Source organism: Vulpes lagopus, chromosome 9 (assembly GCF_018345385.1).
Source record: "Vulpes lagopus strain Blue_001 chromosome 9, ASM1834538v1, whole genome shotgun sequence".
In the NCBI taxonomy this organism is placed as follows: Eukaryota; Metazoa; Chordata; class Mammalia; order Carnivora; family Canidae; genus Vulpes; species Vulpes lagopus.
In genome coordinates, this window is record NC_054832.1 from 72064532 (window position 1) to 72136620 (window position 72089).

The 72089-nt window shown below is 39.3% G+C and overlaps 1 protein-coding gene across 1 annotated transcript; it reads left to right on the forward strand.

Annotated features, from left to right (window-relative positions):
- Nucleotides 1-3733: 3733 nt before the first annotated feature.
- On the forward strand, nucleotides 3734-41946 carry BPNT2 (3'(2'), 5'-bisphosphate nucleotidase 2). Its single transcript, XM_041768988.1, has 5 exons — nucleotides 3734-4361; nucleotides 22505-22667; nucleotides 23755-23850; nucleotides 33980-34141; nucleotides 35881-41946. Exons 1-5 carry the CDS (start codon nucleotides 3972-3974, stop codon nucleotides 36150-36152), a joined length of 1083 nt encoding a protein of 360 aa, XP_041624922.1. The 5' UTR covers nucleotides 3734-3971; the 3' UTR covers nucleotides 36153-41946.
- The last annotated feature ends 30143 nt before the right edge of the window (nucleotides 41947-72089 follow it).

A 72089-nucleotide genomic window follows, 5' to 3' on the forward strand; every position in this document is an offset into this window, starting at 1 on the left:
TACAAGAAAACTAGTGGTAGAAATTTCACACACACACACACACACACACACACACACACACGTGTGCATGCGCACAGAATCTACAAGATAAACTTTGGGGTCAGGACTCATTCAGACAAATAAAAATATCCTCATCATTTAAGATATTAATAATGTTCTATAAATAGGTATTATTCACACCTAATGGGAAACATAAAGAAAGGTGGTATGGTATTGTACCAGCATATGGACTTTAAGGAGAGCTCATTTGTCTGATATAACCAATATAGGAGTGGATTATAGATGTAAATATAATCATTTGTCTATCTTTTAATGTAAGGCAAAGGGTTGTCTTTGAGTATATTCATTAGCTACACTTTAGCCACATGAGTAATGCATTATGTAAAATGACCAGATGGTTTCCTTAAAGTCAAGCAATCTGATTTAAACATTTGAGCTTCTATGATTCTTTTTCCTCACAATGGGGTACAGTTTTTGCTCCAACATTTAAGTTGTTGGTAATTTTTAAAAAATATTTTATTTATTTGAGAGAGAGAGAGAGAGAGAGAGAATGAGTGGGGGAAGGGGCAGAGGGAGAGGTGGGGAACACAGTACCTAGAGATCATGACCTGAGCCAAAGGCAGACACTTAACCGAGCACCCAGTTGCCCCGTAATTTTTGTTTTTAACAGCTAACCCATATCAAATCATTCAAAGCTTTCAGCTTTATATTTATATTCATATTTGAATGTTTTACATAATATTTAACTTATTTTTTAAAATAATAACCACAATGGCAAAAGGAGGTTGCAATAAAAAAACCTGACTCTTAAGAAGTATTTAAAGTTCTAGTAGTGGGAGTGAGAGGGGGCAGTTCTTCAAAAGGTGGCATTTACTAGGTGTAAACAAGCAGATAGTAGCAAGTAGAGTCTGCCAAGCCAGGTAAGCAGAAAGTAATTAAAAACTTTCTACCATGTGTCAATTCTTTTTTTTTTTTTTTAAGATTTTAAAAAATTTATTCATGAGCGACAGAGAGGCAGAGACAGAGGCAGAGGGAGAAGCAGGCTCCATGCGTGGAGCCCAATGTGGGACTTGATCCCGGGACTTAGGGATCATGCCCTGAGCCGAAGGCAGATGCTCAACCACTGAGCCACCCAAGTGTCCCTACCATGTGTCAATTCTTGTTACTATTAGTGTTTATACAGAATATGAGCAGTTCTCATCTTCTTCAATACCAAAAAAAAAAAAAAAAGAAAAAAAAGTTATATTTGAAAGTCCAGTTTGCCTCATTTCACAAACCTGTAATTTTACATTTACTTTCATATAATTTTTCATTGGCATGTATGTATTCTTTTCCTTTTTTTCTTTTTGAGAGAGAGTGAGAGCCAGCAGGAGAGGCAGAGGGAGAGAGAACCTCTAGCAGACTCTGCACTGAGCAGGGAGCCTGACATATGGCTTGATTTCCTGACCCTGAGATCCTGATCCAAGTCAAAACCAAGAGTCAGATGTTTAACCGACTGCACCACCCAGGCCCCTCAGTATGTACGCATTCTGTAGAACCTGTAAACAATTTGTTACTGGAAAAGCAAGTTTCTTGCAATCAAATTTCTGTGAAGGTTCTAAATCAACATCTGTGCCCCACATGTAATTAATTACATTTTCTCTTCAACACACCGTTTATTTTAATAATTACGTGTTATATTTTATCAGTATTTATTACCTATTCTCTAAGGTCACCTGTACTAGGGCCCCTTTTGGAACTATGATCTTTAAACTCACCCATTTGTTTCAGGGTATCTTTTCCTTCAATACTTTAATCCCTTCCCTGTAGTATAAATGGCCAGAGCTTTCAGTATCTCTCTGGGTGTCTCGCTAGTGCTTTGTATAATGCCACAGTGAATGGGGCTGGAATCCTTTCTAATATCCTTGGAAAATATTATTCAGTTTATTTTATAAACCTCATCCATACTTTCTAATGATGCTTTTAATATTTTCACAACTACTCCCAACCCATAACTTTTACTGATCTCATAGTACAGTTTGAAGTGGCTCTGCTGAACTTGAGCCTTTCTACTTCTGCTGTGATCTTTATATTTATTTCTGGATTTGGTTGCCATAATTACCCTGTGACCTTCATTTTCAGATTTCTTTTGAAAGCGGCTTTGCTTAATTGTGAATTTGTTCCCAAAAGCTGTGAGAACAAAGCCACTTCTTTAAGATCTGGTGCTGTCAACACTCCAGAGACTGTTCTTTCATTGATTTGTATTTGTACTTGATTTTGTTCTGTGATTATTTTTAAGCCAGTTACAGATGGCTGCCAGGGAAACCAAGCAATCAATAGTCTTTGTTTATTGTATCTATATAACCATATGCAAATTCTACAGATGTTCTGAACTCTAAGGGGGTAGTGAAGGTCAGCCTGTCTCTAAGGACTTGCTTAGCCAAGGATGTTCAGAATCTATTCTGTATACTTGCAGTTTTTAAGGTCATCAATGTTTACTAAAGCCCATTTAAAACCAATGACTTCTGGCTATGAACTGTAGAATAGGCTGCATTTTAAGTTGAGTTTTATATAAATATTCTGACAGTTGAGAATGACACTGCACATCTTAATATTCATTAAGCATAATAAATTTACTGCTGCTTATTAAAATACTTCTTAAAATTTAGTAAGTATTAACTATGACTGCTAAGGTAAGCGGCATGGGTGAAGGCAGTTATATCTGGTCTGGTAGGGGCTTCTGCAAGTTCATTTGAAGGACCTATATTGGCTCAAAGATTACGAATTCTAGGTTCACTGGCCATTCTGTGATCATCTTTAGATCAAGTGGGATTCCTCAGACCTTTCCTCTTCCATCTCAACCTCTGGGAGGAATGTACGTGTAAAGAAAGTATCCTTGGAAGTGAGAGAAGCCCTGAGCGTTTCCCTTCCTTAGGAAAGCTCAGAATCAAGCCACGTTTCTCACCTGCATGAAGGATAATTTACTCTGGCTGCAGATATAGGGGAAAATCTCTACAAACGTGCAGATATAAAGGCACACACGTTTATTTAACCATAGAGAGATCAACGTAACAGAGAGCCAAGTAAAATCCTCCAGTACCGGCCACTGCCCACCTCTCCCCAGGGCTGAGAAGCGATGTAAAGCTACAGGCTCTGTCTACACGAACGCCGGAGGAAAACACAGGCACCTTTCTTTGAAAACGGCTTGCAATTTCCTCCGTCCTCAATAATCTGGGAGTGATGGAAAAGTCTAGACTGCAAAATAAAGGCTAAACTTTATGTCAGCCGCACATCTTTGTTCAAAGGGAGATTTGATTTAAATCGGCACAGGGCAAGTCGGCACCTCCCCGGCGCAGAGAGCAGCTCCCTCGCCCTCGGAGGCCACCCCGAGGCCCGGCACCGAGAGCAGGCGGGGCAGTCCCGGGGCTCCGCAGCCCGGAGCCCCCGCCTCCAGGTGGCCCCGCCCCCATGGTGGCCCCGCCCCCAGAGCGGCCTCGCCTCCAGGGTTGCCCCGCCTCCAGGGTGGCCCCGCCCCCAGAGTGGCCTCGCCTCCAGAGTGGCCCCGCCCCCAGGGTGGCTTCGTCTCCAGTATGGCCCCGCCCCCAGAGCGGCCTCGCCTCCAGGGTGGCCCCGCCCCCAGAGTGGCCTCGCCTCCAGGGTGGCCCCGCCCCCAGAGCGGCCACGCCTCCAGAGTGGCCCCGCCCCCTAGGGCGGCCACGCCCCCTCGCGTAACCCGGATACACACCCACGCTCCCCTTTCACCTCGCCGCCGTGGGCTAACGTGGAAGCGGGAGCCGCTGACCGGCCGAGGAGCGCCGAGCGCGCTGCGCGGGGCAGGTGGGCTCGGCGGCGCGGCTCGGCCTTGCCCGGGGGGGAGCGATGGGGCGCGCGGGCGCCGGCGAGCGGACGCCGGTGTAGGACGCGCGGCGCGCGGCCCGGGAGCGCGGGGAGGCCTGTGAGGGCCGCCGCCCGGAGCGCCGGCCTCCCGCGCCATGGCCCCGATGGGCATCCGCCTGTCCCCACTAGGGGTGGCCGTGTTCTGCCTGCTGGGGCTCGGCGTGCTCTACCACCTGTACTCGGGCTTCCTGGCCGGCCGCTTCAGCCTCTTCGGCCTGGGCGGCGAGCCGGGCGGCGGCGGGGCGGCGGGGCCGGCGGCCGCGGCCGACGGGGGCACCGTGGACCTCCGCGAGATGCTGGCCGTGTCGGTGCTGGCGGCCGTCCGCGGCGGCGACGAGGTGCGGCGCGTCCGCGAGAGCAACGTCCTCCACGAGAAGTCCAAGGGGAAGACGCGCGAGGGAGCCGAGGACAAGATGACGAGCGGGGACGTGCTGTCCAACCGCAAGATGTTCTACCTGCTCAAGACCGCCTTCCCCAGCGTGCAGGTGGGTGCCGCGGGCGCCGCGGGCCGGGCCGCCTGGCTCCCCGCCGGCCCCGGCGTGGCAGAGGCGGGGATTGCGACGCGGCCGCGTGGGCGCGCGGGGTTGGCGGGGCCGGGGCTGCGGGCGGCGGGCGCTGTGACCCGAGCCCTGGCCCTTCGGCCCCTCCCGGCCCCACCCGGCCCCTCCCGGCCCGTCCCGGCCGTGTGTCCGCGCTGCGCACCCGGGAGCTGGGCTCTGCGTTCTCGGTGGGCCTCCGTGCCCTTCGGCAGGCCCTTGTCTGAAACGGAGGCGCCCCTAGTCCTCCGGGGTAACTGCCGGAAGGGCTGGGACTGTACCAGCCACGTTGTCTGCCGGACCCTCCAGGAGCCCATGGAGGCCCAGAGCTGCGGAAGGCTTGTCGCGCTGCCCCCCTTATGCCGGGCCTGTGGGGGGCAGGGGGCAGGCTCATGCTTTGCTCCAGCTGTGGGGTGACCTCTTGATGGCTTGCATTTGGGGGGCCCTTCAAAAAAGTGTGTGGAAGTGTATTTCCCAGCCACTTCATTTGAGCCATCTATCCCGTATTTTCTGCAGAGAATAAGACCGGAACATTTGCCTTTTATTTGGGTAGGATTCTGGGAGAAGGAATTGACATTTTCTTAGAAAAGTCCAGAATTTTTGAACTTGTGGTTGATACTCTTTGAATCTATGTTAGTGGAGTCAGTGTCAGATAAAATGTTTGAATCTATGTTAGTGGAGTTACTGTCAGAGGAATAAAACTTTAAAAACGTATTGTGATTCCAGAGGAAGAGCTTAACACGGCCCGGCAGTGCTTTTTGCAAGTGTACGTGTTAACTCACCTCACAGTCGATCTTAGCTACTGGGGGAAAAAAAGGATTGTTTCCAGTGGAATTCTATTACTTAGGTAAACAGTGAAATCTGAACCCCAGCTGCTTTGAAAGGTATCTGACCTTTTACTGTTGTTCTTGGAAGACTTGGGAGAATATTATTGTAGAATTTACTTATCTTGTGTAACCCTCCCCCCGGTCTATCATATTACTGCTTTGATTCTCTTTTTTTCCCTCTTTCTGCCATTTTTGCTCACTTCTTTTTTTCTTTCCTTTAAAAAAAAATTTTTTTTGCAGGAGGAAGGAACATCGGATTCATATCATGAGCTGCTGGCAACCAGATGTAGTTGACACGAGAATTCTCAAAACACTGAACACTTTTCTTTTGCCCTACTCTGCTTTATCATCACAAATAATACTTCTTTCCTGTTTACGTAAACGTGAGATGTGCTTCTAAAGCATTTTCTTTCTCCAAAACACCCGTTCTTAAGAGTTGTGGAAGAAACAGTTTCAGAAAAGTTGATGTAGTATAGTCACAACAGTAGAAATGGTAACCGTTTATTTATTTATTTATTTATTTATGATAGTCACAGAGAGAGAGAGAGGCAGAGACATAGGCAGAGGGAGAAGCAGGCTCCACGCACCGGGAGCCCAATGTGGGATTCGATCCCGGGTCTCCAGGATCGCGCCCCGGGCCAAAGGCAAGCGCCAAACCGCTGCGCCACCCAGGGATCCCACACAGGACTTCATTTGATCGCCATGGCAACTTGAAGAAGTAAATTTTATTTATGCCAGTTTACAGATGGGAAACTTAAGGCTTGTGACACACTCCAGAGTTTATATGAATGATCTAATTCTTCATTTTAACCAGCTCTTTAGGAGGCTACTTAAAGTTTATAATTTCCTGGGGAAAACATAAAATTGTGGAAGGTTAAAAGCAGTTATAGTAAAATATATCAAACAGAGTCGAATTTCTTGTTTTAAAGATAAAGATAAAAATACTCTTAAGTACCAAAAACATGGAAGTGTGTGAATGTGTGCTCACATGTGAACTCCACCCCACCCCTACCAAACCTTTTGTTCTGGGTAACTTCCACAGGATTCTGCATTTGTTTTCTCACTTACTAGCGAACGCTAATAGCTGAATAGCTGCCGAGGGTGGTGAGCTGTATTTTATTAAACGTAAAAGCTAGGCTTTTAGAATTGCAGATGTTGAAGGCTCTGCCTTTATGTAAAATAAATAAAATAACTTTTTTTTTTTCTTGTGACTGTTTAAATGTTCACATGTAGATCTTTATTGTTGGACTTTGGCTGGAATAGAGGAGGTTATGTTCATTTATACAGTGTCAGAGTAGGGTGGTGTCATGTTGAGCCACCTCCTTTTATCAATTTGTTGTTGTACTAGAGGCCAGATATTGTCATTTAAGTAGAAACTCAGCCCTGGATTCTTCCTGTCTTGTCCCCCAGCACCCAGAATACAGTTTTAACTGTCTGGTTGTTTTTGAAGTGTCATCTGGATTTTTTTGGTAAGGAGTTTAAGTCAAATCCCACTCCGTTTACTTCTTTATGGAAAGTTAGCATTGAGAAGCCACAGATACTTCTTTTATTCTGGTGCCCAGTGCAAGTAAAGGAAAAGGTCTTCTATTTTGTCCCACAATTTTCGTGTCTAGAATCAGAGTCTTGAGCTCTCCTGATGTTTACTTCTCAGTACAGGGATATACCAGGTGTATATCTCTATACATTCTGGAGTACTCAAGTGGGAGTGGTTTTGCCCTCAAGGGACATTAGGCAAAGTCTGGAGATTTTTGCTTGTCACAACTGGGGGTGGAATGCTATTGGCATCTAGTAGGTAGATTGCAAATGGCCCACAATGCACAGGACAGCTTCCCATAACAGAGAATGATCCTGTTTTCATTTGGTGCCCTGGTTGAGAAGCCCTACTCTGCAAAAGTGAGTGTTATCCTAAGAAAACTCAGATTTGGCTAAAATCCCTGGATTTCCTTTTGTCTTCAGCCTTTCTTACGTTAGGGATCTGTGGAGAGTGCTCAGGGCAGTCTTCCTCCTCTTCCTAAACACTCTGCCTATGCTTGATTTTGTTATAGGAGAGTGATAGTAACTGTAATCATTTGTGTAATACTGTCTTTAATTATATCCTCTGAATAGTGATGAAGGCTGAAATAGGTTTTTTGGAGTGGATTTCGAGCCGCAGACCAGACAAACTCGAATTTATACTTTTAGTGTAACATACAGGGAACTCTAAATCGTGAGAGGCTCTTGTCCTCGACTTCACTTGTTCAAAATTTTTTACTTTGAAAATGATTCATTATATTTGAAGTTAAATCATGGTACTCCAGGCTGGTAGGAGTCTTGAGTCTATGCCTCCCTTGACCCCTGGGATGGGAGTTAAAGCTCTTCTCTCAACAGGAGTGTTCATTGGAGAAGTTTGAGAAGTCCTAATATAGTGCTAGGAACACTTATCTGGATATCTTGTCCAGCAACCCACCTATGTGATCCTGACTGGTCATTTTACTTCTTTGAGCTATAGTTTCCTTTTCGGTAAAATCTAGATAACTAGTAATTTGATTATTAGTGCAGACATAAGCATCGGAGACAGAAAACGAGGTTGAAAGGAGTTGGCCCATTAGAAGTGGTAGTATAGTAAATTCAAGTGTCCTGGTGAATCTGAATCTGATGCACAGTGGGGGAAATTACTGTGGAAGAAATGAGGAACGTAAGCAGGGGCTGCTGGATCATATGACAAGCTCAAAGAGTTTTGGACCTGATCTTTAGCTTAATCCTAAAGTACTAAAGAAGACCAGATTTATCTGACTTTTCTTGAAGCCTGCAATATGCCATACTTTGGGCTCTGGGCATTTGGAGGTGGATGACACCAGTTAGGAGTATGCTAAAATAGGCTGTGCAGGAGATGAGGACCAGAACTCAGGCAGTGGGAAAGTTATACTCAGCTTGGTTTATTAGCTAACATTTATTTAGCTCTGAGTAAGTAGCAAGCCCTGAATTAAGCTTTTAAGCTTTTTATTAATATTATCATTGTACACTTGACAACAGCATAAGTGCTATTGCCTCCATTCTGTAGATAAAGAAATTGAAGCCTGGAGAGGCTAAATAATTTACCAAACTTTAGACAGCTAGAAAAATAATTTTAGGGTGATGCCTGGGTGGCTCAGTGGTTAAGCATCTGCCTTCGGCCCAGGGCATGATCCTGGAGTCCTAGGATCGAGTCCCGTATCGGGCTCCCTGCATGGAGCCTGCTTCTGTCTCTGCCTATGTATCTGCCTCTCACTCTCTCCGTGTCTCTCATGAATAAATAAATAAAATCTTAAAAAAAAAAAATTTTAGGCTTGCAGAGAGATAATTACTTAATGGTCTGAGAATCCTCATAGGTCTGTTTAATTCTGCGTATAAAGCAGTATAGGAGGTGTAACCACGGTGTACTTTTAACTAGCGTACAGTATTTTGAATGATTGGAAGGCCTTAGGATTGATGCTTGGAGAATAGTTTGGAGGAAGTTAACCAGTTAGGAGGTTTTTTTTTTTAATAATAAATTTATTTTTTATTGGTATTCAATTTGCCAACTTACAGAATAACACCCAGTGCTCATCCCGTCAAGTGCCCCCCTCAGTGCCCGTCACCCATTCACCCCCACCCCCGCCCTCCTCCCCTTCCACCACCCCTAGTTCATTTCCCAGAGTTAGGAGTCTTTCATGTTCTGTCTCCCTTTCTGATATTTCCCACACACTTCTTCTCCCTTCCCTTATATTCCCTTTCACTATTATTTATATTCCCCAAATGAATGAGAACATACAATGTTTGTCCTTCTAGGAGGTTTTTTCAAGAGAGAGGATACATTTTAAATTGGGGGTGTGTTTTTTAGAGAAAGTAGAATTGGAAAGAGATGAGAGAATTTCTAAGGCTGTTACAGAGATTACCCCTCTATATCTGACATTCAGAATTGGTGTTTTGCTGGAGGTGAAGAAGAGTGAGGGATACATGTCCAGGGGTGCAGATTATGAATGCTATCTTAGACTTAAGGAAGTTAGAGTTGCCTTTGATATGGCCAAGGGGACATGTTATAGGGGTATTTGAATATATGGGTCTGAAGCTCTGAAGAGACCTCTGAATTGGAAATAGGAATTTATGACTCATCGTTGCAATATTATTTGAAACCTATTGTGGACAGTATTTCTTATAGAAAGAGTATAGTGTGAAAGGGGAAGATAAAGTGTCTAAAGCCAAGGATAACAGATTGAAAATAATCATTTAATAATAATAGCAGCTGCCCTTTATTAAGTGCTGACTCTGTGTTAGCACTATGCTAGGCTTGTTTGTTTTAACTATTTTATTTCATTAATTCATCCAGAAAACTCAGTAAGAAGATATATTTATCATCTACTTTTAGCATCTCAGAGAGATTAGCTTAGATAAGTCACATTCCCAATAAATTGAGAAGCTAGCAATGATAGAACGTACTCTTAATAATGGTTCTGTATGGTAAATGGTGATTGGTGAACTTTGAGAGCTTGCCTGGTGGCTTAATGGAAAGGGAGCAACGTTGAAAAAGATAGGAGGGGGAAATGGAGATAGTAAAGACAAGGCTTTCAAGAAATCGGGACTTCTAGGGAGCATGGCTGTGGTCTAACATGGGAGTAAGAGAAGTTTCTGTGGAATTTTGATTTTTTTGGTCTTGTTTTTAAGATGGAAGACACTACAGCATGTTTAATTATAGGTACATATGTGAAAGATATTTATAGGTACATAGTAAAACACTTCTGTAAAGGTGAAGAAGGCACGTAGAGCCATGTTTATCCATTTAGAAAATTGTTATTGAATGCCTACTGTGTGATAGGTGCAGTGCAAGGCAGTATATCTGAAAACTTTTTATGATAGTATGATCTATGGAGAAATGCAGTACTTGGTACCTTCTTAAGGAATTAACCAAAAGTTTCTTCAACCCGAAAGTAACAGAACTTCATATGGATAGTATTAATTGTGTTTGGAGTCTTGATTTCCTGTTCCTCAATTCCTGTTGAGGACTGAGACAGGCAGTAGCAATGAGGGTGGGAGAGTGGATTGAACTGAAATGGTTGGGGAAAGAGATGAAAGTACATTGGCAAAGAATAATGTTGTCAATGTAGAAGTATTTATTCAACACCTACCGTGCCAGGCACTGGTATAGGCAGTGGGATGTGGCTATAGTCTGAAGGAAATTGTGTCTTTAAATTTCTAAAACTTACATTTTGTTGTGTTAGGATAGATGGTACAACATGTGAACAAATAAACTGATTTTAGCTACTGATAGGGTTTTTGAAGAAGAAAAATGAGACCATGTCAGAAGAGTGAGTGGAGGCTTCTGCTTTGGCTATGATAGTCAGGGCAGACCTTTGTGTAGCACTGTCATTTGAACTGAGATCTGAATGATAAGAAGCCAACCATCATGCAGAGATCTGGGAAAAGTGTATTTGAGCAGAAGAGTATAGTAAAAAGGCCCTGAGGTCAATGGGCCAGAAAAGACAAGTCTGGAGTGTAGTAAATAAGGGTGCAGATAGAGAAAGGTTCCTGGGACCAGATCATCCAGGCCTTACTTAGTAGGTGATGACAAAGAAGCTGGATTTTATCTCTGTGTAATGAGAAGCCATTGGCAGGTTTTAAGCAGGCAGTGACAATAGTATGATTTAAAAAGATGGCAGGTTGCTGGGTTGCAAAGGGAAGCTTCATAAAGGCAATAATTATGTCCATTTTGTTCATTATTTTATCCCAGTGCCCCGAACAGTTTAGAATGTGGTCATTAATAGTTGTTGAATGAGTGAAAGGATCAGTGAATGAATTATAGGAGGCAAAATTAAAGGCTATTTTAGAAATTCAAGTGAGAGATAGATGTTTATTTAAATCAAGATTTGCTTGGTATACCTAGTTTTATGCATTTAGAATTGGGAGATAGAATTTCTAGGACTTAGGACTGGTGAAATGTGGAGAAGAATTGAGATAGACTTACTGATTTGATCTTGCCAGCTGTTTATAAGGCTGTTTCCAATGGTGTGGATAGTGGATTCATTCAGTTTGTAGATGTGTAATGGTAGTGGCAAATTACAAATAGCACTTATTGCAAAAGTAGATGAGGACATTGTGCTGATGTTCTTATTCTCTTGCTCCATTTGTTTCTTCCTCACCTGACTCTCAGTGAAGATGTTTTCGGATACAGTACTGTAATTTGTTAGGTCGTACTACGTTGAAAGGATATGGAGAAGCTGAGTTGTTAAATTTTAGGGAAAAATCTTAATTATTAAAGCACAGTAGTAGTTGCTACCCAGATTTGGCACTGCCATTTTTGTAAACTATATGGGTTTGTAATTTGTAAACTACTTTGTAGCTTCTGGGAATCACATCTGTTGTTTTTTAAATTTATTCTCTGGTATTTCCATGGTGTTTACTCTTTCATTCATTCATCTGACATAACCTAGCATTGTATTACTATTAAGTGCATGGGCTCTAAAGCCAAAATACTTTAAAGTGATGTCTGCAAGATGATAGAATAGGAGTTCTCTATTGTCATTCCCTCACAGGACATTGATTTTGCTAGTCATTCACAGACAAAAGCTCCTTTATAGGAGTCTGGGAGTCTCGCAGAGAAGTTAGAGAAAAAAAAAAATTTTGGGGAAGAGATGCATTGAAGAGAGTTGAGGAACATTTTCACTTTGCTTGCATCATCCCTCCATCAAGATCAGTGCCTGAAGAGACCCCTGGATCCTGCAGTTTCACCCACAGGAGTGTGCAAGTGAGTATGTGGCTTTCCCAGCCAAGCAGGACATTGCTCAAGAAACCCACTTCTGTCTCTTGTCACCTACATTACTGAAGTGATCCGTAAGGCTGAGGGGTTGGGAGCACAGAGGCTGTGGGAGCACATAAACCAGGGCTCAAAACTCCAAAAGGATGCTACTTACCTCATAGACACTCATCAGGAAGGCTGCCCAAGAGCCACTGGATGCCTCACCCTCAGATCGTCTCAACTGGCTCAGTCACCCCCAACATTCTATGTGTCTTGCCCAAACACACCCTACTGACCCATGTTAGTGCATGCTTCTGTAGATGGTGAGACTGAGCCTTTGCAAATGGCTAGCAAATAAGTGCAGAAAACCACCATAACTGAGGAATTGGGAAAAGGCTCATAAACTTATGCATTTCAGGGTTCCACCCTAGAGAAAACAAATGGGAGGCATCTGGCATGGCATTAATGGGATTGAGATAAACCACAACAAAATTAAGGAAATAAGCATTGCCAAAGGAACCTAATTTCCTAATAACTGATCTTCCCCCCTGCAAAATGGAGATCTTCAAATTGCCTATCGAAGAATTCAAAATAATTGTTTTAAGGAAGCTCAGTGAGCTTAAGAGAACACAAACAACTCAGAGAAATCAAGAAAACAATACATGAACAAAGGGAGAGATACAACAAAGAAGTTTAAAAAAAGAAATTTTAGAAATTTTAGAGCTGAAGAATACAAAATGAAAATGCAATAGAACAAATCTACTTGATCAAGCAGAAGAAAGAGTCTGTGAACTCAGAAACAGATGATTTGAAATCATCCAGTCAACGGAGAAAAAATAAATAAAATGAGTGTATGCATTATGGGGCACCATCAAATGTAACTATTTACATTTTGGGAGTTCCAGCTAAAGAGAAAAGGGCAGAAAGTTCATTTAAAGGAATAGTGGTTGAAAACTTACCAAATCAGGGGGAGATATAGGGACATCCAGGAAGGTGAAGCCCATAGGCCCATAAATTCAACTCCAAGAGGATTTAATTGAGATATATTTTTTAAAAACTGTTGAAAATCAAAGACAGAATTTTGAAAGCAGCAAGAGAAAAGAAACTCCTCTGATATAAGGGAACCCCTGTAAAGCTATCAGCAAATATTTCATCAGAAACCCTACAGGCCAGGAGAGAATAGGATGACATGTTCAGAGTTCTGAGGAAAAACAACAACAACAAACCCAACCCTTCCAACCAAGAATACGTTAACTTGCAGCATTATCCTTCAGAAATGTAGAATAAAGACTTTGCCAGACAAATAAATGCATCACTACTAAACCTGCCTTACAAGATATGTTAAAGGAAATCCTTTAAGCTGAAATGAAAGGATGCTAAATAATAATATGAAAACAGAGTATAAAATTCACTGGTAAGGGTATAGGGAAATTCAGAATATTCCAATAGTGTGTAAATCATTTAATGAATATAAAAATTAAAGGACAAAACACTTTTTAAAAAAGTATTTTTAACACTATAGCTACAAAAATTTGTTTATGGATACAGAATATAAAAAGATGTAACATCAAAATCATGAAATGTTGTGGAGGGAGTAAAGAAGAAAGAGTTTATATGCTATCAAAGTTAAGTTGTTACCAACTTAAAATAGGCCATTATAACTATAAGATATTTTATGTAAGTCTCATGATAATTACAAAGCAAAAACCTCTGATAGACATAGACAAAGGATACCACCATGGAAAATCATCGAATCACAGAGGAAGGAAAGCAAGAGAGTAAGAAAGGAACAAAGAAGCTACAAAAAGCCAGGAAACAGTAACAAGGTGGAATTAATAAGTCCATACTTAACTAATAATTGAAATGTAGGTGAACTAAATTTTCCAATCAAAAAACAGAGTAGGTGGGATGCCTAGGTGGCTCAGTGGTTGAGTATCTGCCTATGGATCAAGGCGTGATCTCAGGGTCCTGGGATCAAGTTCCACGTTGGGCTCCCTTTTGAGGAGCCTGCTTTATCTTGTCTCTCTCATGAATAAATACATAAATTCTTTAAAAAAACCCAAAAAACAGAATAGGTGAACGGATTAAAAAAAAAAAAAAAAAGACTATGCTACCTGTAAGAAAAATACGTAATTTTTGCAGACACACATAGGATCAGAGTGAAGGGATGGAAAAACTATTCCATGCAAAGGGAAACCCGAAAGAGAACAGGATGGCTATACTACTATCAGACAAAGTAGACTTCAAGTAAAAAAGAAGGGACAAAGAAGGTACTATGTAATGATAAAAGGGTCAATTCATCTAAATGATATAACAGTTGTAAACACATATGCACCCAAAGTCAGAGCACTAAATTTATTAATTAATCTGAGGACAGAAACAGATAGCAATGCAATAATAGTAAAGACTTCAATACCTCACTTTCACCAATGGATAGATCAATTTAACAGATCACCAATAAGGAAATACTTCAAACTGATACAAGTGTCAGATGTATACAAATCATTTCATCCAACAATAAGAGAATACACATTCTTCTCAAGCTCCTATGGAATACTCTTAGAGTAGATCCCATGTAAGGCCAGAAAACAAGTCTTAACAAATTGAAGATTAAAAATCATATCACAGGTCTTTTTTTGACCAGAGTGGTATAAAACTAGAAGCAGCAATAGGACAAAAGCTGGAAGATGCACAAATATGTGGAAATTAAACAATATACCCTTGAACAACCAATGCATCTTAGAAGAAACTGAAAGGGAAATGAAAAAAAAATGTTGAAATTAACAAAAATAGGGGTGCCTGGGTGGCTTAGTTGGTTAAGCATCCAATTCTTTATTTTGGCTCAGGTCATGATCTGAGGGTCCAGGGATTTGAGTCCTGTGTTCAGTGTGGAGCATGCTTAAGATTCTCCCCTCTCCCTTGGCCACCTCCCCCTCTCTCTGTCTTTAAAAATAATTAACTAATTTACAAAAAAGTACAGCATGCCAAAACTTACGGGATGTAGCAAAGGTTCTATGAAATTTATAATGATTGGGATCCCTGGGTGGCGCAGGGGTTTGGCGCCTGTCTTTGGCCCAGGGCGCGATCCTGGAGACCCGGGATCGAATCCCACATCGGGCTCCCGGTGCATGGAGCCTGCTTCTCCCTCTGCCTGTGTCTCTGCCTCTCTCTCTCTCTCTCTCTCTCTCTCTCTCTCTCTCTCTGTGACTATCATAAATAAAATAAAAAAATTAAAAAAAAAAAAAAAGAAATTTATAATGATAAATGCTTACATTGAGAAAAAAGAAAGATCTCAGATAACCTAATTTATACCTTAAGGAACTAGAAAAAGAGCAAACTAAGCCCAAAGTTAGCAGAAGGAATGTAATAACAAAGGTCAGAGCAGAAATAGTCACTAGAAAAGCAATTGAAAATACCAACTAAGAGCTGTTCTTTTTTGAAAAGATAAGATTGACAAACCTTTAGCTAGTCAAAGATGAAAGGATTCGAATATATAAATTCAGGAATGAAATCATAAATATTACACCTGATACTGCAAAATACAAATGATCACTAGAGACTACTTATGAACAACTATAGGCCAATAAATTGGATAACCTAGAAGGGATTAATTCTTAGAAACATATAACCTACCAAGACTGAATCATGAAGAAATCAAATACCTGAACAGATCTGTAAAAAGATTGAATCATTAATCAGACTTCCCAGTAAAGAAAATCCCAGAGCTAGATATCTTCACTTGTCAATTCTATCAAACATTTAAGGAAAATTAATACCAATCCTTTTCCGGATGCCTGGGTGGCTCAGTGGTTGAGCATCTGCCTTCAGCCCCAGGGCATGATCCTGGAGTCCCTGGATTGAGTCCCACATCAGGCTCCCTGCATGGAGTCTGCTTCTCTCTCTGCCTGTGTCTCTGCCTCTCTCTCTCTCTCTCTCTCTGTCTCTCATGAATAAATAAATAAAATCTTTAAGAAAAAAATACCAATTGTTTTCAAATTCTTCCCCCAAACGGAAGAAGATGGAAGACTTCCAAACTCACTTTATAAAGCCAGCATTACCCTGATACAAAAGCAATGCAGGGACACTATAAGAAAAGAAAATTCTGGGCCATTCCTCATGAACATACATGCAAAAATCCTCACAAAATATTACCAAACTGAATTCATTAGACATTTAAAGGATCAAACACCATGATCAAGTGGGATTTATCCCTGGGATGAAGGATGGTTTCCATATATGCAATTTGATCAATGTGATATACCAACAGAATGATAAATATCATTTGATTACCTCAGTATAAAAATATAAACACAAAAAGCATATGACAAAATTCAATAATTTTTCATGATAAAAACTCTGAACATAATAGGTATAGAAGGAATATACCTCAACATAATAAAGGCCATATATGACAAGCCCACAGCTACCCATTCATGAAAATCTAAAAGCTTTCCTTCTAACATCAGGAAAACAAGGATACCCACTCTTAGCATTTCCACTCAACCCAGTCTGGAAGTCCTAGACAGAGCAGTTAGGTAAGTAAAAGAAATAAAATGCATCCAAATCAGAAAGGAAGAAGTAAAATTGTGTGCAGATGATTTTATACATAGAAGACTCTAAAATTTTTTTTTTTTAAATTTTTATTTATTTATGATAGTCACACAGAGAGAGAGAGGCAGAGACACAGGCAGAGGGAGAAGCAGGCTCCATGCACCGGGAGCCCGACGTGGGATTCGATCCCGGGTCTCCAGGATCGCGCCCTGGGCCAAAGGCAGGCGCCAAACCGCTGCGCCACCCAGGGATCCCTTTTAACAAAATACTATTAGAATAATAATAACTAAAGTTGTAGGATACAAAGTCAACAAAAATCATTGTTATTTCTACGTATTAATAAATATGAACTATTTGAAAGGGGAATTAAGAAAACAATTCCATTTAAAATAAGTCCAAAAACAATAAAATATTTAGGAATAAATTTAACCAAGGAGGTGTAAAATCTGTGTACTGAAAACTTAAGTTAGTGATGTAAATAATTGAAGAAGACACAAATAAATGGAAGGGTGCTACATGTCTTAGATTAGAAGAAATAGTATTGTTAAATTGCCTATGTTGCCCAAAGTAATCTACACATTTAGTGTAATCTCTGTCAAAATTCCAATGGCATTTTTCAAAGAAACAATAAATAATCCAAAATTAACATGGAACTACAAAAGACTCAAATAGCTTGGGTGCCTGGGTGGCCCAGTCAGTTAAGTGTCTGTCTTTGGCTCAGGTCATGATCTTGGTCAGGTCCTGGGATAGAGTGCTGCATCTGGCTCCCTGCTCAGTGGGGAGTCGTCGTCTTCTTCTCCCTCTACCCCTCCCCCTCGTGCTCTCTCAAATAAATAGATACGTAAATAAATAAAATCTTAAAAGATAAAAGGACCCAAGTAGCTGAAGGAATTTTAAGCAAGGGGGACAAACTAGAGGCATCATATTTCCTGATTAAGAATATTAAAAAGCTATAGTAATCAAAACCAGGATGGTGGCATAAAACATACACGTAGACCAAAGGAATAGAATATAGAAGTAAATCCACATGTACATATTTAATCTTTAACAAGACATCAAGAACATACCACAAGGAAAAGAGTTCTTCAGTAAAGGTGCTGGGAAAACTGGTTATCTATATGCATAAGGATAAAACTTGATCCCTATCTTATACCACTCAGCAGAAACTAATTCAAAATGCACAAAAGATTTAAATGTAACCCATGAAACCATAAAGCTCAATACTGGTCTTAGCAATGATTTTTTGGAAAAGACCCTAAAAGTACAGAAATGAAAAGTAAAAATAAGTGCACCTGGGTGGTTTAGTTGGTCAAAGCATCTGACTCTTGATTTTGGCTCATGTCATGATCTCAGGGTTGTGAGATTGAGCCCCGCCTAATGTGGAACCTGCTTAAAATTTTCTCTGCCTGTTGCCCCACCCTCTAAAAAGAAGCAAAAATAAGTAAAAAAAAAAAAAATCAAATTAAAAAGCTTCTGCATAGCAAAGGAAACCGCTAAAGGAAAAGGCAACCTATGGAATGACAAAATATTTGTAAGCTATGTATCATGTATCTGATGAGGGGCTAATATCTAAATTGTATAGGGAATTCATTCAATTCAATAACAAAATAATAAGTAATCCAATTAAAAATGGGCAAAGAACCTGAATATACATTTTTCCAAAGAAGACCTACAGATGACTATCAGTTATATGAAGGGGTGTTCAACATCGCTAGTCAGGGAAATACCAATCAAAACTACAATTGAGGTATTATCTCATCTGTTACGGTTATTATTAAACAGACAAGAGGTAAATATTATTAGCACATGGAGAGAAGAGAACTTTTGGTGGGAATGTAAATTGGTATAGCCATTATGAAAAGCAGTATGGAGGTTCCTCAAAAAATTCAAAATAGAACTACCATATGATCCCGCAGTCCCACTTCTGGATATATATTTAAATGAAATTAGTATCTAGAGATAATTGCAACTCACATCATGTTCATTATGGGAATAGTCACAATATCCGAATATGGAAATGATGGTTAAGTATCTGTTAGTAAATGAATGAATAAAGAAAAAGGGTGTGTGTATGTGTGTGTATATGTATGTATATACACACACAGGAACGTTATTCTGCCATTAAGAAGAAGGAAATCCTGCCACGTGGGATAGCATGGATGAACCTGGAGGACATTATTACGAATGTCACACAGAGAAAGTATTGCATGGTATCACTAATATGTGGAATCTAAAAAGTCGAGCTCATAGAAACCGTGACCTAGAAACCGTGACTAGGTCCAATCACTAGAATGGCGATTGCCACACTAGGGAATGAGTGAATAGGGGAGATGTCAGTCTAACAGTTTAAACTTTTAGTTACAACTAAGATGAACAAATTCTGAGCATCAAATTTATAGGAAGATGATTATAGTTAATAATATTGTACCATATGCTTGAAATTTGCTTCAAGAATAGATCTTAAACATCTCACCACAAAAAGAAAAAAGTAAATAGGTGATAGATGCATCATTAATTAACTTGATTTTGGTAATCATTTTACAGTATATACACGTAGCAAATTATTATCCTGTACACTTATGTGTGTGTATGTATGTATGTATGGCTTTCTTAGTGAATCTTGGGGGAAAAGCCAGATATGTTACCAATGTCATAGTCTTTATTCGAGCATTAAACAGTAAATCTTGATATCTGGTAAGGAAGGTCATCCCACCATAATAATTCTTTTTTTTCCCTCTCTTTCACCAGAATGGCTTGTTCTTTGCTGTTCTTTCTCCAAAAAGGGTTTTTGAAGAAAACAACCTATAGGGATTTTGATTGGACCAGTTTCTTAAATCTATGGTTTACTGGTGTGAGAATTGACATCTTTAACATTTTTAAATCATTAATTTGTTCTCATACAGTTTTATTTTCTCCCTAGTGTTTTTGCTCATCTTGGGTAGATTTATGTCCAGATAATTTACTTCTTTTGTTAATTTAAATGGGTACCATTTTTATGTTAAATACTTTTAATATTTGTTGCTGGTATATAAAAAATGCAATTGATTGTTAAATATTGATTTTATATCTAGAAACTGCTATATTCTTTTAATTCTCTAATTTATCTACACGTTCTGGATTTTCTCAGTAGTAAGTAAGTCATCAGTTGCATGTTATGATTACACTCTTCCTTTCTATCTCTGTACCTCCCCCCACACGCCACCCTCCTTTAGCTTTCTGCAATGGTTAGACGTTCTGTGCATTGTTAACAGAGGTTACAGTGGAAGGCAGCTTGACTGTGTCGTGCCTGCAGAGTCCTTCACCATGGAGTTTGTTATTGTGAGACCTCATCTCCATCCAGCTTCCTTTCTTCTTTGCTTACTCTCCAGCCATACTTGCCTTCTTGTTTGCTCTGAATAATCAAGGCACACTCCCACCTCAGGGCTTTTACATTTGTTACTCCATCGGCTACAAGTTGCTTCCTTTACATACTTGCCCGGCTTAACTTCCTTTAGATTACCGTCCTTGGGCAGCCCCGGGGGCGCAGCGGTTTAGCGCCGCCAGCAGTCCAGGGTGTGATCCTGGAGACCTGGGATCGAGTCCCACGTCGGGCTCCCTGCATGGAGCCTGCTTCTCCCTCTGCCTGTCGTCTCTGCCATTCTCTCTCTCAGTGTATCTGTCATGAATAAATAAATAAAATCTTTAAAAATAAATAAATAAATAAAATAAGTTACCGTTCTCATTTTGCCTTTTCCTTAGCTATCGTATCTTTGAAAACAAACAGCAGCTTTATTGCAGTATATTTTACATATCATACACTTTGCCCATTACAGATGTCCACTTCAGTAGTTTTTAGATTTGCCAAGTTGTGTAACGTTTGTCATTAATCAGTTTTAGAACATTTTCATCACCTTAATAATATCTCTGTGCCCATTTACTGCTAATCTCTAGTCCTACCCCAACCCCAGGCATCTACTGATCGACTGACTCCATAGATTTGCCTCTTATGGACATTTTATGTGATCTCTTGTTTCATGCTTATTTCACTTAGCATCATGTTTTGGGGGTTCATGAGTGCTATGGTATGAATAGTACTTCATTTCCTTTTTTGGCTGAAAAACATTTCATGGTATGGATGTACCACATTTTGTTTATCCATTTGTTAGTTGATCAACATTTGGTAGTTTCTAATTTTTGGCTAGTATGAATAATCCTAGCCACCCTTTCTTAAAGAGCAATGCTTCTTTCCTATAGCACAGTTTTTCCCTTCTACATTTTGTATTTCCTTGTTGTCACTCTTTAGCATTTCACATTTTACTTATCTTGTTCATCTCTTTTCCCTAGAATATAAGCTCCACAAGGGCAGAGATTTTTGTCTGAAATTGATCACTATTGTACATTAAGCCCTGGAACTGTCTGGTACATTGCAGGCAGTAAATGTTTATGGAATCAATAAAGGAATAAGTGAATGGATGGATTGGTTGTTACTGTACACTGTATTAAATACTGTATATTGTATTAAAATATTTTTTATTGAAGTGGCTTGATGTTTCTGGAATATTACTATATTTAACTTTGTGGCGATTTAGAATATATCAAGGCGCTTTCCAGAGATTGCTTGTATTTATAGGGTTTTCACCACGTGTGACTTTTTACTTATATAGTTATCACTGTTAAAATCACTCTGACACTGTAGTATGGGGTCTGGGCATGGAATCACGTGTAGTTATAAACACAGTGGTCTGGTGTGGAAAGGGTATTTGTCAGAAAACACAGTACCCTAAAGCCTGTCCCGCTTAAGTCTTAGTCCCTACTGGAAATTCACATTTTGGGGACATTTTTCTTGCATATGTATGTTATGATTTGATAGAGGACGTCTCTTGGTAAGGTAGTATTTGAGTATGGTTGATAGTCTGTTATTAACCTCTAAGAACTGACGCAGTCACCTTATTGGTACATCCTTATTTTTAGAAGTAAATACAATTCTAACACATTAACTTAAATCATTGTTTTATAAAACAAAATATATTTTAAGTATTCATTGAGAAGCTCACTGTTGAAAGAAGTGATTCTCTACTCACCCCATCTATATATTTGTTGAGAATCAGAATTATTTTATATTTTAATTTTGTTTCCTAGTAAATGAAAAGAGAAAATCTGATTTTAGCATTTTATCCTGTGACATACCTTTGGTTTATAATGAAGAGAAGACTGTTTTTTGTTTTGTTTTGTTTTGTCCCTTTGGATTACCCATTTCAGCTTTGTTTACATTTTGTAATTTACTAGCTTGTTATCTATTTCATTATTTTCAGGGTTTTTTATTAATTAAAAGTTTATTTCATTTTATTTTTATTTATTTATTTATTTTTTAAGATTTATTTATTCATTCAGAGAGAGCGAGAGAGAGGCAGAGGGAGAAGCAGGCTCCATGCAGAAAGCCCGATGTGGGACTTGATCCCGGGTCTCCAGGATCACACCCCGGGCTGCAGGCAGCGCCAAACCGCTGCGCCATCGGGGCTGCCCTAAAGGTTTATTTTAGATGATTACTTTTCTAGGACATTGTGTCTCTCAGAGTTCATGAATTTTCTCTTTTAAGGCATATGTTTTAAGTCCATTGTCACTTTTCTCCTCCTCTTAATAGTTGATTATGTTCCGTTGTTTCGTGATATTTTCTATTTTAACACTTTAAATCTATTATTTTTTTTATAAATATCACTAAGCTTCAAATAGTTTCTTAGTTTCTATTTCTCTATATTTGGATTCTCTGTCTTAGGCAACAAGCTAAGCTTGAATATTAGATTGTTAAGTACTTGATGACAAGATGTTGCTGGAATCTCTTTTATATAATAGGTTTCCTTTTTGCAATGAAATACTTCAAAATAAAAATACTGATTTATCTACATTTAGTTTATGTGATTTGGTCTAAAATGTTTTTCCTCTTTTGTGTTTTCTCAGGTGGTGTTTTTTTCTTTGTAAATTTTTTTAACTGTCATCTATTTTTGGTGCAGATAAATACTGAGGAACATGTGGATGCAGCTGATCAGGAGGTTATCTTATGGGATCATAAGATTCCTGAGGATATCCTAAAGGAAATAGCCACCCCTAAAGAAGTGCCAGCAGAAAGTGTTACTGTCTGGATTGATCCACTTGATGCTACCCAGGAATATACAGGTGACTTACATTAAAATTGATCAAGCTTTTGATTGCCATTATATATTGGCAAATGAGAACAAAGGCAAGTAGTGTACTTGGTGGTAAATACTTTACCAGTCTTACACAGCTTTTCCAATTAGAATTTAATTTAATCCAATTGGCTGGATTAATGCAGTGTGGTATGAAACTGTTGGACTGGGTCATTTATTCTCAACCTTTCCCCTGACCTCAAAACCACCATATTGTGGCATACTTCTCTTCCTGATAGCGATTCATTCTATCACTGACCCTTTAGTTGAAGGGATATTTTAGCAGTCACAACAATAAAATGGTTCCTATTGAACACCTATGTATTGAGGTATTTGTTTGTATATTGAGTTATATTTTGAGATGTGAGTTTCAGTATTTATTTATATAGGCAGGATACAATATTTACTTGTGATTTGGGGAACTTAGGTTTTATTACATATACATCTATCTTTGGGATTCAAATAGTAAGTCCTAGGCACTAGGGGTAATTAAGTAGCAAAACAGAATTACTGCCTTCACCCCCATTTTCTTTGTTATTTTTTACCTGAAATCCTAGCTCAGATTTCATTTCTTAGCTCCTCTCTTATGCTTAGTTTCTTACCGAGAGATATCCAATTCCTCCCTTTTCTCTGTTCCTTTGGTGTATATGGTAAAGTTACTTGCTTATCTATGTGTGCTCCTTCTAGATGGTAAGTCCTCTTAATTTGGGGCCTTCTGCTTTTTCATCTTTGTATTCTCGTCCTTAAGCACTGAACTTGACCCATAATAGACACTCAGTAGGTAACTATTTGGAGAACAGGAGGAAGACCTAGGTGTTTAATAGTAAAAATTAGAAGATATTTTGCTGAAGTAAGTAATAGAAATATGGAATATTGAGGGCTTTTTTCAATAAAAAATTTTCCTAGACCAAAATTGGCTACATCCTATAATAGTGGTAATATTTAGTGAGTGCATCCCTTGTGCAGGGACAGGGACTGTTCTAATTATTTGACTTGATTCTTAAATTCAAAACTAATTTTAAATTATGTATTTTAATAATTTTGTTACTGTTTTTTGTCGTCTTTTTTCCTCATAGAGGATCTTCGAAAGTATGTCACTACTATGGTGTGCGTGGCTGTGAATGGTAAACCTGTGCTAGGAGTAATACATAAACCATTTTCTGAATATACAGGTAAGAAATGCACTAGAGCTTTTAAGACTTAATGCTATTAAGTCATTTGCTATAGTACTTACTATCCTGTCAGAATCTTAGCTGTAGCTCAGTAATTATTAAAGTCAATCCCCTACCTTACCTTATCCTCTCATTGGATACAGTGAGGATTTTCTTGTTGGTAATGATAATATATGATGAAGCAAAGCTTTCTAAACTTTCTTTAGAGGATAGAAACTGTGATTGACAATAAGAATAGTTAGTGTTGAGGAATTGAGGAATACAGTCGGGCACAGACTTCCCAGCAGCTGAGTTCTCTCTGTTTCTCTTGTGCTGTTGCTGGGGATAAGGCCCAGGGCTCTTACACATTGGATTCCATGTGGATTCTGAGATCCACTATCAAGTGGCCTTAGCCAAATCTGTTGTCATGTTAGGAAACAAGCTTGATACTGTGGTGGTTAAGGGAAATGGCAAGTTGGCAGCCTCAGTGTCAAAATTCGATGGTATTAATGGTGAAAGTCTTATTTATCAGGCTAATCCTAGTGTATCTCTGGGCATTCTTTAGAGTTCCATTTGACCCTTGCCTATCCCATTTCTTGATGTAGTCATGTTTGTTAGCTTTGTGCAGATGGCAGGTCAGATCTTTGATCGTCAATGTTGGGAGTTGGCAGTGTGGAACATCATGCCAAAGAGTTTCCCATGCAGCTCAGGATGACCTTGCTCAGAGCCTTCCGGTGCTAGTGGATACTGGCATGACATTTTGGTATCACCACAGCCATTATACTGTAGTTTGCCAGAGAGGCTAGCCATAGTCTTAATAGAAGTGATAGTGCGGTCTGTGGTACAAGTCCAGAATGATGCTGACTTATTATGGTGAAGTTGAGAGAAAGAGTGAGTGGTGTAAGCTGTACCACTGACAGTCTAGAAGGACTCCTCATACTTTTAATTGGCAATTCCCATCGAGAACATGGGGCAAGGATTATGGCCTTTTGGCTCCACTATTCTCTAAAATCATGAGTTTTTTTTTTTTTTTTAAGATTTTATTTATTCATGAGACAGAGAGGCAGAGACACAGGCAGAGGGAAAAGCAGGCTCCATGCAGAGAGCCTGACGCAGGACTCTATCCTGAGTCTCCAGGATCATGCCCTGGGCTGAAGGCAGTGCTAAACCACTGAGTCCCCCGGGCTGCCCAGATCATGAGGTTCTTGATGGTGACAGTATGTATCCTTTTTGCCAGTGCTGGCATTGAAACAGCCTTAATGACAAGGCGTCTCACGGGTTGAATAATCCCCTCCCCCTCAAATTCATGTTCATCCCTTTATTATTTTCCTAGGGCTATCATAAAAACAAAAAGAAAACCCACAAACTGTGTCTTTAAACAACAGATATGTAGTCTAACACAGTTTTTGCAGCTAGAAGTCCAAAATCAAGGTGTTGGCAGAGACATGCTCTCTGAAACCTCATATAAGGGAGAATTCTTCCATATTTTTCTCTTCGTTTTTAATAGTTTAACATGAGTCTGTTGTGTTCCTTGACTGGTGAACACATCACTCCAGTCTCTGCCTTCATCACCTCATGACATTCTGCCTATGGACACCAGTCATACTGGAGTAAGATTCCACCCTAGCCCCCATGGCCTCATCTTAGCCAGTTACATTTACAATAACTGCATTTCCAAATAAGGACAAATTCTTCTGTTCTGGGGATTAGGACTTCAACATTTATTTTGGTGGACCATAATCTAATAACAATCAGAACTTCAGAATGTGACTTTATTTGGAAGTTAGGTCTTTACCAGTGTAATTAAGGTAGGTATCCAGATGAGATCATGGAGAGTGTCCTTATAAAAATCCAGGTTCCATCTACAGCCATACCACCCTGAATGTGCCTGATCTCGTCTGATCTCAGAAGCTAAGCAGTGTTGGGCCTGGTTAATACTTGGATGGGAGAAACCCAGATTCCAGAGACATGCAGGGGATAAGAGGATGGGATGGTGGAGGAGGTACAGATTAGGGTGATACGTAAAAGCCAAGGAGCACCAAAGATTGCTGGAAGCTAAAAGGCATGCAGTGAATTCTTCCTTAGAATTTCCAGAAGGGATAAACCCTCCCAATACCAATATCTGGATTTTGGACATCTAGCCTCCAGACTGTGAGAAAATAAATTTTTCTCCTTCTAAGCCACTGTGTTTATGGTAATTTTTCATGACAGCCCTAGGAAACAAATCCACCCAGCATCCATCCAGTTCTGTCATTCACTCCACCCTTCTCCACTGTGTCTCAGTGGTGTGGCTGACACTGCACAAAAAAGGCTGGCTGTCCAGTGGACAGAAATGGAGACAAGGTTAATTTTTGATTGCATCCCAAATTCCAGCTCCTCTGAAATAGGCTGAACCATGTACTTGACTATTGGCTCTGCATTTCAGGACCAACTCTGCTTTGTGTTATCTGACCTTTTATCATCTTTTCATAATTCAGATAGTTTTTACAGTTGGTAATTTGACGAGCCATGATAGATTTATGTCTTTACTGTGACAGTGTGCCTTAAAGTTAATTATAATTGCTTTGTGGTTTGTGGATTGCTTTCACATGTTTCCTTTAATCTTTACTGAATAAGTGGGGGTATAGATAGGTTAGGCTGCTAATTTAGGCTGCTGTAATAAATTGTACCGAATACCAGAGATTGGACAAAATAATTGATTTCTCTCTTCTCTGACAGCCTATGTGGAAGCAGTCCAGGCACTCAGGCTATTCTCTCTTGCTGCTTCATTGTACTAAATTTTGTTACCCTCTTCTGCATGACTGAAGATGGCTCTACGCATTTCACCAATGGAGATGACCAAAAGGGAGACAAGGAGGACATTCTAGGGGTTTGACCTATAAGTTACACACATCACTTCAGCTCACATCCCACTGACCAAAACTTAATTGAACCCAGCTGCAGGGGAGGCTAAGAAATGTGGTCTTTATTTTCAGTAGCCATCCAAGCATCCAGTTCAGGGGTTCTGTCACTTAGAGAAAATAAAGCAGGTGGATATTGGAGTATCACTTAACTTAGAAGTATTGGTACACTTAGTGTATAACGCATGAGGAAGGGGTATACTTACTACTAATACAACCACTTACAGATGAGAAAATGAGACTCAGAAGTTTGATACATTCCTCAGGGTCATCCAGCTAAATTAGAGGAGGCAACCTCAGGAATTTTATGCAAATCAGTATATCACACTACTTCCATAATAACTCCATAATTCCTAACATTCGGTCGGATAGTGGTTAATCGTTTGCAGTAAATGAAATTATCTCATTTAAATCTTGTGATAACTGTGTGATGAAGAAAAGTATTGTTATTGTCCTTTTTTATAAATGAGAAAAGGGGCTTAGCAGTTCTTATGAAAGCCACAGTTTATGATGTTAGAGCAAGCACTAACCACTGCTTATTAGTATCTCACATTTGTTTAGTATTTCCACAGTTTATGAAATGTATTGGCATAAATTCATTTCAGCCTCAAGATAACTCTGGAAAGAATATATAAAAGAGTAATTATGGTGGCTTTCAATTAAAGAAAGAGAAAATGGGCAGATAAAAGTTAAGTACAGGTCTTGAGTTTAAGTCTTTGAAGTCTCTCACTTTTTTTCTTTTCTTTTTTTAATTGTAGTATAGTTGACTCATTCTTTGGCAGTGTTCCTCATTCCCTGTCTATATCAATTAGGGTTGCATTTAGCTGCATACAAAATAAGTCTGATTATAATAGTTAAACAAGTATAGGTTTTATTTTTCTCACCTGGTAAGATGGACAAAGGGCAGGGGGATTCAGTGGCTTTTATGATACTGTTACATACCTGACTCCTTTCTTTTTTTCTTAGCTTTTTGTTTGCATGCTTAGAAAGATGGGTGCTTCCAGTTTCCATGGCTCTCTTCCTGGCTGGAAGAAAGGGGAAAGAAGAGGGACAAAAGATCTCTCCCAGATATTCTTTGCATTAGGAAAGAGTAACTTGAAGTCCTCTGCTTGATCTCTTTGGCCAAGTGTCACATGGTGCACTTAGCTACAAACAGCCTGCTACTCCAGAGAATTAGAATCGTAATAAAGGAAATGCAAAGGAAGTTGTTACTGGATAGGCAAAGAGATTCACATTCTTTGGGCCCTGATTTCCACATCTGTTCATTTTAAGGATGGGAATAATAAGGATTATAAAATGCCCATTTAAAAAAAAATTATTCCATAAGACTGTGTATCCTCTCCCTCTAGAGTCTTACTCCTCTAAAGTAAAAAAGCCAAAAGTTTCTAACTTAGGAACAAGTTGTGTTCCAGATGGTTTCTGTAGGCTATAATAAAATGCCCTATTCTGTGATGGAGCTGAGTTGCACAGGATGCTAGAATTGGGAAGGTGCTTGCTAGTCAGCAAACATTCTAGAATAATCAATAAGTCCTTAATTAGGTGTGGGTGGACCTTCTATTCCTGGATCAAAGGTTTGTTTGGCTTGTGTCCTCTTTTTGGACTGTTAGTTACAGATCCAGACTGTATATTGATGTTGGCAGAGTACCAACTATCAAGTATTATATGCTTACCAGAATTGAGCTACACTTTACTATAATGGGAGCTAGATGGTATTGCTGGTGGTAATAGGTAGAGCAAAACTGATCAAAATCCTTATCAGACTTAATTAGAAGTAATTGAGTTTGAAATTCTAAGAAGCAGCAGGTATTTTACCAAAGTAATGTATAAATATGTGAGTGTGAGATATCCAGGCAGTGGAAATTTGTAGCTATTAGAAATAAGTTATAATGTCTGAAGTTGGTAGCAAAGTACCAACCACTTTTTATTTCCCATGTACTTTTTTTTTTTTTTTAGCATATCTTACAGATAGAATAAACACATTCTGCTAACTGTTTTATGTTTTCATGATTACCTCATCATCAATTATTTATTTCATAAGTACCTACTGATTTTTTTTAAAGTGCTTGAAATAATTTTTCCATATACATGTTAGGACAGAATTTATCGAGATTCTATTAACATGAAATATGTTTTAAAAATACTAAATTAGCAATTCTTACTTAAAATTTTTCTGGTACTATCTACTGAGATATGCTGTCTTTATTTTCTTACACAATACTGACCTCTAGAGATGGAGCACTGTAAATTCACTGCTTAGTAAAACCGTGTTTTTTCTGATCATTTCTAAAAAGAATTTAGATAATTTTTTTCTTCTCTTTCTCATTTTTTAACTTTTATTTTGAATAATTTCAAACAAAATTGTATAGAATTTTCGTGTGCTCTTTCATTTAGATTTAATAGTTGAACATTTCTGTATGTTTGCTTCCTTCTTTATTTTCATGTACTTTAAAGAAAATTACAAGGATTGTGGCATTTTACCCCTATATACTTCACTATGCATCTTTTTATATAGTGTTAATGTAATACTATTATTTTATAATGTTATTATGAATATAATAAAAGTAACATTCCCCTTTTTTTTTTTTTTTAAGGTTTTACTATTTATTTATTCATGAGAGATACAGAGAGAGAGAGGCAGAGACACAGGCAGAGGGAGAAGCAGGCTCCATGCAGGGAGCCTGACGGGGGACTCGATCCCAGGTCTCCAGGATCACACCTGGGGCTAAAGGTGGCACGAAGCCGCTGAGCCACCTGGGCTGCCCACCCTTAGTTGTTTCTGGAGTGGGTTTTACAACTGGTCACTTCAACCCAAGATCCAGTCAAATGACATGCATTTTTTTGGTTGCTGTGTTAAATTTTCTTATTTTAGAATAACCTCTAGTCCTGTTCTCCCTCATGACATTGACTTGTTGAGATCAAGTTACTTATTACATAATGTTCTGCTTTTTGGATTCTTCTGATTATTTCCTCAGAGTGTCATTTAACTCGTTTACTTTTCATCATCTATTTCTTATAAAGTGAAAATTAGATCTGAAACCTTGATTGGATTAAAGTTAAGGATCTTTGTCAGGAATATGTTGTAGATATCCTTTGTGCACTTCCTTCTGCATCATTTTATATGACATGTAATTATCTTTTCTCATTATTATTGATGCTATAAGATAGTTAAAGTGGTCACGACCAGATCTCTGTTATAAATTATTTTGCTTCTCTTGCTGCTAGCAGGTATCTGGAGAAATATTTTGGAACCATTTGAAATCAGGATTCCATTAAACGTTTTGCATAATGGTTTTAAGATCTATTAAAGATGTGAAATGGGATTTTATTTTTTTTCCTTTTTTAAAATTTAAATTCAATTTGTTAACATATAGTGTAACACCCAGTGCTCATCCCATCAAGTGCCCTCCTTAGTGCCTGTCACCCAGTCACCCCTTCCCCCAACTTGTTCCCCTTCCACAGCCCTTTGTTTTCCAGAATTAGGAGTCTCTCATAGTTTGTCTTCCTCTCTAATTTTTCTCCACTCAGTTTCCCTCCTCTCCCTTATAGTCTGAAATGGGATTTTCTAATCCTGTTGTTTTTCCTACATATATTAGCTAGAATTCTTCTTTTGAGAAATGTCTTCATCAACTGGGGTTACGTGTTTATCCTGAAAGGTAGTTCCTAATAGAAAGACAAAATACATGTTTAACTTCTTCACCAATTTCTAAGTAAGGCCTTTGAGTAAAAACTACCTCCAGGGGGTACAGATGTTATTTTTTCAGGGAAGAGGAGACTTTTTTCCCTTTTTAAAAACAATATATTTAAGATCTCACAGAGTTTTGTATATCCAGTGCAATGCAAACTACAGGCATTATTTTTTAAGTTCAGTCTATTCTCATTGCTTGCTGTCACTAACACCTTTTTATATATCTTTTTGTTAAAATGCCATTATATAGTCCTTTAGGTTAGGTCTCGTCTGTTGGTTCTCCCCTGTGAGCAACAGTGAAATCTGCTCATTTTAGCCTACCTGACTACCATCCCATTTTAATGAGTTATACATTTTTGATGTGTTTCTCCTCCTCAACTCTTCAGATTTAAATGATATCCTTTGACTCTCACCAATCAAGTGTAAGATAACACGTACACACTTTTATTCTTCCACCTTTATTCCTATTGTTGGTTTCCTTTTAAATCCACAATTAAATTTATTCAGTGCGACCAACAGTGCTTTTGCTAAGAGTTCTTCAGTCTCATCCTTCAGTTGGATAAAAGCTTGTCCTCTAATAGATGAGCTGGCTCATCGAGGTCATACTACCTGTTCTTACACGTTAAAAGCTTTTTCTGTAGCCTTGATTCTTGAAAGACTCTCAATTGCTTACAAACTCTTTGGTGTAGCCCTTTATCCTTGGGCTGCTCTAATAAATTACCACAAACTAGAAGGTTTAAAACAATAGAAATGTATTTTTTCACAGTTCTAAGGGCCAGAAGTCTGATATTATGTTGTTGGCAGTGTCGTGCTCCCTTTGAGAGCTCAAGGGAAGAATCTTTTCTTGCTTCTTCTAGCTTCTGGAAGCTCCCGGCGTTTGTTGACATGCCTAGGTTTATAGACCTATCACTCCAGTTTGTGCCTTTACTTTACATTCTCCTGGTATTTGTTTCTTGTTTTTACAGGAACACCAATTATTGAATTTAGGGCCCACTTGAATCCAGTATGACCTCAGCTTGAATTACATCTGCAAAGACCCTATATCCAAATGAGGTCATATTCTGAAAGTTGCCAGTACACAGGAATTTTAGTAGGGCTCTATTTTACCCACTGTACACTCTTGTTTCTTGGTTAACTTTTAGAAACTGTTGAACTGATGTAATATCTGTGTGTGTGCATGTTGAATCTTGCTGGCAGAAAAGCTGATAATCTGATTTTCTTTCCTTTGTAAGTAGCTTCGTATTTTTGCCTGGAATGCCAAAGAGCTTTATCTTGAAAGTCTAATAATAGAACTATGATATATCTCAGATTCAGAGTTGGGATTCTGGGCAGATATCTACAAAGTATGTCTCTCAGTGTGGACATTCAAGTCCTTTTATTTCAGGAACATTCTTTTGAATCAAAGTTTTAAAGATTAGTTCTATTTCATTCTTTTTTGGGGACTCCTAATGTATGTATATTGACTCTTTCACAGACTTCTGTCTCTATTACTTTTTCTCTGGTCCCTTTTATCTGTGTTTCACTTACTTTTTTTTGCTTTTCTCATTGCTTGCTATGCTTTGGACCGATCTGTTGCTTTTCTGTGTGTCCTGTGATCTAGTGCTAAGTCTTAAGTGATTATTTTTGTCGTTATTGTTTGTGGTTTCTTTCCTATATTATGTGAGTTCTGATTTCATATCTTCCTATTTATTTATCTTTCCTGGATTGTTGTTTTTTTTTTTTTGTTCTACAATGTTCTTTTGTTGTTGCTTATTATTTTTAATCATCTTTGAATGTTGTATTACAGTTTTATTCTGCTTTATAGAATTTTCAAGTAGCCTGAAATATTTTAACCGTCATTCAATGTGTTTTCTTCTTCTACTTTTCAGTGGACATTGCAGTTGTTCAGATTTCTTATTCCCATTTGGGCTGGCTACCGTGCAGTTGGTGGGAAGGTGGCTGGAGAAAAGGAATTTGGGTAGTTCTCGTTCAAGAACTTTCTATTCTGTTAGAGCAAGGAAAGCATTATCTTTATTTTTAGGCATCTTTTTTTTTTTTTTCATCATTCTTCTGTCTTATTGGATCCTGTCTTGTTTCAGGAAGGCCCTTATCTTTAACCTCTTCTTTTTCTTAGTTCTGTTTGCTGTCTTCCAGTTGTCTCTCATAGACTTTCTGAAAGATGTTGGATGTCATGTGGTCTGTTGTCAGGACTTCACTTTGGCTCTGTGTCTTCTCCATGTCTCCTCTTGTCGCTGCTCTTTTGCCATTTAGACCTACTCAGACCTACTTTCAGCATTTCTCATTTTAGTTGCGACCCTTTCCTTCTGGGAGGAAATATTGACTGTTGTTCCCAGAGTTCTACCATCGCTGAGAGTCCTCCAGCCTCTTGGCACTTCTGTGCAGCTCCTGCCGTATTCCCCACACTTGGGTCAGCTTTGGCACTTACTCTACCAATCGATCTTCAGTATTTACTTCCCTTCCTCCTTATTTGTGTTTATGACTGTTTTTTATCTCCTGCTCATTCTTTAGCTCTTGATTAAGGGTGTTGCTCTCCTTATGGCTATGTGTGGTCTTTAGACAGAAGTGTGAGAGGGATCCAGGGGACTGCCATCATCCTTGGGCCACCCAGAAACCCAGACACTCTGTTCATTTTTTTTATTGTTTTCCTGCAACCAAGAGTAGGCGGTAATGCAGCGGCTTTCGTTGCTAGCCATGGTGGACTGTTTTACCCTCTAATGAGTGACTGCTAGAACAACAGTCTAGTTGGGATAATACTGAGTAAGTATATCTTCTTGTGTAGCTTGGTAGTCAATGAAGATAACTTCCAAGCCTAGAAAAACATTGCAAGCCATTTCTAAGGTCTCCTCACCTTACAAATTTCTGTTGTATTTTGAAGTCTAGAGCATTTTCTTTTTATATTCTCTGATATAGCAGATATGTAAACTTCACTCACCTCTTTAGCTGTTTTATATTTATAAAGCTCTTTAGGAGATTGATCCAATATGCAAGTAAGTGAAAAACCATGGATGTATAAAAAATAGAGGTAGTTAGGAGAAAAACCTATTTTTAAATTTTGAATTATCCAGGGTAGCAGAGTTGTGCTTCTGTCCTAGGTTGTCACAAGTTGAATTCCCCAGGAGCCAGACTTTGAGATGGAGATTAGCACACAGGATGTTCAGGAAAGAATGCCCTTGGGATCAAATTTGTGTAAGAGAGGAGGGAAGCCAGATTAGATTAGGTACGAGTGCTGTTGAGTTGCAGTGAATCCCAGTGAGAGCTCAGCACCTCACAGGGAGCTCTGGGGCCTAGGAGTTCTTAAGCCAAGTTTTTAGTAGTCATGATCTCTGGTTGGGCAGTATCACCTGGCCTTTTTTTTTTTTTTAGCTTTGTCTTAATATTTGCCTATTTTGATGTAAAAAAAATGTTAAATATTACTCGTTCTCAGGAAAAAAATAAGCATTTCTGTTTTTGGGGGGTGATACAAGTAATTCTGTGGAAAGGGATCTTCTGTCAGTTAACTCTTGATACTTTGTTCCCATTTCAGAAAGCTTCAGTGCTTTTCATGCATACTATGTTTGTTTTTCAGCTTGGGCGATGGTAGATGGTGGGTCCAATGTGAAAGCCCGCACTTCGTACAATGAGAAGACCCCAAGGATCATTGTGTCACGTTCGCATTCAGGAATGGTCAAACAAGTTGCTCTTCAGACTTTTGGAAACCAGACTACAATTATCCCGGCTGGTGGTGCTGGTACGTGCCTACTCCCCTGTGTGTCCAGTGTCCCCAGCATGGTCAAGTCTTACGTTGGAAGAAGGAGTTGGTTGTCCTGTGCTTGGGCAAAAAGTAAGGCTAGACATGTGCTTTGCAGACAGACATAGTCTTCTACTTCATTTTCTAGGGTGGGATTTCAAGTCCCACATGCCTTCTTATTAGAAACTACCTCACAGGAGGGACAATAGTCTCACAACAGTGACTCTTGTTCCTCAAATACTACAAAAGCATCCTCATGTCAGTGATGTGCCATTGATAGTGGTTTTATATATGACCTAATTTCAAAATAATTGTGCTGTTAGCTTAACTGTAGGAATGTCAGGGAAAGAAGGGAGATCAAGCATATTACGATGTTTCATGTGGTAGAAAGATGCCAGGAGTCACCAGAAGTGTTATTAGCATGGCTAATCCCTGGGCACTTTTAACACCTTTGAACTCCAGCTTGCATGTATGGGATGAGCCAGAGTCTGGTGGCCACCCAGCTTACAGTATTCTGCAGTATTTTATTACCTGTGTTGTTGATCAGGGGTCTGCTTATTTTTTCTGAAAGGCCAGATAGTAAATATTTTAGGCTTTATGAGCCACGTGTGGACTCCCTTGCATACTATTCTTGGATTTTTTGTTTTATTTACCACCCTTTAAAAATACAAAGAAAACATTCATAGCTTGAGGGTTGTACAAAAACAGTGTGTGGCCTGGATTTGGCTCACAGGCCATTTGCCCTCCCTTGTTTTGAGTGCTGTTTAATATGACAGAAGTGTTTTAATTCAAATACATAACAAAGTATGGCCAGAAATGTGTGTTTGAAAATCTTTTCACCACAGTAATAAGGGGAAAAGTAATACTTATTAAAACTTTTAAGCCTTATAGTTTGAATTTAGTGATTACATAAATGTACCTTACTTAGTAGGACTTCATTATTTTCTTATAAGCTCTCTGTTAATGTTAGTTAGGAAAGGTAATGTTCAGAATACCCAATAGGAAGGATAAACCAGACTCTAGACCTGTTTTCTTCTGTGTTTATTTTTAAATTAAAAAAAAATTCTGCCTCATTACAAAAAGGGCTTAAGATTGTGTTATTTTGTCTTCTTTCAAATCCAGTGTTCTAGCTATCCAAATGAAACCTGTGGGTATTGAGCTTCAGTGTAGTATTCCACAGGAAGTGGTACATAGTGATACGTCGATAGGTCTGTAGAAAACAACCACAAGGTAGATTTAAATTTAAAAGATTAATGGATGTATATTATGTTTTACTTGAAAATAGCTTCATAAGTTACTTTACAATGTATCTTTTACTCATTTGAGTTTAATATAATGTCTATGCTGTTAACTTTTTTAAAAAAAAGAACAAAATGGGTTTTTTTTTAGAATCCTATTTATTAGAGAGAGTGAGAGAGCACAGGCAGAGAGCGAGAGAGCATGCTCATGAGCAGGGAAGGGGGAGAGGCAGAGGTAGAAGGAGGCTTCCTACTGAGCAGGGAGCCCTGATGCAGGGCTGGATCCCAGGATCCGGGATCAGACCTGAGCAGAAGGCAGATGCTTAACCAACTGACCAGGAGAACAAAACTATTTTTATGTAATTTTAGATTTCGCAGTTGCAGAGATAGTATCGAGAACTCTGGCATGTCCTGTGCTGTTATTTTTCACAATGTACTCTTAAATAAGCTACTTTTTGAAATCTTTTGAATAGTAACCTAAATTCTTTGTTTATCTTTTAGGTTATAAAGTTTTAGCACTCTTGGATGTACCTGATAAGAGTCAAGAAAAAGCTGATCTATATATCCATGTGACATACATCAAAAAATGGGATATATGTGCTGGGAATGCCATCTTAAAAGCCCTTGGGGGACATATGACTACCCTGAGTGGTGAAGAAATCAGTTACACTGGTTCTGATGGCATTGAAGGAGGGCTCCTTGCTAGCATCAGAATGAACCACCAAGCTCTGGTCAGAAAACTCCCAGATCTAGACAAGACAGGACATAAATAAGCAAAGTCCATCACAGGTCACAGCTCTTCCTGAGTTGAACAATCAGCCTGAAACGCTGGGGGCTTCAAATTCAAAGCATCGGTGGAGACTATGCATGGTTAAGGCCATCCTGAACTTTTTAAAGTATTTATGAAGCATCAGAGACTTATTTTCCCTGTAATAGGATGCAAGATCAGGGAAAGTGGGTTGCTTCGTGTCTCAAGTATTGTCTTTATTTTTGAGACTATTTTCGTACGGTTGTCATACACAAGGTAAATATATATATGTGTGTGTATATGTATATATATACACACACATACATATATGTGAATTAAAATCTATAGCTGAGTCTACATTGTTATGAGTCACCATTTTCACACAACATCATGAATCTTCACTATTTGTTAGTACTTTCCTACATAATTGGGCTGAAGAAAGGATTGATTTTGTGTAGATTTAATACTGCTTTACAATTGTATCTCATTGAAACTAAAGTAATTGGGGGTTTTTACCCCTAATTCAGATGGAAAGCACAAGAAGCCACATGTTTATTAATATGCAACAAGTGCTCTATTTATCTGTTGTTACTGAATATTTCTTATGGATTAAAACAGAAAACGCCTAACTTGTTTTTTTTTTTCTTTGAAATTTTAATAACAGGTTCACCAGCTAGTCGAGAGTATAGCTATATGATGATTGCGTTGTAATCGTAATTTCCGTGTGCGTGTGTATTGTTTTGGTACAGAAAAGTGTATTTGTACCCATGGGGTCAACATTTCTGCCATCTTACTGTTGCTTTTGTTTGCTCTGTGGACAATGCATGGTTCCATCCTTTCCCTCCTGACCAACATTTAGTCTTTAACTTGTAAGGTTTGGATTAAGGTTTCAGGGTTAACACTAGGATTTTGGTACGCTTTCTCCTTAGGGATAAATTATGCACTATAAAAGTATAAATTATTCTGTTAATTGAGTCATTTAATATTATATAAATTGAGCTAGCTTTCATTATTTTCAAAAGCTCTGTTTTAGTACTTTTTAAAAAATTTGCCAGGTTTATATGTAGAGATTCTCTCATTAAGAATGATACATGGTTGCTTTTACCATTAATAAATGGATCTAACAGTGTCAAAGTAGTAAATTTTAAGATGCTTTAAAGTTTCTGTTCAGGTTAAAATAATGAAGGTTAATGTTACTTTTTGATTAATTTTTGTTTTATTTCAGTAGGCAGAATCTAGTTGGAAGAAAAGTGGTGGCATGTTCACTATGTCACTGTAATCAGAACCTTGCTTTGTGAAAATTCATTGGGATGTTGGATTTCTCTGTGTGGTATTGAAATTTCGTGTAAACAATACTGTTATTTCATGTGACTTAGATGTCCTTATATTTTATAACCTACTGATAGCAGGGGGAGAGGGGTTTGCTCATTGTCTTCTTTTCTTTCTTTAAAACAATGGTTTCTTTTCCTATCTTGGAGGTAAAATTGACCAAAGAATGGACATCCTCATCTGGGGGAATGTGCATACAACTTTAGGTCTGCATTTTACACGGTTTTCAGAGCCCTTGAATTGCTCTTTGGGAACTGAATCAAGCATGATGCACAAGTTTCCACTCAGTCTCTAGCATCTGGTCACAAACCTGATAGTGTAGTGGGCCTCGATAGGTATGATTTTGTTCAGCGAAAATACAAAGTTTTGGTAGTTCGATCACTTGATATTTAAACAGGACTTAGGGATTCAGAACAGAATACTAGAGACCTCATCTTTTTACTTTGCAATGAAATGAGAGCATTTTTTCTCAGGAGAGATGGCAAAGGCATATACTGTTTCCAGAGTCATGATATAAACATTTATTTTAATTGTAATGTGTCAAACATGGGGCAAGAAGGCTGGCATATTAGGAAATGGCATTTAATTGGAGTTTTTTTTCAATATATGGAAACTTTCTAATTTAATGGAAATGAAACTAGATCATATTAGCAAGCATGATTGCTTTGATTTTATTTTTATTCCATTAATCTGCATGTAGATAATAACTTTGCAAAGGGCTTGTGTCATGTGCAAAAATTAAGATATTGGCTGACAGTTAAATGTGTTATTTTTATAATTTATTGGGGATAGTCTAGTTACTAATGGTTTTTAAGTGCTTTTTTGGAAAATTCATCTTTAATTTTTTTTTTTTGTTTCTAAAAGTTGATATACGTCACAGAACTAATATAAGTACAAAGAACAGTATTTATATTTATTTATGTGAGACATTATTGTGCCAGAACATACCAGTAAAAGTAAAACACCATGAATAAGTGAGGCATGTAGTATCTTCCAGAATTACATAAATAAAATTACTTTTAAAATGTAGAAAAATAACGAGTTGAACTTTTAGTGAGCCTCACCTCCCTGATTCCTAGTCTTTCCTTCCATTTCCTTTATCTTTGCCCTCATTTAGAGCACAATGTTCCCTTAAACTTTGAGTTTTACACATCACATTTAGTAAAAGCAGTAGCGTCAGTGATTTCAGTGTTCATTAGCTGTCTCCTTGCTCTGCCCTTCATCTCTACCTCGTTCCCTGGCTCCCCAGCCCATTGATATTCTTCCAAATCTGCCCCTCTTTCTTCACTAGTATTCTTTCCCAACACTAAACCCCTGAATTCTCTCCTGGACCTACTTCTCTCAAGGTAGACTGCTGAAGTCTTATGGTAGAACTGAGATTCTGGTTAAGTTCCTGGTCAGGGAGATGAAGCCAGGCCAGAGTTCTGGTTCATCATTACTTCTCAAAGACTATTCTCAAAAGGTAAAGGAAAATGACCTTCAAAACCATAATATTTACACTGTCAAGTCTAATCTAGTGCTTCTGTCTTTACAAAGCATTTCTTCAGATCCATTCTTCACAGAATGAAAAATGCAGAAAGTATGAGAATTAGGTATATAAGCCTGCTTAAGAAAACTTATTTTTCTGTTTTCATATTTCTGTCCTTATTTCAGTTGAGATTACAAAGGGCCTACAAGGTGGATCATACTTGTCTGGTATTCAATTGTCCTCTTTCCTCTGATTTTAGTGTGTTTTCTTGATTTTAAATCAACATTCAAATGAACTGTTTATGGCTGTATGATGAAGCTAACAAGTGTTTTGATTCATGTGTTTTAAGTAACAGTTGTGCAAATTCTGTTTGCTGGGCGCTCCCTTTGAATATTGTGAAAATTAGGTCAGAGGAAGTAAGGGAGGGGCAGTGGCTAAGAAGAGGGTGGGAAAGAGGAAAGACAGCTCCAGGGAAGAGTAGCAGAGGGAGGATGCAGAGCAAACATCTGCCTTGAGCCTTGGAATCAGGAACTCTGCCGCTGTCTCAGATGTTCAAAGATTGGATCTCACTTAGGTTTTGAAGGTGAGAAACATAAGTAAAGCTGGGGTGCCACCACACCCTATTCCTCAAAAAAAAAAAAAAAAAATATATATATATATATATATCTCCAGCTTGCCTCTCCTTGATAACACCTTGAAAATGGCCTTATGGAGACAATCCTTGGCAGGTTGAAAATAGAAACTACTTGGGTTTTTCTAGCTGTAACTGTTTATCTAGGCTATGTGTTGACTGGTCCTGGATAGAAACTGATTTTTCATTTTTGATCTTGGTTGAATTTGAGATGTGTTATTTTCAGTATATGCCTACAAAAAGTCTGTCTCGTAACTGTTGTATAAAATAAACCTAAACTATGGTTTCGTTTTTATCCTAAAAAAGTTGTGCCTTAACAATAGGGCATTGTATGTTAATAAGGGAAAACAAAATCTTTTTTTAATAGATGGGGAAAATAGGAACTTTTTGCCATTAAAATTTAAGTTCTTTTAACATTTTTAATATTAGAGTTGGGGGAAATTCATTGAAGTTAAATACAATTGATATAAACTTATTTTTGCATAACCTAGCATTTACAACTAAAGTACATTTTTATAAGAACTGGCATCTTGATGTATATAGGTCTGAAATGATACTTCATCCTTTGATTTTTAATTTGAAATAATACAAGACCAGGATAAGGTACATTTAACAATTTTTTTTTTCTTTTCAATCATTTCAGTGTGCTATTATATCTGTTCTACTAGTCCTCTGACTTGCTTTGGTTTTTAAAAATAGCTACTCATGGTACCATGTCAATAATTTATTAATGCTAATTTAAAAATATTGTGTGTTACGTGACTTAACCAGAATGGCTCCTGGATTGAAGTGGGGGGGCGAATGGGGGATTCTGACTAGCAGTTTCTAAGAGGGCAAGAAGAATTGAACTTTGTATTTCAAAAGAAAGCTTTGGTTTCATGAGGTGCTGTTTATGTAAGTTGTTGATTTTTATTTTATCAAAGCCTGGCAGGTATTAGCATTCCAATTTACTATTGGTCTCTTTTTTTTATTTTTAAAGTTATTTTTAAAGTTGGATGGTGAATTAATTCTGTGGGAAAACGAGATTTATAAGTAGGGGTTTTTCTTTTTTGGGGGGTGGGATAATATAAGCCAAACTTTTAGAAGTTAAGGCTGATGAATAATCTTAAAACAACGTTACATACTGTGTTTGTAAATGTTCCCTAAAGTATTATAATTAAGGTAATTTGTGTAAATTACAAAAGCAGAAACTGTGATGTTTGATTAGTAGTATGTTCCGTTAAAATTCCTCTTGAGGTATGTTCGACACATAGTAAGTTATTCAGGAAAGACTTGTTCATCCTGTATTTTTTAAATAGGAAATACAGCATGCCAAGTCATCATTAGATCCGTTAGCCTAGAACGACTTTCTCTCTCTCCCCAAATTCTCTCTCCTAAGCTCTCTTCATTTTTGCGGGGTTGAGGACGTAGTAATGTTTAAAGACTTATAATTCATGCGTAAAAATATGGACTCCCGATTTCCATGTAGCATTACATCCTCCACTGGCAAGAGCCAAAGCTAGTTTTACAGTCCAACAAGAGACACCATGTTCTGCCATGATGAACTGCGGTGCTCCAGATGGATTTACCCCCCATTTGATGATGTTCCTTAAGCTACTAGATGTACATACACACGGGGTTGAATTTACTCTGAACTATGAAATGGTGTTTCCTGTTCATGTCTCTGCCTCCTCAAACTCTGTTTTTTTAATGGATCTCACTTCCGGTCCATCTCTTGTAATGGGCTAACATTGACAAGAGGGATTAAAATAAAAATAAATACCTGCCCTATTCACTCAGTTAAAGCTGCTCTAGGGGAGCTAGTCCATTTCCTGTTGCCAAGCCATGCGGAAAACGCCAGACTTTCTTCACTTGGCATGCTGTATCCTGTGTCACCCACAGCACCAAATTTAAGGGAGTCCTGACTTTAATCTCTATTGAGAAGTAAACTCTCCTCCATGTTTTTAGAGCAGTTATTTTATACCTCACCTATAGTACTCATTTTTATATGTGTTGTTGTAAACTTCCTAAGGACAGGGATTGTGTCTTGGTGATTTTTGTATCTCCACCTCAACCCCAGCAGCTAGCCCAGTGTCTTGAATAAATTAGGTGCTTACTTTATGTTGAACTAAATTGAATAAAAGAGTACTACTAGCATAAGCATTTCTCATGCCTTGGTTGTATAAGCTGATTGTTTTGTTGACTTTGCAAATATTTATGATTATCATCCCACACACACTAAATTATTTTTTAAAGTTTGGCTTTCTTTCTTTTAGATACTACCCCCATGGACATTTAGCTCTAGAAAATGTGATTGCTTCCAATGAAATGACTATCCCAAACGCTCTGTCCCTGGATATACTTTGCCAAACTGAAATTTGAATTTTCGGAATAAATTGGTCATGTCTGCAAGAGATTGTGTGCTGCATCTGCTTTTTTCCCCTCTTTTTTTCTTTCTTTTTTTTAAACTAGGGTAACCTATAAATTTACCATCCTAACCATTTGTAAGTGCACAATTCCGTGGAGTTAAATATATTCACAATGTTGTACAACCATCACCACTGTGCTTTTAAAGAACCTGTTCATCCCAAACACAAACCCTACCTGTTGAGTCCCTCCTTATTCATAACCCTTTCACCTCCACCCTGGAACTATTCTGCTTCCTCTATGAATGCATCTGCTTTTGAAGTCTTAGTTTTCTGAGAGTCTCTGTCTTCTCTCACCATGTACAGAAAAGGCATCTGTTTGAGAAGGGGCTTACAAGGCAAACAGCCATAACAAAATTGTATCTTGTATTCTTTGATTTGTTCTAAGATGGAGGGAGGATAGAAAAAAGAAGCAGGGACAAGGATATAGAAAAGTAGTAATAGAAACAGTATGATGAGAAAGATATCGGAGGGTATTGTTTTCAAGTCCATGATGATAAAAATATCAGCCCCGTATTATGAATTTGGTTATTCTAGATCATGCATCAGCAGATGTATATTATTTGTTTATACAAATAGAGAATTCTATGCTACATCCTAATGGAACAATTAGGATATAGACCATTATTTTAAGAATTGTTTCTAAAACTATGAGTATTTTGAAAGCCCAGAAACTTTTGTTTGAAGTGTAGTTGACACAGTATTACATTAGTTTCAGGTGTACAACACAGTGATTCTACAGCCCTGGGGATTCTGCCCATTTTTTTTTTTTATAGGATTATTTCTTTTCTTGGAGTTGAGTTGTGTAATTTCTTCATATATTTTGGATATTAACCCCTTATTGGATATGTCATTTGCAAATACAACTGGAAGCCTGTACCTCCTACTCTCAACTATTTTTTGCCCTTTCTCCTACTCACTTCCCTCTGGCAATTACCAATTTCTATATTTATGAGTCTGTTTCTGCTTTTTGTTTGTTCATTTGTTTTTTAGATTCCACATATAAGTAAAATCCTATGGTATTTGTCTTTCACGGTCTGACTTACTTCAGTATAAGTCCATTCATGTCACAAATGACAAGATCTGTCTTTTTTTTTTTTTTTAGATCTGTCTTTTTTATGACTGAGTAATACTCCATGGTATACACATACCACATCTTTATCCCTTCATCTGTCAGTGGACACTTGGATTGCTTCCATATCTTGGCTCTGCTGCAATAAACAAAGGGGTTCATCTATCTCTTTAAATTATGTTTTTTTTTTCTTTTGGTGAATACCCAGTAGTGGAGTTATTGTCTTACATGGTATTTCTGTTTTTAAATCTGAGGAATCTTCATACCTTTTTCCAACCTTGTTGCACCAATTTACATTCCTACCAACAGTGCACGAGGGTTCCTCTTTCTCCATATCCTCACAAACAGCTGTTACTTCTCGTCCTTTTGATATTAGCCATTCTGACAGGTATAAAGTGATATCCCAAGGTTTTGATTTGCATTTTCCCTGATCAGTAGTGATGTTGAGCAGTTTTTCATGTGTCTGGTGGCCATCTGTATGTCTTCTTCGTAATAATGCTTTTTTAAGTTCCTCTGCCCATTTTTTTTTTCTAAGAAACACTGAACACTAGAGCTGGAAGGATCCTTTTTTAATTTAAAATTCCAGTATAATTAACATAAAATGTTATATTAGTTTCAGGTGTACAATATAGTGACTCAACACTTCCATATAACACCCGGTGCCCTCCTTAATCCCCATCGCCTATTTCACCCATCCCTCCACCCACCTTCCTTCTGGTAACCATCTGTTTGTTCTCTAGAGTTAAGAATCTGTTTTTTGGTTTGTGTCTTTTCTTTGTTCATTTGTCTTAAATTCCACATATGAGTGAAGTCACGTGGTATTGGTCTTTCTCTGATTGACATATTTTGCTTAGCATAATACTCTCCAGCTCTGTGTCATTGCAGATGGTAAGATTTCATTCTTTTTTATGACTGAATAATATTCCATTGTATATATACCACTTTTTTATTCATTCATTCATCTATTGATAGACACTTGGACTGCTTCCATAATTTGGGTATTGTAAATAATGCTGCTATAAGCATAGGGATGCATGTATCCCTTCAAATTAATGTTTGTATTTTGGGGTAAATACCCAGCAGTGCAATTACTGGATGTTAGGATAGTTCTATTTTTAACTTCTTCAGGAAGCTCCATCCTGTTTTCCCCAGTGGCTATTCCAGTTTGCATTCCCACCAACAGTGCAAGAGGGTTCCTTCTCCACATCCTCATCAACACTTGTTTCTTGGGTTTTTGATTTTTGCCATTCTGACAGGTGTGAGGTGATAACTCAGTGTAGTTTTGATTTGCATTTGCCTAATAAGTGATGTTGAGCATCTTTTCATGTGTTTGTTGGCTGACCGAATGTATTCTTTGGAGAAATGTCTGTTCATGTCTTCTGCCCATTTTTTAATAGGATTATTTCTTTTCTTGGAGTTGAGTTGTATAATTTCTTCATATATTTTGGATATTAACCCCTTACTGGATATGCCATTTGCAAACATCTTCTTCCATTCCATGGGTTGTCTTTTTGTTTTGTTGGTTTCTTTCTTTGCACAACAGCTTTTTAGTTTGGTGTAGTTCCAATAGTTTATTTTTGCTTTGTTTCCCTTGCCAGAGAAGACATATGTAGAAAAATGTTGTTAAAGCCAATGTCTGAAAGATGATTGCCTGTGTTTCCTTCTAGGAGTTATATGGTTTCAGGTCTCACATTTAGGTCTTTTGTCCATTCTGAGTTTATTTTTGTGTATGGTATAAGAAAGCAGTCCAGATTCATTCTTTTGCATGTGGCTATCTAGTTTATGCAGCACCTTTTGTTGAAGGGACAGCATGAATTTAGTTCTCTAGCTGCACTAAGGTCTTTGGTTACATCAAATCTTCAATTGGAAGAAAACCAGACCTAATTGTGTATTGTGTATACAATATACATTGTATATTCTTGCCTTCTTTGTCATAGATTAATTGGTGTATAGTATGGGTTTCTTTCTGGACTCTATTCTGTTCCATTGATCTACATGTCTGTTTTTGTGCCAGTACCATATTGTTTTGATTATTATAGCTTCATAGTATATCTTGAAATATGAGACTAGCAAAGAAACATTTTTAAATGTCTCAGCTCTTTAATAACTTCAAGGATTATTTCCTTTCTCCCCTTTAACTCTTTTGGGTGGCTCTTTTTTTTTTTTTTAAGATTTTATTTATTGATTTGAGAGAGAAAGAGTGCACAAGCAGGGGGAAAGGGAGAAGCAGAATTCCCACTAAGCAGTGATCCTAACATGGAGCTTGATCCTGGGACCCTGAGATCATGATCTGAGCTGAAGGCAGATGCTTAACCGACTGAGCCACCCAGACATCCCTTTGGGTGGCTCTTACGAATATCATTTCAGAGTTTCCAAAGCACTTCAACATGGATTCAAGTTTTCCCAGAAAAGGGTGACCTTGTGAATGCCAAATGCCACCTGATATTTCAGAGATTATAACCGTTTTTTTATTCTTTACAATATCTGAGAAATTTTAACTTGTCTTGCTCATTTTGGAGCTCAGACCATGAAGAAAAAAACAAAAACAAAAACAAAAAAACACATGATTCACGGTAAAATAAATCACTGGTGGAGTCCAGCACCTCACATGGTCTCCATTTACTCTCTAGAACTTCTATCCCTTCCTCCCAGCCAGTGCTGTTTACCAGCCAATCGTGCTTTGGGGATTAACATGAGAACATCAGGAAACGAAGGAGTCCGTCTTGTTGGACAGAGAGCAGAGTGGTTTCTTTCTCAAACAAGATTTCCGATCATGAAACAAGATTTCCACAGCTCTGGTGGGAGTTCTTCCCAGATAAGTACTAGGTCAGATCTTATTTCACGGTAGGAATGCAAACAGCACATTTGTGAAAGTTTTCTTTCTGTTCTCAGTGAATTTAGTCCTCTAGCTGGATTAAGATCTTTGGTTACATCAAATCTCCAATTGGCAGAAGACCAGACCTAATTTTTCAAAGAGAACATTGTCATGGAAAATATTTTTAAAAGTGGATGTAATTTTGCCTAAAGCAGCTGTTGGTAGGTAAGCAGTGTTGTGTCATGGGGCAGGAGGAAAATGATCTTTCTCGAATACACTTTTTATTCTCTGGGGAAGTGATAAAACATTCTTCAGCGTGTCAAACGGTTGTTTTGGACTGCAAGCCAAATACGTCCTGGAAACCTCAGTGGATTAAAAATCTCAACAAAAGGAAATATTTAAAATCGTAAAGTATGTCAGACGACAAAATAATACTGTACTAACAGTAAGAGCTGAATTTCCAGTAGAGATAGGTCACCCTCAGCCCTGACCCCTGGAAAGGGACAGGGGAGATCTCCTAAACTTGTGGCCCATGTTTCTTGAGCAGGGTGAGAGACAGGAGTTGGGAACATCCAGAGACAGTGTTGCGTAGGGACGTTCACCACTGGGAATCCGGTGCAGCAGTGCCTGCATCTGAACCCCCTTCTGTCTCTTACTAGCTGTAACCATCTTGACAGAGGCACTCAGATGTGAAGGGGCATAACAGCAGTACCACGCACAGGGGTGCTGTGAGATGAAAAGAGGTAAAATAAGGGAACAACCTTAGGACAGTTATGCAAGCCCTGAAGGATGCACACTCCCCCCGCTGGGCCCCCTGAGCTATTTTTAATAATTGCTCTGAAGGCTTCTGTTCCATGCTGTATTTATTTGGCAGGCTCTCTTGTTCTCTCAAAACAAAAATTAGCTCAAATTAACCTAAGCAGAAAATGATTTATTGGCTCAAGTGTCTGAGAAAGATGAAGTCAGGGGTGAGAAGATGCACCGTTTAGATGATGTGGTCATTTCTCTCTCTGTCTCTCCCTTGGCTCTATCTGCTGGTGTGTCATGCTCATCTGCTCCTATAGACTGTCTTGCTCCACAAAACAGGGACCATGGCTGTCACTGAGTCCAGATCTACATTATTCCAGCAGTCCCCACATGCACACGACAGTCTTCTATACTAACTTTACAGGGAAGTCCTGGAAAGGACAGTGATTGGTTTGCTTGGGACGCATACCCTTGCCCATCCCAAGCTCTCTGTCCAAGGGACAAGCCAGGATCTGTTAAGAAAAGGAAGAAAGTCTGACAGAGGAAACAGTGGCTACTAAAATCGAACCAAGGATTTATTTGTGAGGATGAGGTGAAGGAACTCCAGTCATCCTTAGCCAGTGCCTGCCTGTGAAGAGCAGCTGGCAACTGTCGTCCCATCAGGTTTCTCACTTGTGCTTTTCTGATTGGAGGCCCAGGTCTCAACAACACCACAGCTCTGCAGCAGCAGGCTATGGCCTCCATTGCCTAAAGCCCGACAGGCCACTTTTTGGTACCTTGCTGTTCTGTGAGGTATTGGGCTGGAGAGAGGCAGAAGATGCCGAGGTTGGCCTACACCCTTGTATTAATGCTCAGAATTTGTATTCCTCTCAAGATCCCTCATCCTTCTTCTAATGATTTCTAGGAATCAAAGCAAAAGTTATTAGTACTATGTCGGTCTGAGTAGCAGGTGGTTGTGCTCCCTGCTGGCATGTGGAGACTGTGTGGAAGTCGGTGGACAGGGAAGAAGGCAAGTGGAAAACAGTGAGCACTGAAGGTTTGAGTGTGCTGAGTACTGGGTGGCCAGAGGCCAGAGTCCGTCTTTCTTGCTTTTCTCTCATGTTGGCATAAAGGGTTGGTCTCATCCTGGCAAGAGGAGAATGCGAGGTCCCAAGTCCTCTTGTGGGCTTTCATTATGGCAGATGAACTCAGATGAAGTATTAGGAAAGATAGAGGTTTTAAAAATATGAAATACTCCAGATTTGTCAGATCTAATAATTCTTAATCTAACAGGCAAAGAGGAAGCATGAGAGAGCCCTGTGAAATGGATAACAGCTAGGGCAGGAATGCCCTAGAGTCGACATCAGCCCTCCTTTGGGAGGACTTCAGTGCACAGTGAAGCACTGTGGGAACAGAGATGATACTTCTGATAAGAGCCAACCACAAGAATTGAGAGGGCACCAGAAAATAGTCCTTTAAGGGTTAAGACATTTAAAAGTTCTGTGCTTTCAAAACACTAACACTTTGAAGTGATTTTTTTAATGGCCTACATCCTAAGAATTCTTTATTACAATGGGCAAATAGAAAGGCATTTTTAAAAACTTGGTTATAAATTTATTTATTTAATATTCTTGACTTCTTTTAGCAATTTCTAAGATTGTAAACATTCCAGGGAGGTACTCCTTATCCTTAGAAATAAATATTTTGTTCAGGTCCACGAATTCAGTTATTTTATGCCAACCTGAACCCACAGTCCTGATTAACTGGAGTCCTTGCCCCGACTCTTCTGGTTATGGGGAATAAAATTACAGCAGCATTAGTTTGCTTTGGGTTGCCATGACAAAGTTCCGCAGACTGGGTGTCTTCAATCACAGAAAGTATATCGTCTTATAGTTTTGGAGGCCAGAAGTCCAAAATCAATGAGTCAGCAAGTTTGGTGCCTCCTGAGAGATGTGAAGGGAAGTTTGTTCCTCAGCACCTCTATTGTCTCTAATCAATCTTTGGCATTCCTAGGCTTGTAGAACATCACTCTGATCTCCACCTTCATCTTCACATGGTGTTCTCCTGTGTGTGCCCAAATTTCTCCTCTTTAGAAGGACACCGGCCATATTGGATTAGAGGCTCACCCTGCTTCAGTATCACCTCATCATAACTAATTACATCTGCAAAGACCTTGTTTCCAAATAAGGTCAACATTATAAGATATGAAGAATTTTGATGGGGAAACAAGGTACCTCCTAATAATACACCTAGGAAGAAATAGGATAAGGACAAAAATGAAATGGAGATTATGTAGAAGTACTCTAAATCCATGCTAGTAGCATTTAGTGCCAGTTTTCCATGATCTTAATACTTTATGAGTTTTTTGTTTGCTTTTTAAGGAATTAAAACTATTTCAAAGCATCTGACATCTTTGGCTTTTGAAAAGTTTAAGCTTCAATTAATGTTTCAGTGCTTTGAGCTACTCAATTTATTAAATTCAAATACTTGGTGTATTTTTCATATAAGTTGTATGAGCATATTTAGATGAATATAATTTACTCAAAATGTGAAAGTGAATATTAGAAAAATAGTATAGAGTGTTCCTCTCCAGGAGAGAGAGTCCCAAAGATATTCATGAATCTGCTAGTAGGAGGCTGCAGCAAAGAATCTGGTATGGAGTATCCTGAAACAAATGTCTCTGCCCATTTCCCATCCTCTCAGTAAAGACAAGAGTCATGCTCTGGGATGCCATATCCTAGGTTGGGTGGGCAGGAGCTGGATCTGAGAGTGGGTTGTGAGGGCTTTGAATGCTTAGCTGAGATCGTTTTTCCAACACCTTTTAACTGCAGAATTTTTGTGCAAAAATAATATGTAAACTTAGTCTATAAAGGAGACTGCAGCCAACATTCTCCATGGTCACCAGAGCAGTGTTTTGTTGAGCCTTGTCCTTGTATCCTTCCCCTCAGCATTACCTGGAGATCCCTGAAGTGGTTGATTCGTGGGCCTAGGTAGACTCCCTGATTCTGTGGTTTTTTCTTGGGGCCCAGGAGTCTGCATCTGAACACACTTCCAAGGATTTTTCATATATGCACTAAAGTTTGAGAGTTGCTTCTTTCTTTAGCTTAATATATGTTCTGGCACATATTTGGCTTAATCCATGTTAAACTAAGAACCTGAGTTTGAACCGTGCTTTATCTACTTCATAGTTCCTGATCTGGGCACAATACCAGTGTACCCCAGTTCCACTACCTCAAAGATTGTTCCAAGTGTCCTGCTAAACAATGCACTTTAAGCCTTTAGCACAGAGCTCAGTGCTGCTGAGTGCTCACTATGTATTTATTATCACTGTTAATTCCACCATCATCCTTATCACTACCATGCCTATTGTTGTTTTTTGTTGTTGTTGTTGTTGTTAAAGATTTTATTTATTTATTCATGAGCGAGAGGCAGAGACATAGGTAGAGGGAGAAGCAGGTTCCCTGCAGGGAGCCTGATGCAGGACTGGATCCCAGGGCCCTGGGATCACGCCCTGAGCCAAAGGCAGATGCTCAATCACTGAACCACCCAGGCGTCCCAACCACACCTGTTCTTATCAGGACTTCTATGGCGTTGACCTGGGTGGGAGAGCTCAGGAGAATTAATCATCACCACTAAATAAATTCCTGCCTCTAGTCTCCCTGGAAGTTTCCACACTAGCCTCGATTGCAAATCATCCCTGCTGGTTTGGATGCCTTACCCAAATGCTCCTTTTAGTCTGGGGCTCACATTCTAACCATGGAAGTTTTCTCCCACCACATTCCCAGCTGGTGGGTCTTGGTTCTTCCAATTGTTCTAGCCAGTGGTTCCCATACATTAAAGTCGCTGGGAATCACCTGGGAATCTCGCTAGAGTTCAGACTCTGGATTGCTGGGGTGGATGGAGAGGCCTCATTCCCAAATGCTCCCAGGGGACTGCTGTGCTGCCCATATAGGAAGCACACTCAGAGACAGGAGGCTCAAGAAAATGGGGTATCTCTGGGTGGTTCTCCCTGGATCCCACACAATAGGTGTCACTCTTGCCACAGGGCCCGAATCTTAGGCTACACCACCCAAGAGAGCCTGCTGCCTGCCCTCAGCTTCAGGGGTTCCAGAGAAAAGTTCCTGAAGCAAGTGGTACTGTCCTAGCTCCCAGAACTTCTAAACTTCCATTTTCCACTTGCCATATATGCCATTTTTTTCAATAGGAACTTTATTTCATTGATATAGATATTGTTGTTGTTACTTTACAAAGTAGAGAATCTGGAGAGATATATGACCTCACCTTGGCTTCCCCTGAGTGTCCCATGAGCTAAAAAGAAACCTTGAATAACACCCTCCACCTTTATAGTTGTAGAGGGCTACTCGTTGACTTTCAAAATTTAGAAGAAAAATAAAAAAGAAATTCCTCTAAGGATATTATGAAATAGCTATTGCCTTCTTTTGTTCAAAAAAGGAAATAATGATATGGGTAATTTAAAATAAAAATAAATAAACCTCCTGACAGCGCCCGCTTCCTCCTTTTGTCTTGGCTAGAAATCTGGCTTCTAGAGAGTGAAGTATCAAGCTCTGCCACAAAGGGGAAGCAGAGCATCACTCTTTCTACACCGACTAGGGAAAAAAACAAAAAAGCGGTGTTTTGAGTTTGGATCTGAATTTCAAAATCTTGAAGTCAGTATTGAAAATAACAGAAACGATCTTGCTGGTCATAACCTTCTTCGGCTGGTTGAAATTCCCAGGTATAACTTTCTAACTTATAAGTTTACTTGAAGATTCACGTTTAAAGTAAACTCTGTTTTTAGGGGGAGCAGCTGGTGTCTCTTTGTGACTATGTCTGGGTCTACCTGTCTTGACGGGGCCCGTAGGATGGTGGAGGTGGTGCAGAAAGAGTGGGGAACCGATGAATTTAGTTCCAGCCCAGGACATCAGGATGCCCCCACACAGGTTTCTAGCAAAATACAAGAGGATATCTCAATTCAGGAGAAGAAAAAGAGACACGAAGCCTTTGAGGAAAGAAAACGGATTTGGATGACTACTGGGTCTAAGGAGCAAAAGCAAAAGGCAATCTTAAAGAATCATTTTAAACAGAAAAACAACTTTGCCTGTTAGAATCAGTTTGGAAACATTTGGATCATTTGCAGCGCTATCTAGAGTGCCGGCTGTTCCAGAAGGGGATGGCGTCTATTTGTATTTTTTTATTTGATGCTATGAGGCTGGCCTTCAGCGGCAGTCAGCTCTGGACGTACTTGTATTTTGTCTCTATGCAAACTGACACCGTGTTACTCATCTGTGTTCTCAGGTAGAGAATCAGGCAGAAGAGGGATGGTTGAGGTTCCAGAAAACACATGCATGCAGGTTCATTCTGCGTTGTCACTCGGCTGCGGCCTGGCGTCATGCAGGGAAAGCTACATTCTGCAGGAAGGCAGGAACTCGGGGCGCCCAGGGGGCTCAGCAGTTGGGCATCTGCCTTCGGCCCAGGGTGTGACCCGGGGTCCTGGGATCGAGTCCCGCATCAGGTTCCTTTGCATGGAGCCTGCCTCTCCCTCTGCCTGTGTCTCTGCCTCTCTCTGTGTCTCTCATGAATAAATAAATAAAATCTTTTTTTTTTTTTTAAAGGGAGGTGTAAATTCTCAGGGCATCCCCTTCCTGTCTTTCAAGGCTGGAAGGTTGAAGACAAGGAGGGTCTTTAAGCAGTGCCGGCCGCCCAGTGGCTGTGATAGCAGCCTCCCTCGGGGGTTCCTGGGGTAACTCAGGGTGGAGTCGGGATGTGGGGCTGGGCCCGGCTCTCCGTCAACCACAGCCCTGTCACCTGGCAGAAAATGTGGCTACAGTTCCCCAGACCTATCACAGACGCAGGGTTCCGAGGTGACCTGCAGCCGGAGGGTGCTCCAGTGTGGGGGTTGCCAGCTGGTAAATCCAGTAAATTCGTCAGTTCCGTGACATTTCATCAGACCAGGTGGGACTTAGCTTCTGAGCTGCAGGTGACCCATAAACCCATAAATGCAGCTGCCTACCTGAGACACCCCTTGAAGCTGTCGCTTCCCAGTTAACCGCGTGGCTTCCTGAGGGCTGCCTAATTCTGGATTCTTCCCCTGTTCCTCGTTCTCCCCTGTGTGTGACTGACAACTTTTCTTTCTACTTTCAAAACGCACGTCAGGCCTGTCTACCTCACTCCATCTCCTTTACCACGACTACACCCCAGAACGATCGAGTGCAAATCCAGGAAGACCGTCCTCTCTGGCTGCCCCCTTCCCAGCCCATCTTCCACCCGAAGTTCTGCGTGGTCCTGGGAAACATAAATCATAGCATATTCTGGACCTACTGAAAGCCCTTAGGTTAAGCCCATTGCTATGTCATGCAGATGTCTTGCAGTGGCCTCTCTCGGAAGTCCCTAAGTCCTGTCCTGGTTTCCTGGGACTTTCTGGGTTTTAGTGAAGTCCTTTGTCCCAGGACACTCCTGACCCCCACAGATCAGGCCAGCGGCCAGTCATCTAAACCTCTGATGACTCCTTCTCTGCCTACTTCTCCAGGCGCATCCCACTTCACTTGGCTACGTCCTCTCCAGGTTCGGGCCACGCTGCCCTCCACACGGCCCCTGCAGTAGGCTGAGCTCCTCTTGACCTCAGGTAGTGTCCCTGCTCTTTCTTGGGTGGCACTTCTCCCCCAGCCTTCGCACGCTGGCTTTGGCATCGCCACGGTCCTTCCCGGAACCCCCCACCAAACAAGGTGATCTTACTGTGTGTGCCTGTTGTACGCAACGCCCCATTGGAAGGTCCGCTTCTTGAAATCAGAGCCTTTTTGCTCTTTATTCCCCTGGGATAGTGCCCAAGACAGAATCCCTGCCCGGTAAATATTTGCTGAAGGAATCTTACAAACAGCACCTCACGTATCTTTCCGTTAAGCCTAATTAAGCCTCCTATTCATTTCACTCTACATTCTTGGCCTTGTCTTCTTGGCTTGGTTCGGTGGCTATGGAGCCGACACGTGCTGAAGTTTGGTGCACAGCCCTGTTCATGTGCCCCACCTGCAAGGATTCTGATCTGCAGGTGAGCAGCCGGCCGAGCCCACCGTGCACACCCCTGGGGTGGTCTGCAGGCCGCAGGCTGCATTTTGAGTGGTATTGAGTCCTGCCTTTTGAAAAGCCCCCTTCTGCACCTGCTTTTCCATTCCAGGCTTATTTTCCACTTACTAGCCACCCCGGGCATGCCATTCGAGTCTCCAAACTCTGTCCATTCAACATTCACTTTAGCAAATACCTCCTAGTCATTGGGACTCTAAAGGGGAGAGACATCCTTTTACTGCAATTATGTCTAGTATTTCTTTTTCTTTTTTTCTTAACCTAGGAACCAGATTAAATAGCACCATTTATGACGCCTTCCTTAAGTCCCCTCACAGGATTACTTGCTCTGTATTCTGTGCTACCAACAACACGTTTTCATATTTTAAGACAGGAACCATGAATTTTGTCTCATCATTGGTCTACCTCCTCCAAGAGACTATATTCTCCTTGAAGGCCAGGATCCCACTGTATCCATTCATATGGTTCCTACTTCTAGCAAACGGCGAGTGCTCCACAAACGTGTAGACTGGATGGATGAGTGGGTGAACGTTGTGCTCACTGTCAAGCTTAGAGAGAAAAACACACAACCCAGCAGCCACAGTACTACGGAGTGGAGTAAGTGTTATAGAGAGAAGCAATTAGTTGTGCTGGGTTTGGGGGAGGCTTTGGGAAATCCCGCAAAGAGGTGAGTTTGGGGATGAAAGGGTTTGTGAACTGGGAGGGATGGAGGGCTGGGTGAGCCAGGAGGGGGCACAACATGAGAGAAAGTTCTGTCAACCACAGGCCTGAGCAACTGCAATTAGGCTTGTGTGGTCTGAGGGACTGTAGGAGCAGGGCCTGTGGGAGGAACTGGGGAAGGGTGGGCAGGCCAAAGATGTCCGTGTCTGGAATCCCAGAACCTTCCAGTTACCCCACATGCCAAAAGGGAATTAAGTTTGCTGATGGAATTAAGGTTTCTCTCCTACTGACTTTGAGATGGGGAGTTTCTCTTGGGTTATTGGAGGGAGGACCCAATGCAATCCCAGGCATCCTTAAAAACAGTAAGGTGGGGGGACAGAAGAGAGAGAATGAGAGAGGTGGCAGCAGGAGAAGGACTCAGCCTAATGTCCCTGCTGGCTTTGGAGATAGAGGAATGGAGACCAGAAAGCCAGGAGCACATGCGCCTTGTAGAAATTGGACTAGCCAAGGAAGTAGGTGCTCCCCTGGAAACTTCAGAAGGGAGCACAGCCCTAATATCATTCAGATTTTAACTCAGTGAGATTTGTCAGAATTTTGCACTCTGCAACTGTGAGATAACAAATATGGGTCATTTAAGCTACTGAGTTTGTGGTAATTTGTTACAGCAGCAATCTGCTAATTCATGCAAGGGGTGATGTGGGAGACATACGAAGGCAGACTTGAAGGGGAAGCTGGTTATTTTCTAGCTACTTTTTAGTCTTTGGTTGAATCAGTTAGTGAGATTTGTTAGAGAAGTGCTTAGCTTAGGGAAGAAATGCAAATGGCGGGAAGAGATGAAAATGCTGCCTGCAGATGCCCAGGGAGACAGAGGCACGTGAATGGTTGCAGGATTGCCAGGTTGGTACAGGTAACTGAGCAAGGAAGGGGGGGAGGAAGGAGCAGTGTATGGGGTGAGAACGGGTTCCGGTTCCGATATTGCAATCGAGATGCCAGGGGCCCTCCAACTAGAGCCAGCCATGGGGTAACCAGTTGCAAACATGGGTTAAGAGCTCAGGGAAGTCAAGGCTGTCACCACAGGACAGCATTATAGGAGGGCCCTGCCACCTTGGCATGGAGTGGAGGCACCTGGGGGGCAGTGGTTAGCCTGGGAAGTAGAGGGCACAATCTTTGGGGTGAGCCATACAAGGTGGATGTGGAAACAACCAGAGACAGAAGTGAAAAGAAACAAAGAGAGACAAAACAAGGTCAGAAAAAGGAGGCAATCTGTAAAGCTTGGACTCACGGGAGCAAAAGATCAGTTGGGTTCAACGTGGTAGTGGACAGGTCAGGTAGGGCTGGACGGCTTCCAGTGCTGACCTGAGCTCTATGGGAAAAGGTGGTCTGCTTTGCAGCTCTGCCTCTGTCACAAGTAGTTGTGTGACTGGAGGCAGAGACCTCCCTGGGTCTTGGTTTCCTCACCTGTAAAGTGAGACCCTGCATTCATTTCCTTGGGTTTCTCTAACAAATTACGACACGCTGCATGGCTGAAAGCAACATAGATTTACTTTCTCCCAGTTCTGAAGGTCAGAAGTCCAGGATGACGGTGCTGCTGAGGCCTCCACCTTCTGGAAGTTCTAGAGGAGAATCTCTTCTTGCTTCTTCCAGCCCTGGCAGCTGCCAGCATTCCCTGGCTTGTGTCTGCCTCACTCCAATCCCTGCCATGGGGTCCCATTGGCTCCTCTTTTTCTGTGTAATGCCGCTCTGCCTCACTCCAATGAGGACCCTTGTCACTGGATTTAGGGACCATCGGTGAAAATCCAGGTTAGATCCCTCCCAAATCTAAGTCAAAATCCTTGACTTAATCACATCTTTTGGCCATATAAGGTAATATTCACCTTTTTAAAAACCATATTCACAATTTCTGAGGGCGAGGGCACATCTCTTTGGGGGGCACCATTCAATTCATGACCAATCAACTGGTAGACACTCAGATCAAATGTGATTCGGCCCTAGACTGATAACATGGGAAACCCTGCTGTCATTTAGCATGAGCTCAAAATAATTGACAGACTAAAGGAGAATTTATTTTCAACAAGAATAGCTTATGTATGGGTTGCAGTTTTTCCTCAAGACTGCCACATGTCTTACTGTGGTTGGTTTGTCTGTGACCCACACATGCAGGAGAGTCCTTCAATGAGCTGTATCCTCTCTCACTTACTCACAGGATTTCACTTATCATTCTACTGCCTTGTCTGCAAATCCATTGCAAGGCAAAATTTGATAATCACTGATATGATGAGGTAAAAATTTTGACTTTAAAACATTAAGAAATCTTATTTAATTCTTTTTTGAAATACATTAAGTACACTGTAAATGCTGATGGGTAGTAACAAAAAAACTCCTAAGTAAGTGGATACTTCAAAAAATGGATAATTTATGAGTATATTCAGTGTTTGGGAACAAAATTTACATATAAAGTGGCTTTCTAAATTGCCCTAAAATACTTTTGAGCTTTTAGCATTTCCTTTGCTTACAGTTTTAGATTGCTTTGTAAGCTGTTATCCCAGAGAAAGTACAAAGGTACACTCTAAGCTTGTTAGCCAGTTATTTTCAAACTCTAAACTAGAGAAACAAATGAAGTTTTCGGCCGGATTTAAGAGAAACCAAGTTGCACTTGACTGGGATTTGTACCACACCAGAGAAGACAACTCCTTTGTCTCTCTCAACCACTTCCTCCCTCCTTTGGGTGCATTGAGAAAATTTATTTTTCTATTTAACCTTCATCTGTTCTAGCCTGCCTTCCTTTTAGCTAAAATTACGTATTTCTCAAGGAAAAGAGATGGGAAGAAAAAACTCCAAACATTCTAAGAGGCTTCAAGCACCTTGTAGCTCACAAACCATAGTAAGTAAATGTTTGTTTCTGAGATATGAGAACGGGACAAACTTTCCACTTGCATTTTTGACAATTTTCCAATTGGTCTCTCTTTTAGAAACTAGACCTTTCTATCTACTGTGTTCCTAATTTGGGGGATCTCTTCCCTACTCCATAGAAAATAAGAAGCCAAAATGTTAGAGTCTCAAAACTACGCAAAGGCTAAGAAGTAGGTTGAAACCTCTTAAAGCCGAACACTAGGAAAACGAACAAACAAACAAAAACATACAAAAACAAATAAAACACACACACAAAACCCTGCATAATTTCTCAGCATAACTTGTAATTAGCTAAAGGTTCCTTAAAAAAGGCTGTTTGCAGAAAAAAGCAAGGTCTATTTGCAAAAGACTCCTGCCTTTCGCTATTTCTTATATTTCCCATATGAGTGGAACCATATGATGATTGTCTCTCTCCGCTTTGAGTGTGGCCCCAGGGTTGAGGGAGGAATCTCTGGCTTCTGGGTTAATCTAGTGCATGCAACAAAAGTAAACCCTTGCCAATTCTCTCCACACAGGCAATAGTGGGGAGCTCTCCAGGGAGCTTGCTGGTCTCTCTCTGGACTTGGCCCCATCTCAGAATGTCGTGCATGCTGATTTTGTAAGGCTCAGCCTTGTCATCTCTCTGGACCCTGACTGGGACTCCCAGCTCTGTAGCTTCTGCTTCGGGGCTCTTTGGCTTATACTTAAATATCCTTTTGGTTAGTTCTCTAGCTGTCACTTCTTAACCATCTTCTCTGCTGACCTAGGCTTGTGGGTACCACTTAGAACATCCCCTCATCCCAGGGGGGCCCAGGGAAACCCAGGGAGTTATGATAGTTCTCTCAGGCTCAAACTCCCTGCCCCACTCTTCCCCTTTCACCTTAGTTCCCTTCAAAAGGTCTCTTAGAGAAAGACCTGCTGGCGGGCAGGGCTGGGAGGCCTTGGGAATCTCTCACCTCAGGTAAGCATGTGAGTCCTCATGCTTTGAACTTTGTGTGGGGCAGGCTTTTAAGCTCCAGGGGGGATCTAAGCCTGTCCCTTGCTTAAATTTCAGAATTTATCTCTCAGGACTTGGATTCTCTGTGTCACTTCCAGTGTTTCTGGGGTTCGAACAAAGATCTTACACTGTTCCAAAAGGGTCGGGAAAGGGGCCTGACTCTGGGACAGAAAGTATAATTTCTCCCCATGTACTGTCCAATCTTCCATTTGAGATTGATTTGTTGTCAAGGCCAGAGAGGAATCCTTTCCTCTCTCCGTCTCCGCTCCCAAGAGCAGAATATGTGAGGCTTAGATCCTAAAGTTTTGGTGGGACAATTTATGGTGGAAGCATCTGGTACACAGAGGTGTTCAGTTATGTTAATTTACTTCATCATAGTGACCGAAACGATAGGTATTAACAGTTGAGTAGCAACATTTTCTTTTTAAAATTGAAAAGCTATCTGTCTTGCTGAAAATAAGTCATATAGGCTGACCCCATTCTTCTCTGTGGTCCAGTTTTTTAAGAGTTTCAAATTTTCATTAATAATATCTTTAGATGAGAATACTGCTAAAAATAAAAAAATAAAAAAAACCAAGCCCACCCTAACTCAATTTCTTCTGCTATATACTCATGGATTTATGTCATTTTAAGCTTTTCTATTTCTAAACTAATGATTAGTTCTTCAAGCCTTTAAAGGTCAGGCCCTGGTGATTCTCATTAAAATACAATACGCATAAAACAGAGATCTTTAAAAAAAATGGATCACATTCAGTCAGCAATTATGAGAAAAAAAAGAGAATATACGAATATAATTTGCCACTTAGGAATATAAGAATAGTTCTTATTGAAGATCAACAGACCTTTAATACTTGTTTATTCAATAAGCAAATAGTATAATTGGGAACAGAATACCAATTGTTCAGAATGGACTTAGAGACCTCCCCATATGGGCTGGAGCAACATGCCATGTTTAGTGGCAATATTTAGGCTGCATAGTTTCTATGAGCATGCACACTAGGGTTAGATTCTCTAATTCCCAAGTTTCTTGTGGTAGTAAATTAGCTGCATAAAGCTAGTCTAAACTCCGTGAAAGAACTCAAAATATTATTTTTATTTTCTCTCAACTCTTGGAAGCAATGGATGAAATTGCCAAAACATCTTACATGACAAGAAGAGTGGCCTGACCCTGACATGTCTCCTGAACCATAGACTGTTCTCAGAGTGATAAAAATGTTTCTAGCCTCACAAGACTATTGTTGGGAAAAGATGAGGTAAGGTAAGTGGAATCATTTAGCACAGTCCTAGGAACAGAGTAAAATTGAATATAGAGCTGTTTGAAATGAGTGGCTGGGAAAGGCTAGGAACCTCCCCAAAGCAAGGGACAAGCTCACCAGGTGCCCCAAGACCCAGTTGGGTGGGATCTTTAATAACATCACAAGCCACCTGAAAATGGAAAAGTTCCCATGGCTGAATTTCAGCCACATGTGCTAAAAGGTAGATTTCAAATAGTGTTTTCAGGCTGGAGAATGTATGTCAATAATTATTTGCAATTGGTTTAAAATTTTCTGGAAAGAAAACAAACACCTAGAATATGTATGAAAATTGGTGAAAACAAACAAATGAAAAACTGAATGAAACAATTCCATTCCCAATAGTTGGGAAAATATCAAGTATATGGATGAACTTTAGAAAAAACTTAAATGATATTTATGAAAAACAACAAAACTTTACCAACAAACGTGAAGGCAGAAATTTGAATGAAAAAAAAAAAGACGTACTGCTTTCCTGGATGTGAAAACTTAATACCATAAAAATGTGACTGGAATCCATCTTAGTCAATATATTTAATGCAAATTGGATTATATTCTAAAACAAAATTTGGTTAAAATATAAAAATGATTTAAGTGAGTCTGAAAGAAAAGACCATGTAATTTTAAAGAAAGGAGAAAATGGAGGAGGAAACCTTTTTCCTTTCATTTAAGAACATTTAATAAAATATTAAATAATAGAACAATGGGGCAGATCTATGAATTCAAATAGATATAGAGCCAAACATAAATAGAATTTAGGAAATTATAAACTGGCTTTTCAGCTTAGTGAAGTAAAAATACAATAATGTTAGTAGACTGGCAGTTATTTTGAGAGCTCCAGTTTCTAATATAAATTAAAAATTTAAAAATCTCTAAGTATGTTAAGTGTTTAAATTTTAAAAATAAATAGTACAAAGATATATGTAAGTATTTTTACATGAAAAAATATAAACAAAGGTACAAATTTGTAATTTCTCTTACACGAATATGCACCAAAACCAAAATTGATCCTTGAGATACCAATTAGAAAAAAATATTTGCAGCATACAAGACAGATAAAAAAGTAATATCCCAAATAAACTTAAAGGACTTCTAGCAAATATTAGCAAGGAAAAGAGAGAAAATGGATAAATAAATAATATTTCCAGTGATTGACAAATATAACTATAGATGAAACAGAGACTTAATATTGTAGGTAAATTTCTGTCTAAACTTCAAAGAACAAAAAATCAATGTCTTAAAATATTTTATATCAAAAAGGGTAAGAAACATAGCCAACTTGACTATGAGGTTAATATAAGCTTAATACTAAAACCAAAAAATGAAAGCATAAGAAAAAGTTGGTATAAACCAATTTCATTTATAAATATGAATGCAAAATCTTAAACTCCACACCAGTGGGTCAAATCCATCAGTGATTATATATATTATCAACCTAAACTTTGTAATTTATAAGTATATAAATACCTACAACCGCGATAATATCAAAGGGAGCAAAGAAAGTAATGGGACTCCCTTCAGGTGGGAAGAAGGTGATTGTCTCAGAGTGGAGATTAACAAGGACTTGTACTTGATACATAATTTATTTTAGCTTAAAAAAAAAAGACTGGAGTAAGTATGGAAAATTCTTGAGACTAATAAAGCTAGAGGTATGTTTGATGCATTTTATATTAGTCCTTATACTTTATTTGAAATATTTCATAATAAAAAGAATATGAAGAGCCCTTCAAAATGAAAAAGAAAAAGAAAAATGTTTCCAGTTGACAAATGTTCAAGTGATATGCAAAGAAGCTCACAGAAGAAGAAATACAAATGATGAATAAGCATATTAAATAACTCAGTCTTATCTGTATAACAGTTTACTACCGTTATTTAAAGGATTGTGAGAATGGGGGCACCTAGCTGGCTCAGTTGATTAAGTGCCTGACTTTGGCTCAGGTCATGATCCCAGAGTCCTGGGATTGAGCCCTGCATCAGGCTCCTTGTTCAATGGGGAGTCTGCTTCTCCCTCTGTCTCTCTCTGCCCCTCCCCACTGCTTGTGCTCTCTCTCTTTCTCAAATAAATAAACAAATAAATAAATAAATAAATAAAATCTTAAAAAAAAGATTGTGAGAATGCTAATGTTGATGTGATTTGATATAAGAGACCTGTGAAGAGTTTGACTCTACTTATAAAAGACTTAATATTTTGTATCTCTGGTCCTGCATAGGAATTTATCTTAAAGTGATTTAAAAAGATAGTATATATATATAATAAAGTATAAGATTCTTTTCAAAACACTGTTTATATAAAAGATTGAAAACATTCTGAAAATAGCACAGTAATGAAATGGATTATTATTCAGCTGTTAAAAATACACAACACGCACAGCACACATATACTTCACACACACACGTGCACACATACATACAAAGGGCAAAGCAAAACAATGACTAGAAATTTCTACGACAAAATATAAACAGTGATTTCTCTCTGGGTAGTGGGATTATTATTCTTCTCATTTTCTTAGTTTTACCTGTCTGTGCTATCCAAAACTTTCACAAAAAACCCACTTATTTTTGTTTGTTTTTTTTTAAATAAAATAAGAAAATTTCCGGTTTACCAAGGATGGAATTGTCTTATATCTTATTACAAAGTTCATTTCCAAATCCTTAGATAGTTGAATTATCATTTCACATCATCTGTGTTTCTTACATAAAAGCCCATTATTCCTCCTGTACCCTAACCTTTCCTTGTCTTGTATTAGAAGTATAATATAATTAGTTGCTTGTCTCATTGAAGCTGTTTTAGTGATTGAGGCATTTCTTGAGACAAGGCAGATGTTTCTGATTAATTTACTCAGGTTGATTAGATTAAACTCTGAAATGGAAATATTCATCCATGTTGAAATTAGCTTTGCCTGAGTTTGTCATGCTAAATGGTTATACAGCTTAGATTATACTGATACAGAATGATACTGATGTAAGTAGATTTACCTGCGTGGACTATTGCTATTTGGTTATTGCTTTATTCTTTCTTAAAAAGTTAAAATTGTCATCTTTTGGCATAAAGTATGATACCATGGTAGAAACTAATGCTATTTATGTTTACTTTCCTTTTGTTCATTTTAAGTTTAACTGAATAAACATCTACGAATTTCCTCCTCTCTATAAAGCCCTGTGTTAGTACCAGGGAGGGGCACAGAATTAAGATCTAATTGCTACTTGCTAGTGTTCTGTGCTATCAGGGAATATTCAGATAGTGCATGTATGTTGAGGGAGAGGAGTAGCCTTTGGAGCAGACGGAATCGTTTGAAAAAAGAATTCAGAAAATTATAGTATCCATTTTTAGGAACTATCAAGCAGCATGGTGTGGCAGGACCATAGGATCTGTTTGGGTGGTAGAATTAAAGCTACGTGTATAAATTGGGGCCAAGAATATTGAATTGAATTGATTTCAAATTAAGGGGCTTAGAATTGAATTGAATATTGAATTAAGGGGTTTAGAATTCACTTTGTGTGCAATGGATATCAACCAAATATTTTAGTATATGTGCTGCGGAAGCGAGCACTCAACCAAATATTTTAACCAAGAGAATTTTCTAGAAAGAAGTGAGACTACACTAGAAAAGGGAATGGAAAGGCAGGAGACCCAGAGACTGATTGGGAGGCTACTGTGCTTGTACTAGTAAGGTTTACCAAAGGTCTAGAGCAAAGACAGTGTCAATGTGAAGGTGAAATGGATGTACTTGACATGGTAAGGATAGGATTAGCAAAAATCTGGGCACAAATTGAACCTGGTATAAAGTAGAAGGGGAATCGGAAGATGACTTCTATCTACCAGGCATGAGAAACTCAAAAGACAATGATGGCCTTACCATTATGGAGATGCCACTAATAGGAATAATGATAATGATGATGATGATATTAATGATAACATTAATGAGAGCCAGAGGAGCTGGTGAGTTTGTCTCCTATAGGATGATACTGTGGAGAGAACCATATAAAATAGCCAGCAAAAGTGTGAGCCTGGAACTCTGGAGAGAGTCAAGACTATATTCAAAGGAACATTGGAGGAAGAGGACACAAACAGGAAGAAAAAGACAAGGCTGAGTAAGAGTAGTGCCAGAAGCCAACAGAAGAAACTCAAAAACATAGAGAAAGTCATCCATTCATCGATTCATCCAATAAGCACTTATTAAAACTACAATTTAGTGACACCCTGGGTTGCTCGGTGGTTGAGCATCTGCCTTTGACTCAGGTCATGTTCCCCAGGTCCTGGAATCGAGTCCCACAGCAGGCTCCCCACAGGGAGCCTGCTTCTCTCTGCCTGTGTCTCTCCCACTCTCTCTGTGTCTCTCATGAATAAATAAAATCTTTGAAAAAAAAAAACACTACAATTTATAAAAAGTCCTAAAAACTTAAAAAAAAAAAAAAGACTAAATATGTTAGACATTCTTCTAAGGGTGGAGAATAGAACAGTGACTGTGGTAACAGATTCCCTGACATCATGGCACTGACCACCTAGTGCTTTAATTAATTAATTAATGTTTAAAGATTTTATTTATTTATTAATGAGAGACAGAGAGAGAAAGAGAGAGGGAGAGAGAGGGAGGCAGAGACAGAAGCAGGCTCCATGCAGGGAGCCCAACATGGGACTTGATCCCGGGACTCCAGGATCACACCCTGGGCCGAAGGCAGGTGCTAAACTGCTGAGCCACCCAGGGATCCCCTTTAATTTATTTAAAGTCAGAAGAAAAACATAAACTTTAAGGTAAAAGGTGATATTTACTTTATATCAATGCAGTTGTAAAATATAACTTTTAAATATGGTTTTATGGACGAAGGGGCCCCAAAGGCCAAAGTACCCAGGGCCCGTGAAAGCCATGATATGAAGCTTTGAAGACAGAGCCCAGGGGCTGCTAATTTCGAGGGAAGGTCAAGGATGATCCACTGAGGAGCTGAGTAGAGTTTGAGGAGGTTGGAAGGAGGGAATGATGTGTGGAGGTCAAGTCAAACCTATTGAACCCTGACTGAGAGAGGTCCTCCTACCTGGCAGTTTGCAAGGCCCTGGTATCCTTCAATAACAGATAACAGGAATGTGTTCAGAACTAAACTGCAGTGGATTTGGAGGGAATGGGAGGAAAGGCTAGAAAAGTCTTCCTTAAAACCACAGTGTTGGGAGAGGAGGGTGGGATCATTAGTGGGAGAGGGAAGCAGATTTACTCAGTCTTTCATTCCTTCCAATTAACTTCTTGTATGCACCTTGATTCCACATCACTACATGCTGTTTACATTGTCAGGGGAGAAATTTTGGAACTTAATAAATAATTGAATCCTGTCCAAATGGTACTACAATGTTCATTGCGCTCTAATGCGATGAACAAAAGCGCTCTAATGCAAAGAGCAAAAGCTAATACCTGTTAATGTTCAGGAAATAGTAGACAAATACGGTCTAATGTGAATCTGAGCTTGAATTCAAATTTGAAATGAAGTGAATTTTAAAACCATTCTCTACTCTTCTGGACTTCTCCAGTCCTTAGAATGGTAAATTAATATAACATAATTTAAAAAAAAATAACCTAATGTGACGCTCATTATCTCAAAAAGTGACATTTATCTAATATTTCCCTTTTCTCATCTTTCCTCTGATATTATTTAAATATAATGAAGAAGATTGTTTAGACATCTAGCTCCTGGTTCATTGTTACTGTAGTCAGCCTCATTAATCCTCAAGAACTTTTCACTTACTGAGAACTTTGTGACTCACCCAAACACACAAAGCAATCCAAGGTAAATTGAATTGCGAGTCTCTGTCTCCTACCACTTTGCCCTTCATTTGTTCCAGTTGTATTGGTCAAAGATGTTGCTTAGACCAATAGTTTTGTGAACGAACAGGGTACTTTACTTAGCTCAGATGTCATTGTTTTTGCCTGTGGAATGTGCACTCAACTCATCTTTCAAGAGCAGACTCTGAGGTTTCTCATCCTGTGCAAGCCTTTCTCACTGCTCCTCAGCCCCTTGTTCAGACTGGAATCAATGCTTTCCTTTTTTATGCCACCCTAATCTGACCATACTTCCATCATGATGGTTAAAGGGTCTAAGTTCTGGAGTGAGACCTGCCTAGATTACCTCGCTTCCTTTTGTGTCTTCCTCATCTATAAAATGAGTATTATTATCCCTGAATCATCATTTTAGGATCATTTAAGAGTCAAATGAATTAATATATGCAAAGCTCTTAGAATTTATTAAATGTCAATAAATGTTGGCTATTGTTTTTAATGTCTGTCATATTTCCTTCCTAGACTGTAAGCCATTAACTCGCTGTGCTTTTTTGTTTGGTTATACGCAGCCCTGGGCATGACTTACAGAAAACAAAAGCACATCACAAAAGAATGATTCCCAAAAAGACTCCTCCCCCTCCCTCCTCCACCTCTTCCATAACCCTCAATACCATCCCATATATTTTATCCTGAAGTATCTGTGACTCTCTCCATTCTCTTTAACAGACCATTACTTCCTGCAGAGATAATTGTAATGACTTCCTGACCCATCTTCATCTTCCCCTGAACCATGGCTGTACATGCAGCCAGAGAGATGTTTTTGGCAATCGAACTAGCCTAGGCTTAAAACCATTCAGTGGCTTGCATTATCTTTAGGGTAAAGGTGGTAAACTTTCTCGTGGTTTACCCGCTCTGACTCTACACATGTTGGACTCAGCCTGGGCCCCTCTCTACCTCACTTTGCATTCTCATAGCAACACTGGCTTTTAACCTCCCCACCCATGAGCCTGGCATGCACCGGGGAGAAGGCAGCTTTCCTCTGCCCCACCTGTCTCGTTTACATCCATATGTGAAGGACTGAATTCATGTTTTGCCTTGTACATAAGAGGCACTCAATGGATGCTAGTTGAATAAAAGTGAGAAAAAATGCATTTGTGTCATCACTAGTGCAGACTGATGACAAGGGACCAGGTGAATGACAGACGTGTCCTCAGAGGGGTGATGTGGTCAAAAGATCAGGAGGAAGAGATAGAGCACAGTACTGTCCAAACCCAACCTCAGTTCTATGTATGTTGCAGAAACTTAGACACAACCCCAAGAGAAGGGAAGATCAGAAGTGAGATCAGAATTCTTAAAATAACTACAATTCAGTTTTTGTCACGCCAGCAGATTAGGAGGTCAAAATAATAATTAGGTTGAATTATATAAAAAAAAAAAAGCATGTCTTTCTTGCATGCTTGAGCAGTGGTCCGAGACTATTCTTGGTGCCAACAGCCCTGCAACTATAGTCCAGGCCAGATCAAAATAGTAAAGAGAGGAGTGAATCATTCACTCCTACCCTCTTGCTGGGGGTATGGAGGAGGATGGGTGAGCTGCCTCCTGCTTTTTTATCTTTTCCCTCTGTCTGCCATGATAAAGATAAAGGGTATAACTATGCATTCTGTCCTTGAGGCCACCATTGGTGTCACTGTTGGCAGCCATGGTTTTCCCAAAATAGTGTAGTATTTAAAGAGTCACCATACCTTTAATCACAATGGAAATATCCCCTTGCAGAACCAGCGGATGTTCATTCTAGTTTTGTTCACTTGCATAGTCAAGCTAAGAAGATTATGACATCTGAAAGGGCCCTAAAATAATGCTGAGCATCTAACCAATCAGCCAGGCGGAAAGGATGGTATTAGAAGAAGAAATACAACTTTGGTAGCACTGAGATCTAATTCTGGTATGTTCTTTTACTCGATAGCTACACTGATTGGAGTATGCTATTTAACCTGAGTCTGTTTTTTATATAACATATATATATATATATATTAGTATATATGTATACTAATAACAATACTAATAGCTGTTTACTAATAGCTGTTTGGTAAGGTTGAGGTAAAGATTAAGAATGACATTCTTAAAACACTTAATATAGTTCTGGGCACATTGATGCTTCTCAATAATAGTCTCCTATCAGTGGCTGATAGATTTCAAAAGCTCTTGAAATTAAGGTATGAAGCTAGGGATAAAAATGCAAACAAAATTCTCATGTTGTAGACCATGAAAAACTGGATAAAAAAACATATGAAAGAAATATTAGGTTATCATCAGGAAAAATCAGAAGATATGGAAGTTGCTAAAGGTCTTAAGGATTATATATCTGTGCACAGGGCATGGTAAAAGTCAATTAAACTTGTGATTTTAAAACAAGCATTGGGTCAGTTTAATGAATTCATGTTGGGTATGTTTCAGGACTATTCTAGCCTCTGAAAATACAAAGATGAATATCACATGGTTTCTGACCTCAAGTAGTTTATAATACAGAAATTTAGTATTTCCAGCTATGGATGGTGTGAAATTCATGACCAAAATAAGACTATTAAAAGATAAATTTTTCAAAAGAAGTAGCTTCAATAGATGTTTTTCCAAAAATACACGTAACTTACAAACTCCCATGAGTTTAAAGAATAGTAGAGACCATTCAGGTGAGGACAAAAGGGAAAGAAATAGGTGATAATATTGTGATGTATAGGACAGATTTCCTGGCCAGGTGGAAGGTACAGGGGATGGATCTTGTTTGAAAATATAGATCAGCTCAGAGGCAAGAAGTACCAGAGAGAAGGGGATTCAATTCTGGAAACATTCTGTGGAAAGTAGAACATCTGACATCCTTTATTGACAATTTCATCTTGTAATGGGTAGAGGAAGTAGTAAGGAAAATTGCTATTCTGTATTTAATTCTAACTAACAAGAAAGAGCCTACTGTTGAGGTAAAAGTTATATGAACCTTGGGAGAAATCAAGTCATTTTGGAATTAATAACAGTGAAAAAAAGGAAACAGTGGGCATAGTCAGACATGCATTCTAGACTTTAGGAAAACAGATTTTTCAGAAGTTCATAAAAAAGCTGGCATGATTCCATGGCTAGAGACTCTGAAAGGAAATACAAGAGCAAAAAGAGGTAGGAAAAATATTATTTAAAGGAACATAGACATAAAAGTATGGATATTACAGAGTTGAGAAAGAAAGAGACAGAAACAGAGGCAGAGATGGAGAGAGCAAGGCAAATAGAGGAGAGATAGACAGAGATCAATCCAGAAATGAAGAAATAAGAAAGATCCAACAGAAGAGACTGACAAGGAAAATGACACGTAGGGGGGATGGGCTAGAGGAATAAATAATGAGCACAGGTTCTGGGAGGGTACTTGCTGCTTTCTAGCTTCCTATGGTATGGAAACTTCTCTTGGGTAGAAATCCTGGGAAGCCCAGAGCAAGTAACACACATTCTCATGAATGACCCTCAGTTCTTAGCCTCTCAGACTCACATAATGCCCAGAGGCCTCTTTCCCCAGGAAGGAAGACTTCTGTGCCTGGGAGTATAATGTAGCTATATCTAACTGGTGTCTCTTAAAAAGCACAGACAATAATGGGTCCCAGATCTTTCTCAGGCATAGACTCGACAGAAAGTATCACCTAAGAGGAATGTAAAGTTCTGAAAAGAAGCTACACAATCATCAATGTTCCCAGTTGTAAAAAAAAAAAAAAAAAAAAAAAAAAGGTATAGGCAGCCAAAGGAATTCACATTTAGTTGCACAGGAAGCTCTCAGATGACATTAATTTAAAATACATATATGAAAGTAGTGAGAAAAATCACATAACCAGAAGTGAAAAGAAAAAAATGAGGCTCAAAATGTGGCATAACATATAAAATAGACACAAGTAGGCAATCCAGAATGCATTGAACCTTTAGGAAAATACAAAGAAGGATGAGAAATCCAAAATGCTAGATCATTATTTTGATTCAGATAACCAAACAGAATTCTAGACCATGCATTCATTCACTTTTTCAGTTGCTTTGCAAGTTTATTCAGAACCTGATGATAAGCAGAGCACGATTGAGGTATGAAAACAAACAGCAGTTTCTATTTCCATGACCCTATGTTCTAGTTCAGAGATTGCAGAGCCCCCATCCAAAAAAGGATAATGTATGGTAGTTATAGGTGTTGGGAAAGTGATAGATGCTGTGAAATGCTTTGGAAATACAGACCAAGAAGAACGTCATCAGGGAAGATTGTGAGCTAGGCTTCAGTATGGGTAGAATTATTACGAGAGGATAACAGAGCTTGGGAGGGGATTGATAAATTGATCTGTGGTTGTATTACTGAAGGGTAGGCTAGGCTCCAGTGACGAATGTACTCAGACGTGTAAATGACTTATGACCATTTTTAAAAGAATATGAAGTCTAGGGGCCAGCATTCATGACCAATTAACTATGGGTATGCAATATGGTATAGACTAAGGATATTTTAATATTGAAAGGCACTTATGAATAAGAACTGATACATATTACATGTTTAGTAGGTCCCAGTGCTCGCCTCAGACAGGAGGAAGCTGAGGCTTGGGCCATTCAAGCACCGTGGCCAGCATCTTGCGGCTAGTGAGAGAGCTGGGATTTGAACCTGCTATGTCTGACTTGAGAGCTTCAGTACTGGGTGCCTGGGTGGCTCAGTCCATTAAGCGTCTGCCTTCTGTTCAGATCATGATCCCAGGGTCCTGGGATTGAGCTCTGAGTCAGACTCCCTGCTCTGCTCGTTTTTCAAAAAAAAGATCTTAAGTTCTTAAACATTATTTCTTCATTTTACCACATGATCTATATGGATAAGGTGGATGGAAATAAATTCAGGTTGGAATAGTAGTAAATGAATGACTTAAAATGCCAATTGCCTATTCAATATTAACCTGAAACAGGCATTGTATTTGGTCCTGTGTCATGCAGTAGATAAGTGAGGTAGGTTGAGTAAAAACATAGACAACATAATAAGAAGATCTATAGTTTTATTTTAAAAAGCTGGAATAACCACTTAATGTCATTACACTACTTATTTTTACAGTAATGTTTTATAGTATTTATTGCCTTTTTTGACAGATAAGACGACTGAATCTCAGACACCACACCTGACCAAGTCCCCAACTATTAACAGTGGAGCCTGGCTTAGAACCCAGATTCTGTCTGACTTCAAAGCCTGCGCTGCCCGCATGGTGGAGACACCACACCTGCAGTACTGTGTTCAGTTCTGGCACCAGTTTTAAGAGTCATTAGTGAAGAAATGTGTGTAGAAGGAGAACAAGAAGGGTTCGCAAAATCAATCAATCTAGAATTCCATCAGGACCTCTCGGGTTTTCTACTGTGGCACTCTGCCCCTAAGCAGCAGTGGTGTGTCGTCCTACCTTTGGATTATTGTGCATTGTTTTGGAGCAACTGAATGCTCAGAATACACGGTTTTACTTATTTGAATATCTGCACCCCACTTTTGGTCATGCTGTTCCCACAATGTCACCCAGGGACAGAGTGCTGAAATAGGGTAAGGGGCCAGGGATAGTGATGCTTCTATACACTGCTCTATTCTATTACTTGCAGAGCTGAGCTGTTGATTGTCATGATTAATGGGGAACTTCTTATCTTCTCTGAGAAATGAAGGGAGAATTCTGAGGAATGACAAGAGAAAGAATGAATCTGACAATGACAGAGCATTAATTATTCCCATCTTACCTCTCGACATTTTCATTCACCAATTTGTTTGCTGAAGGCTATCCTAATGCTTTGTGGTTTCTACAATAATAATAACCAGCTTCTGAGTTAGTTAAATTTAGAAATTCAAATTCTGAATTAGTTTCTGCTAGCTGTTCTCTGCCTCTCGGACTGATATTTCCTGATCCTTTGTCTCAACTTAATGGTAGAAGTCTATTTTGATGAGAGTCTGAAGAAGCAAATTTTAGCCAATATTGGCTATAGCTTCAGTATAAAATAGCGCTTGCTTTTTTCGTTATGGTTTTTTATGATTATGTACCAAATGATAAAACATCATTTCCCACAGTTGTAATCACAGAAAATTATAGAAGAAAATTCTTCCTATCTGCCAATAGATTTACAGTATGTCATACCATTCAGGAATTCCATATTGTATTTAAGCTGTGATGATGATGGCAACGATGATAATGACTTTGGGTAACACAATCTGAAGGGCAGGTTGCCCTTGGTGAACTTTGAACCAGCCATAGAGCCCCACAGAGAGCCTGGCACATAGTAGGTGCATGCTGAGTAATGAATAAACAACAATGAAATCACTGGATGAAAAATGATGCCTCTTTCAGAAGTCCATGTGAAGTAAGATCTGAGTATAGAGATGGAGAGAGTAAATCTCTAGAACAGTCCAGGGGCAAGATTCTAAGACACAGAGGACACTCTTTGTTATTGAAACTAAGCTGGCAGTGATGATGGGTGGAATTAATTATAGGGGTGAATTTATTTATCCTGTGGGTGATAAGAAGAGCTAGCAATGATTAAAGGACTAATTGGTTTCAGGTATTATGTTCCATGATTTACAAATAAAATTTGACTTATTTTTTTAAAAAATATTTTATTTATTTGGGGGGGGGGGGCAGTGGCATGTAGAGGGAGAAGGAGAGGCAGACTCCCAGCTGAGCAGAGAGCCTGATGCAGGGCTTTATCCCAGGGTCCTGGGATCATGACCTAGGCCAAAGGCAGACGCTTAACCAGCTGAGACACCCAGGGGCCCCTTGACCTACTTTTTAAATCAGTTGTGAACTAAAGACTTTTTAGAGGTAATTTACTCCAAACTC

Bases quoted from the DNA above. Each gene is read 5' to 3' on its own strand.
- BPNT2 (XM_041768988.1), top strand. From the start codon at position 3,972: ATGGCCCCGATGGGCATCCGCCTGTCCCCACTAGGGGTGGCCGTGTTC. The intron at 4,362-22,504 runs GTGGGTGCCGCG...TTTTTGGTGCAG, and splicing joins CCGCCTTCCCCAGCGTGCAG to ATAAATACTGAGGAACATGT. The intron at 23,851-33,979 runs GTAAGAAATGCA...TTTGTTTTTCAG, and splicing joins ACCATTTTCTGAATATACAG to CTTGGGCGATGGTAGATGGT.